The sequence below is a fragment of the Panicum virgatum genome, chromosome 8N (genome assembly GCF_016808335.1).
Source record: "Panicum virgatum strain AP13 chromosome 8N, P.virgatum_v5, whole genome shotgun sequence".
NCBI lineage: Eukaryota > Viridiplantae > Streptophyta > Magnoliopsida > Poales > Poaceae > Panicum > Panicum virgatum.
In genome coordinates, this window is record NC_053152.1 from 35,270,744 (window position 1) to 35,342,832 (window position 72,089).

A 72,089-nucleotide genomic window follows, 5' to 3' on the forward strand; every position below is an offset into this window, starting at 1 on the left:
ATACAACACTTCTGGAAGTTGTTTCACACTCCCTGCTGGCTTTGGCGGACCTTGGCGGACACTGGACGTGGGCCCGCTGTAAACGCCAGCGCCATGACACCAGCACGCTTTAGTGCCCTGTATATGCACAACCAGGCTCGGGCCTAGGGGCGTGTGGCCGCACAAGCCCTATTTTTTGGAACCTCAGAATTCAAAGCAGCCCATTAACCAGCTCCTTCCTAGTTCCCACATGGCCGGCCCATATTCAAACAGACGTACGCCATGCCCCTACCTAAAACAAAAGGCCCACGACAGATTGATGGTTGGCCACCGAGGAGTCCTGACACCTGGTCCCCTGTTCAGTCAGAAATATTAGGAGTAGGAAAAAGCTAAGAGATGACCGGTCGCGCCCCGCGCGACTGCCCAGCCCAGCAGGCCGCGTCCAAATCGGCCCATCAACTCGCCCCGACATCCCCTTCCCCATTCCAAATCCGGATCCAGGGTGGTTTCCTCATTCCGCAGCGCCCTGCTCCTATGGGCAAACCGCCGCTGCTCCGCGCGCCTCATCGGCCGCCCTGCGTGTGGGGGGCGGCTGCGCGGAGATGCTGCCAGCGGAGGTTGGCGGAGCGGCTGCGGACCGGCGGGAGGACCCGACGGGGGTTTGCAGAGGCCCCTGCTCGGGTGGATCTCGAGCGGGGAGCAGTGGCGGAGGCGGATGCGAGGAGTAGCGGCAGAGGCGGCATGGCGGGAACATCTGCCAGCGGCGCTAGAGAGGAGGCCCCGCCGGGTGGTGCTGGCCGCGGCAGCACCGGCGGCTTGCGTCAAGGGAGGAAGGCGCTCGCAATGCGGGGTCCCAGGCCGACTACCTCCTCCACCTCCGCGGACCCAGGATCCGATGACGACGCAGCGAATGAAGTCGCGGGTCACCCGCGAACAAGGGCGTCGAGTCGTGGGGGAGGCGCCAACTCCCCGATGAGGGCAGCGCCCGGCACGGCACCACTCCCCCTGCTGGGAAATTACGGTGACTACTCTCTAGTCTCCAATTTTTTTCTGCCTAGTTGTTTTGTTTATGGCAATTTTGTATCAAATTGCGTGGCAACTTTGTATCATTTTTGTGTTTTTTTTGTTCAAGGAAAACATATAGCACCATGAGACACCAAGAGGTTGTCGGAGTAGGTTCCAGTAGACAAGCAAAACCGAAATATTTTACTGGAGCCAAAATTGATTGTTTAGTATTTATTAGAGGCCATAGAAGCAGAGTAGCTGGAGGTTGAGGCAGAACAGCAACCACAGTTGCAGGGCAGTTGGAAGGGTTCTTGTATGCGGAGCTATAGGTCTGCCCATTTCCTTGAACAGCATAAGATGCAACACTACAGTGACTGGGGTGTCTTGGTTGCGGAGAGGCCCTGGCTGTGTAACTGCAGCGACTGTGGCTGCTGCTGCTGGATATTATGATCAGCCTCTAGAAGCAAAATCGTGTTTCCTTGACCATAAAACAAATGGGCGACTTCATGATGCTTCTGCTACGGTGAAAATTGAAATCATGATTTTACTGGAAATTGATATGAAGCTTCATGATGCTAGATTTCTGAGGTTGTTTACTGTTCATTAGAAATTGAAATCATGTTTTTACTAGAGCCAAAATTGATTGTTTAGTATTCATTAGAAATTGGAAATCCATAAATATCGGCTATGGTTTTCAGTGGATGAGCATTCATTGTGTGATCATTGGAATCATGTTTTTGTTGCATCAGCAGCGATTCTAGCAGCAATATTGGATGACACAGACCTAGGCGTTTATGTTAAATTAGTAATTAATGCGATGACAAACTAGCTTTTCTGGATTGACCCGATTTTTGCCATAGCCCTACTCTATATGATTCTTGAGAGTAGTCCCAGTTGTGATGCTATCTTGAATAAACTATTTTTGCTTAGTTCTATGATCACGTAGCAACTTGATTTTTGTTTCCCAGCAACTTATTCATTCCCTATGCAGCAACTTATTCTGTTTATCATGGGGGGTTATTATTCAACTGGGGGTTATTATTTTCAGAGGATAATTTCTTGACACTAGGACCCACTGAACTCTGCTTTTTTTCTCTGAACCCACGTAGCAACTTGATTTCTTTTCCAGCAACTTATTCATCCCTTTCGCAGCAACTTATTATGTTTATCATGGGGGTTATTATTTTGTCTGACACGTCTTCTTTATGCACTTTTTTTATAGCATGGCCCAGAAACGCAATATTGAAGCTACTAATACAGCCCCGTCTCCAAAGAGAACAACTAGGGCTACTTCTAGAGGAGACAAGGGTACTTCTAGGGGTAGTGTAGTGAATGATGAAACAACAGAAGTTGATGAAGGAAGAAAACACGCAGAGCAGGTACCATTCAGAGCAGAAAAACTATGCTGCATGAATCCTTTTTTTTCTTATGGCTAACTTGTAGTATGTCCGCTCTAGCAGCTTATACATGAATTATGTGGTAGCTTGTATTAATCCTTTTTTTAAGCAGTTTGAATTCATGAATTGTGTGCAAACTCATTAAATGCTTCGTTTCTTCTTTTAGGATATAAGGAAAAAAGGATCAGTGAAAAGACTGAGCAAGATCAATGAAAATCTCAAGGGTAATCAGAAACAGTGAATTGCAAGTGTTGGGTTTGAGGGACTCCTTGAAATCAAGTGCAACATTGTTCCTGAGAAGTTGTCAACTTGGCTAGTTAACAATTTCAACATCAACAAGTCCGAGTTGGTGATCCCATACAGGGGGACAATAAAGGTAGACGATAAAGCTGTTAAACGAGTGCTCGGGTTACCAATGGGCCCGAACTCTGTCGTTTATGAGAAGAAGAGTTATTCTGATACATTCACTGAGTTCTATCAAGTTTTCGGCCATGAGAATGATCAAGGCACCATCATTTGTAGAAGTTGAAAAATGGTTGTCTGATGAGGGAAAGAATTCAATAGATGACAAATGGTTGAAGGTTTGGCTAATGTTTGCAATTAGCACCTTCTTCTGCCCAACATCAAGCCCAAAGTTGTGTGTGAGGGCTTTCCATTCCATTTCAATCACCAAAGAAATTAAAGGATACAACTGGTGCAAACTAGTAGTAGACAGACTCATTAAAGGAATTGCAAAGTTTAAGTCTGGGAAGCGAAAGTTTGTGTCCGGGTGCCTCTTCTTCCTTACTGTATGGATACTAGACTTGTAGCACCTTGTCTTTTCCATTTTTCAGTCTCCCTTTTTCTTTTTTCTCAAGACCTGACTATCCTTTTTTTTGGTGTTCAATATGCTCTTTTTGTGCATGCAGATATTGTATCTAGATTCACTTGATGTTGGTGATATCGTCAACAACGACTTGGAAGTAAGAGCCGCTGCGTGGACGGGACAACTCGTCTCCAAAGTCTGCCTCATGGATAAGCTCTCCGAGACTCAGTTCGGCAAACTACAAGTAAGATTCATGCACGAATACCTTTTTTTCCTCCAACTTTCTGCATGTGTGGGAATTAGCAACTTGTAAATATCTTGTATGTGTAAGTAACAAGTTATACATGTGTTGGATACATATGTACAGAGTCACAGAGTTATACATGCAAAGTTATATGCTGCCTTTGTAAACCAGTAACCCTTTTTTATTCACTCATGCACACCTTTTCTCCTTTTTTTTGTACAGCTAAAGCTAGAACATTTAAGCACAACGATGATCGCACCAGAAAGGATCCAACAATTCATCGATTCAAACATGCCGGAATCTATCATTGTTGTATGTTTCTGCCCTCCATCCTTTTTTTTCTATCATCACGCATCATTTTCTCCCGCATTTCTCTCATATAATCCAACCATCTTATGTTTTTCATTGCTGCCTTATGTTTCTGCATTTTTTTTCTTTTTTGCAGAATCGGGAGGTCCTCAAAAGTACACTGAGCGAGTTCAGCATTGCAATCAATCAAGCTTTTGTCAACCTAACACAAAAGTTGTGCCAGGGGGTACAACAACAAGAAGCACATGCAGAAGGAGGTCAAGCAGGCCCCAGTACCTCTAAAGGTACTTAGAAGGTTAGGAGTAAAAGGAAGAACAACATTCTGGAAGAATGTCTCGGTGAGATTAGGAGTGATGAAGAAGACTCCAGCAGCGATGAAGAAGACTCCAGCAGCGATGAAGATTATGCCAACTTTGACTCTTGCGACACAGAGGGGGACGAAGATGATGAGAACAACGATGGATTTGGAGATGATATCAATTCATCACAAATTGACCCAAGCGCTACTAAGAACGAAGGTAATGACTAGCAGCATCGCATATGCTTCTTTTAGTTTGTTTTTCTAACAGAAACATTTCTTTTTCTTTGATAGTGCAAAGCAAGAAGAAGGTTAGATTTGAAGATGTAGATAACGCAAAGAAGACCAACAAAGCCGAATCAGCCAGCAAACAAAAGATGTAGATAACGCAAAGAAGACCAACAAAGCCGAATCAGCCAGCAAACAATCAGGTATGCAAATTGTATTGAAGGCCTCCAACAACTTGTATTGGTTCAGTAGCATATTCTTTTTTTGGAGACAGCAGCAACTTATGTTTTATGTTTTTTAAAGTATCTGCTGAACCATCATCGCTCCAAGATCAGTCTGGTGATAAATCTAAAGGTGCACCATCCAAGGATGATGATAAAGGTGCAAAAGATGACGATAAAGCATCAAAGGATGACGACAAAGCATCAAAGGATGATGGTAGCATCAGAGATGATGGAAAGCAAGGTAAACATACTTTTTTTATCAGTCCAGCAGCAATTTTTGTATCAGCATTTTTGGTTGAACCAGCAACTTGGATTGAGTTATTCAGCAACTTATAATTTTGCTTAGCAGCAACTTATGTTTCGATCAGTAGCAACTTACATTTGACCACATCATCTTTTTTTTTGATAGATTTTGATGAAGCACCATCACCTAAAGACGAGGCTGGTGACAATTATCAAGGCACGCCACGCAGTACGCAATTGGGCACACAATCCAGCTCTGAGTTTAGCGGATTGTCACCGATTACACCAATAAATCGGTACGGGCTTCCGGGAGGCATGACACTACTGGACTTAATGGCTACACCGCCCGATAGGAAGCTTTTGATCTTTGAACCACCTGACTTCCTCGATGTGCCACTCGTGCCCAATGAGAAGGAAGTCTTCAATGATATTGTCGAAAAGGAATTTAAAGGGGCGAAGGACACGGTCACAATGTCCGATGAGATGAATTCTGAACCGAAAGAGCAAGCAAAAAAGTTTGAGGACAAACTTCTGGAAGATTTGTTGCAACCCCTGCCTGTGGACAATCTTCTAGAAGAAGTGCCCAAACCCAAGAGAACAAAGAGAAAGGTGGAGCGGTCAGATGTACTGTCAAGGAAAAAGCTTGCTAGCACAAGAGGGAGAGGCTTGCCACCGGTGGTGCCCAAATCCAATACTGCAAAGGAGCAAGATGAGGGAAAGGCAGAGCCGCTTCCTGGTGCAGCAGCGACCAAAGTGTATGCGAGGAAGTTTCCAGAAAAATCAGATACCATCCCAAAACAAGCTGAGGTAGCAACTCACGCATGCAAATGTGCCCCCATCACATTTTTTTGCTGCAAACCAGCACCTTGTGCTAATCCATTTTTTTCTCTTCATTTACACAGATTGCAACCCAAACACTTGGTGATGGGGCGCACGGAAGCTATGCATAAAGCAGTAGTAGAAAAGGTAATAGCAACTCATGTTTTCCTTTCTTCTCATTTTTTTCATTCCATTGTACAACACGCAAGTGTTAATTTTTTTTGCACATATGTGTGTTCTGATAGCAGTGTGTCGACAACTTGAAGGACAGCAAAGGTTTCAAAGATGCACCCGATGCTCCAAGCTTCTGACTGGGATTTACAGATGATGAGGATTCTCAAGGAATGGACAAGGATCAACTTGCAACAGAAGATGAACTGTACAGCATCATATGCAGACACACTAGGCACGAAGATGGGTATGACAATATACTTTGATCTTATCCCCCCTCCCATCTTTTTTTTTGCGCCCATCAGTCATGGAGAAATTTGTGGATAAAATCTTTTCTTGTTTGGCAGCACAATATTCTTTGAATCCAAAGAGATAACACTTACAGCACATGAGGTAGTAGTGGGCATGGTTATGGGGAGATTGCTAGGCACCAACGCCTTGCATTTCGGGACTTACGTGCTATCACAGGACCCTAGAAAGAAGAGGACAAAGATAATGTCCCCATGGGTGTCGGTAATATCATTTTTCCCCCTTTGACCCCTCTGACATCTTTGTGTATCTTATCGTTTTGAAAGTATGTCCCCCATGTGCATATCTGAGCATTTTTTGCCATATACTTTTTTTTGCTACAGATCCAAATGATGATAGGGCCCATGAATAGCAACATTGTCAAGAACGTTTTTGAGTTTCGCGAGTCAAACTATGAAATGGTAATACCACATTTTTCTTTTTCTTGAAAACTTTGTGCTGTCTGCCTAGTAACCTAGTTACAAACTTGTGTTGTATGATTCTAGCAAATTTTAGCCCACAGAACCCATTGATGATTGCAATATTACTAAGGAGTAGTTTCCCAATGCCTTTGTTTTCTGATTGCAAATATTAAGAGTAATGAGTAGTTTGTGATTTGCAACATTCAGAGTTAGTTAGCTTTCTTATAGCAATATTCAAAGTTAGATATTTGTCGAGGTCACAGACTCACAGCATACTGCTTCATTTGCTGAACATTGCATATCACTTCTCATTCACAGCGCCATTTTTATTTCCCAATCTGTTTTTAACTGAATGCAGAACAGAAATTGAATTGGATTAGCATGTTTGCGCAGTTCAGTAGCATTTTTCCTATTTTTATCAGCAACTTGATTTTTTTTCCAGCAACTTATTCATTCCCTTAGCAGCAACTTATCTCTGTTGTCATGTGAGTTATTCAACTGATTTTATACAGATACTCTTTCCCGTGCACCAAGAGAATACAGCGCAGCCGGGCGGCGACGGCCACTGGTTCACATTTGCTGTAAATATGCCAGATAAGAAGTTTCAAATCAAAGACTCTCTGAGGAACAGCGACAATGCTGAATTTAGATGGAAAGCAAATCAGGTGCGTGCAAAAGTGATCACCCTATGGAACAAGTACACATCTAAGGTTGAAGGGTGCAAGATTCCTACCATTTACAACTTCGAGACGCAGTTCATTGAGGGGTACAAGCAATTCGGGATGTAAGCACAAGTCGTTCTTATCTTTTTTTTATCCTAAACTGAATTCAAAACTGTAGATATTGTAACATTTTGTAAGTTCTACATTATCTAACATTTGTCTCTCTTTTTTTGTGCCCTCAAACTCAGTCATGACTGCGGTCTGTTCACCCTCAAGGCCATAGAGCACTGGGATGGACACAACCTCCCAAATATGATGGAGTTTGATGAAATGAAGTTGAGGAAGCGAGTTCTTCTTGAGTGGCTTCAAAGCCCTGCCAACAAGCTAGAGAACAAGACTGAACTATTCTCAAAGGGAAAGGAAAAGGGAAAGATGGCAAATCAGTAGGCTAGGAGCGGAGTGGGGAAGGGGAGGAGAGATGTGTGTGTTTTTCACATGATGCATATACTCTGTATATAGATGCTCCAATTTTATTTTAATATACTGGCAACTTGCGACCAGTTCAACAGACAACTTGCATGCAATTTGTGGCCAGTCCAACAGCAACTTGTGATTTTTTCATGATGCATGCACTCTGTATATAGATGTTCTCTGTGGTTTTAAACAATGCTCAGATATGCTGATTGTTTTTTTACCCCCCACTTTCCTGTGTGAGAAGCAACTTATGTAATATATGGAGGTATCCTGTGTGATCAGCAACTTATGTAATATATATGGAGGTATTTACATTGGCAACTTGTGACCAGCCCAACAGGCAACTTGTCTGAAGTCGAAACAGCAAATTGTGCACAGATCTTTTTTTTTGAAATATCAACTTTTGTACATCAGATCTGCACTTTGTGTTTCTGTTAACTTAATTCAACATGCAAGCTGCAATTTTCCAATCTTTTTTTTTCATATGCCACCATACACAAAGCTTTATTAAAAGTATATTTATTCATATATATAGCAAGTTTGAAATATACAAAAGCATCAACTATTTATTATTACATCACCACACACCATGCTATAATAAAAATCAATTCACTAATTGTAGTTTCATAAATCACTAATTGCAGTTTAATAAATTACAAGGAAGTGGAAAAAATGTTAGATGCACCCCCCTACAACACATCTTGTTTTTTCACGCAGCAGCAACCTCATTTAGTGATTTATCCGAGAGTTCTTTTGTTTGCTTCCTTGCCGGCTTGGCGGGGCAAGTTGATGTGATATGTTTTGTTGAACCACAATAGCCACACGGTGGTTTTTTTTTGGGAAGCAACCCCAACCCTGTCTTGTATCTCTTTGACCTTGGACGCCCTTGCTTCTTTGTTATTGGTGGGTCCCCAATCTCAGCACCAGCAACATGAGAGCCTGAAAAGTCAAAACAATTTCAAGTTGCTAGGAGTAATACACACAAGTTGCTAGGCTGAATGAGTAGAAGTTGCTAGGGGCAAGGAAGTACAAGTTGCTATGTTCAGTTAAAACAATACGCACCATTAGGCTGTTGTGACAGATTTGGATCCCCACCCCCTCCGGTTGATGAGCTTGTTTTTTTGCGCTATTTGTTCTGCGGCCTTGGCGCAGCGGGTTGTTCAATATCAACTTGTTCACACTCCACCCCCGGAAGAACACTTGATGCTCTCCTTTTTCTCAAAGCAACAAGCTTAGATTGCAGGACACTCACTTGTTTTGAGACTATGCCATACCCCTCGTCATCAGCCATAAAAGGTCTCACAATCTTATTAAAGTTTGTGCACATCCTGCTGTAACGTATAACATGCTTCCCGTGGTCTATAATCTGGGATTCTTGAAGAGGCTCGTTAGCGGCAACTTCCACCCCACTATCAACCACTAGCTCAACTGACCATCGAGGGATAATGTACCGATCAGGCACCTCGCGGACTGCAAAGCACTCCATCTCTCTCAAATTTGCAACAAGTGCAGCTATAAAAGCCCTCCACCCTGGACGACGTGACCCTGAATGTCCGTGTCCCATACAACAGATCGAGGCAACGCTTGTACGGAACAACATCTATCAAGTCATCCCCTTCAACACGAACAACATAGTAGCTCAAACTTAGCTGTAGCTCGTGTTGAAACACATTGAACAACCTCCTTGTATACACTTTCTTCATCTGATGCTCCATAGGGTGCCCCGTCAAGTAGCGTGGGACCTTCGTGGCTGTGGCCACCTCTTGCAAATCTTGCTTGCTGAAAATCTTTTGTTGTATCTTCTTATATTGCTGCACAAAGTTGAGTATCGAGTTCTTTGGGTTGACATAGCGCTTCAGGACAGCATTGAAGCCTTCACGCCGTGCTGTTGTTTGAGAAAGGGGAAGAAACAATGCATGAAATATGCAGGGATCCATCAATGTCTCATGTCATACAAATGTTGGAACCTCTCATCATTGTTGAGTTCATATTTATCCAGAAATGCATGTCACTTCTGCTCAAACTCTGCCGGCGTGAAGCTATTGTCAATACAATCCTTGAAGTCATCCGCCAACTCTTGCTTACCACCCCCCTTGCTATCCAAGAAAGCACCCATGGTTTTCCTAGCATTTTTCCATAATGTGCCAACGGCAATTCCTATGAACTGAACTGACAAATACCTCTGCGATAGCAGCCTTCATCGCAATATCTTGATCAGTTATTATATTGCAAGATCCTTGCCGCCCATTGCTTTCTTGAATTCAGTAAACAGCCAGACAAAACCCTCAGTCTTCTCATTCCTCAGAAAACCGCAACCCAGCTGGATTGTTATGCCGTTCCTGTCAATCTCTGTTAACACAATACAAATCATTAGTATTTTTTTTCATAGCTGAAGACTATCAACTGGTGCAGAAAAAAGATGGCAACTTATGTGCAACTAGTGTGTCAACTTGTGCTTTCTCAAAGTAGCAACTTGTGTGACAACCAATATTTTTTCTGGAATCCAAAAAATAACAATCAATGAAAACCATCAATGGGCAAAACTATCATTTTTTTTTGCTGGACATGCGTACCTATGAAAGGAGCACATGGCATGTTGTTGGCATTGGTCAAATAAGTAGTGTCAAAGGACAAACAATCACTATACAGCTCATAAGATCTCCTTGCCGCACCATCCACCAAAAACAGATTCTCAACCCTATCAAACTCATCAAGAGTGTAACTATAATAGAATTCCAGATCTTCCTTCTTCAATTCCTCAAAGTACTATTGACATTTCTTAGCGCAATCCCTAGGAATGGTTAATCCTTAGCAACAGCGCTAGAAATGTCTATTGGCAGTCCTTAGTGCAATCACTAGAAATGAGGGCGCCAAATGCATCCTAGCAACTGCACCCAAGGGGTGCCACTCTCGTGGTATAATCAATACGATTACAGATGGATCCGCAAGCACACGGATATACCGTTGTAGCATTTCACCCGGAGAGTAAGGGTATCGTCATTTATTTGTGTCCCAAAGGACGGCAGCGGCAAAGGTATTGTACTAAACATTAACCATGACATTGTGCCTCAAGCAATAGGCAATACTCTAACAGGGGTAAGTACAGATAAAGAATAAGCAAGGGTAATGCGACATAGCACACAGCCACACTCCAAGAGGAAGGAATAAAGGAGAGAAACTATAAAACAAAGAACTACTCTATCCTACGTCAAGTCAGCTGGAGCTTAGGCTAGGTTAGTTGTCCTAGTGCTTCTATCCAAAGCTGGGGTCATGTTAGATCATGGTTAGAACTGCAGGAGCCAGTAAAATGGGATAGCGGAGAGAAGGTCCCGCACCGGAGTACATTCAGTCCCGTTACCTCTTTGCATGAACTCCTACACCGAACCCGAACGTCGGGGAGTACGCTAAACGCAACACCGCTGTTACGCCGGACGGACAGGGCTGTCACCACCTGCCGTCTACCCCAGTCACACCATGGAGCACGGTCATATCCGAAGGATCCCGCATACCCGAGCACCATGCTCATGTATGAAGTCACTACTCTAGTGCCCCCAGGTCTCCGACCCTTCGGATGGACGAGTAAAACACTACAGCAAGCCCGAAAGCACAACGAACCTCTATTCGTACCTAGATCATCTGGCCTAACCAAGACCGTAGCATAACTTATGAACGAACTAAGCATAGATTGATAAACTATCAAGATAGTAAAGCAACCATGGCAAAACTCTATATTATGAATAGAAGTTGGACAAGTCGGATACAAAGCCAGACCAGGAGTCGAGGATTGCTCAACGACCCCGAGGACGACTTGCTCGCTAAAGAGAACTAGCCTAGCTCCACTACCTAGCTAAGAGAGCAAGAGAGAGGAGAGCCTTCTTGGAGAGAATGGAATGAAGTGTGTGTGTGTGTGTGTGTGTGTGTGTGTGTGTGTGTGTGTGTGTGTGTGTGTTGAGGAGGGTGGAGAGAGGCCCTATTTATAGCTCTAGAGGTCGGTCTCCCGCGAACGCACATATGGAAGGTGATCAGGTGCCTTGGCAGCTACTCCTCCTCAAAGTGCACCTGGATGGGAACCAGGCCAGGTTCGGCCGACCCAGGGGTTCGGCCGACCCCACTGGGCAGCCCCTTGGCCTGATCCTTTGCTGAGTGGTTGATTCGTTGGATCTTACCCTTATCCTCTAGTGCATCTTGCGTGGAGGATCCGTTTCCTCTGACATGTGGGCCCTCTTTGTAAGGGTGTGACGCCGGATGCGATATTCTGCGTAGTTGTATGGTGTTTGCTGCGTGTTTTCGTCTTATTCCGCTCCTGCTCATCTGAAATGTACAAAACTCAAAAACAATTGTGGAGCGAGGTTAGTGATACAAATATGTGAGTAAGGCATGTGGTTTTCCTTTATTATTGAGTATAGTTGACGGGTGAAAATTGCACTTAAGCACCATCAACAACTCCCCCAAGCTAGCCCTTTGCTCGTACCAAGCAAAGTTTTAGACTTAGGTTGTTGATCAGAGGTTGCTACAATGTCGCATTCCTGACTTATGCCCAAGGCACAACCGAGTGTTCTTACCTTTATTCTAAATAAGTTGGCCTTGTTCGCACCTTTTACCTTACTCCTGTGGGGCTTATAGCATCATCCTCATCTTTGGCGGTTGAGGGTCAGAACGGCTTGTAGAGTACCACTTACCACTCCTTTGTTCAACTGTCAATCCGGAGGTTTTATAAAGTTTTTGAAAAGAAATTTGTAAGTTCCTTGGGTGATCTCTCGGATCGCTCAAATGTGATTCATTCCTTACCACGGCCTTTTTTTTATGCGCCTTTCTTTTTCCACCCTACTTCTATTGCTTCTTTTTGGTGGATCTGTAGGTATGGAGGATATGATGGCAACCTTGCTTCTCATATTTCGCTAAGTCAAAGACCGGATCCAAAGGAGAAACAAGTCATAAGCCTTGATCAAGATGTGCAAGTGTGTGGATATTTTTGGTGGATGATGGATGAGAACTCCTTTATATGAATTCTCTTTCCCTTGTAATGTTTTTGGTATGGGCTATATTTTCTTTTCTCTCTCTCTCTCTCTCTCTCTCTCTTTTGACACACCTTGTGGGTGTGTGGCATACCTTCTTTAGGTATGCATCTTTTCTCTTTTTTTTTACATGCCTTGTGGGCATGTAGCATACCTTCTTTGGGTATGCATCTTTTATTTCTTTTTGTATAGCCCATACATTATGATGATAACTTTGGAGAGAGATAAACATGGCACAACTTGGAGTTTTATTTGTGGATGAATGGGGGATGTACTTGCTATCTTCCAGGTGTAGAAGTATAGCATGTGAGTGGACATGTACGTGATCTTGATCATGGGCGTATGAAGTGATTCTCACCAAGGGTCACAACAATTTGACAAAGCTCAATGAGAAGACAAGTTGCATATGTAGAAAAGGCTTTTCAAACTTGTAACTCATATGGCTCTGGATAGGAATTGCATATCACCGAGGAACTTTATTTTATTTTTGTATTTTTGAAAAGAAATACTCCGGATATCAAGCATCACGTAGGAGAAGATCATAGCAACTTTTTTCAGCCATATCATAACCCACAACAACCTAGATTCGAATTCTGCTTTTCGCTACCCATAAGTTTCAAGCTTAAGGTTTGAACAATTTAGCCACCAAACTCAAAACTTAGGCAGAGCATAAGGTTGTAACTAGGCATAAGAAAGGAACTAATAGAGCAACTATTCATCATCTCAACAAGGAAAAACTACACATGCTTACTACACATACTGGAAAGCAAGTAAATATTTTTGGGTTTTTATGGGTTTTGTCAATTTTTATTGGATTTTAGTTATGCAAAATTTTATGGATTTTCAGAATTTTGTAAATTTTTGTTCGGTTTCATGCAAGGTTTTGGGAAGCGGTAAAGGTAGAGTTTGATACAAGGTGCCTCTCATGGGGGTCCTCCCCCAAGCTAGCTTCAGGCTGACTGCTGCTGGTTGGGATTAAACCCAGCCCAACAGTAGTAAGCCCTCCACTCCTCCTGGGATTGCTGCTGTTGCTGCTCCAAATTGCGAATCCTCTCGCTTGTGTATCGCTGCCAGTTTTAAGTTGACTCGATGTGTTGGCCCAGCGACTCTTCGATGTTGGTGGTGCGCATGTTCAGCTCGCCCATCTGCTGAGTCAGAGTGGCGAAGCCTCTGGACGAAGCTATACGTCGCGGAGGTCCGCTGGAGCTGGAACTGGTGGACTGGTGCCCTGAGGCCTGCCGTGCCCATTCGGTGGAGCTGGCACTCTGCCATGACGAACCTCCAACCTCATATTGCTGTGGTTGGGGCTGAGGTTGCTGCTGTATGAATTCCTCCCTTCTGGCCCTGCTTCTTGTAACCCTGCCAGGAAGACCAGGAACACTATGCCTGCGGCTAACCCTGCCAAGAAGACCAGGAACACTATGCCTGCAGCTCTCCTCTTGTGGAACAAGAGGGATGGTTAGCGAACGGCAGTTATACAAAAGATACCCCGCGTTTGGCAATGTGATTTCATTTGCATAACCAAGCGAAAAGAAAATCAAGGAGTCATCCAGGCCTTTCTTGAGCGTGTGGCCTTGAACCAAGTACGCCTCATCGATCTTAACACGGGGCTCCTCAATGAAGGGAACGGGGTTCCCATCTAAGATTCTCATGTTTGATGCGATGCGGGTAACCAAAGAAGTGCATTCAATAGGACCCATCATCCAAAAATTTGTGAGCCATTGCTTAACCATTGCTTATGCGGGGGAGATTCGGATTTTTTTGACCATGGCATATAATATCATCAACTCATCGTTCCGCACTGGTCATGGATCATCTCTTGGAAAGAGAGTGATAGCCACCCACTTGTGCATCAAACGAAGAGTCGGATTTTGAATGTCATTGCACCGAGGTGCAAACTTGCCATGAACAACTTGACCCGAAATCAAACCCCAAAACTCATGTCGATCAAAACCGCGGCAAGCTTTTGCAAGGGAAATCGGCAAGCGCACGGTAAAACCAAGGAGGTGACTGAAATTTCTCCAATTAAAATAGCGTTCAACTCCAAAAAGTCGGAAAGAAACACCATCGTCCACCTCCCGAAGAGTGCAAAGAAATTGGATGGTGAGGAGACGAGAACCATTCTCCTCAACGAGCACAAAACCATCCCATCCAACCGCATGCCAAACACGAGCGAAGTCAACGTCCATACCTGTTTTTTCGAGAAGGTCCGGGTCGAAGGCTCTGGTATGACCAAAGCTTCGATTCTTGATCATGGCGTAGGCTTGACACTTGCGGTCATCTTGCAAGTCGAGGTATGGTACATCATCTTCATCTATCTCCATGTCCTCGGCTTGCGGTTCTGCAGCTTGCTCCTCGAACTATTCTTCTTATTCGTCATGCTCATAATCCATTGTAGTCGGTGTTGGTGCAAGTTCGGGGGAATGATGAGAGCTTGACTCGCCCTGCCTCGTCATCCTCTTGAGAGCTCCAGAAATTTTCTGCCCTGCACCTCTCATGCTTGCAACAAGAACGAACAAGAACGAACGAGAACAACTCGATTCGGGTTACGTTAGTGAAATGAAAATGAAACTCTTACCCAAAAGTTGTTCCTCCAAATGTGTGATCAATCTTGTAGCAAAGAAATGAGAGAGAGAGATTTCTTGAAACCAAACTTGAGCCAAAATCCAATGGAAACCCGAGCAAGAATGTGTGAGAGGGAGTGTGAGTGAGTGTGTGAGTATGAGAGAGCTCAACACCCCTCTCGGCCCCTATTTAAAGACAAGATGGCGCGTGCACCAGAGGAGAGGCAAGCCACAATGGCTATGGAGCCGTTGGAGAAGGTGGGGCCCAGGAGCCGTTGACCCTGGGACGGCCGACCCGGGGTCTGCCGGCCCCAGGGTGGGCCCCCTAGTGCCCCCCTTTGTCCAGATGCTTCCTCAATGGTTATGAACATTGGAAATATGGTGCACGGCCAAAAGTTTGCTCGAAAAGATGTCCAAATTATTTTTCCCAAAGGATTTTAAAACTCAGAAAATATTTTTGGTCTTTTTGTAAAAAGGGAAAAATGCTAGAAAAATTCAAGCATGCAAAAAACAATTTTGAAAATTTCAAATATGCAGTGGAGAAAAACAAATAAGGTGCAAAGAAAATGTTGAAAAGCGGAGAAAACAAATATGAGATAAATACCAATTTACCTTTGGCAAGGGCGCGTCGTTTAAAGTCTGATGTGCACGACTTTTCTCCATCGTTCTTACCATCCGTCGGCTCGTCCTGGAGAACTGGACGAGGCCGAACTCTCGACCTTCCGCCACACCTTCTTTTCCTTCTTCTTTCTTTTAGGTGCGGAGGGTCGTTGTTCTGGCTGGGGTTCTGGTGCACCCCAGAGTGCTTGCCCTTCACTGTCTTGTTGGATCATGAAGCGCTGCTCTTCCTTCTTCTTGAACCTGAAAAACATATCCTCTCTTCCGACACGGAAACAGATTTCTCCTTTTCCGACATCGATCCTTGCCTTGGCAGACCTTAGAAAAGGTCGCCCAAGTATGAGGTCGACTCCGAGGTCGCCCTCCATATCCATTACCACAAAGTCGGCAAGGACGAAGGAGTCTTGTACTCGTACGAAAATGTGTTCGGCTATCCCTTCGGGATACTGAATGGTTGAATCTGCAAGTTGTACGAGCATAGTTGTTGGGGAAAGAGCAGGATATTCAAGTGCTTTATATATTACCTTGGGCATTATATTCACGCTTGCCCCCAGATCGCATAGGCATCGCTCAAAGTGTTTGATGTAGATCGAGCAGCTGATCATGGGGACCCCTGGATCCTCTTGCACTGCTGCCACCAAGCCATCCCAAACGTTGTTCCTTGGGGGATAGTACCTACCTGCATGGTTATTGCGTGGTGGCCTCCGGGACGAGTTACCCCGTCCGGTAGACACCATGCTGACATTTTCAACGGGAGACTCGGGTTGTCCCGGGATCTTCCCGCTCTCAACAGTAGGTAACGAAGCAGCAATTTGTGCAAGCTGGGTTTCGATCATTTTGTTGAAAATTAACTTATTTTTAAGAGTAGAAGACAAAGCTTCCCAGGGATTTATCATTGGTCAAAAGCTTTTTATTTATATTTTCGTTGATTTTAACTTGGCCAAGAACAAGTTCTCTCAAGAGAGGTTGGTTTGAATTGAAATTCGAATTATAAGAAGGATTGTAGTTATTACCTCCCTAAAAAGGTGGACGTGGCTGGTTCCACCCCTGGCCTCCTTGTTGTGGATGATACCCGTTGTTGTTGTTGTTGAGGTAGGCGCAGTCTTCACGGGTTTCGGGGCAGTCGTTCCCTGAGTGTCCTTCATTACCACAGACTTCGCACGTGAAGTGCGATTCCATGGCACGAGCATAGTTTTCTCTATGCTTCTTGAATTCGGCCCTTTCGCCGAGATGCTTCAGTAGGAGGTCCTGTTTGGCAATGATCATATCCGTCTTCTTGATGATATGCGTGCCCTTGGTGTGGGGTTGGAGTCGTTCATCGCTCCACCCCTGATTGGAGACCATCTTCTCGACCAATTCTTTTGCTTTGGCGATAGTCAGGTCGAGGAAGGCTCCTCCAGCAGCAGCATCAATGTTGGCTCGAGATGTCGTTGTGAGCCCATTGTAGAAGCTTTGCAAGACGAGCCACTCGTCCATGCCATTATGAGGACAGGCCAGGATGTATTCCTGCAGCCTCTCCCAAGCTTTTGGGATGGATTCCATCCCTGTCTGCTGGAAACTTGAAATTCTCCCGCGCAGGGCATTTGTTTTGCCTAGCGGGAAGAATTTTGCGAGGAACGCCTTGGAGCATTTGGCCCAGGTGTCGATGTCCTTTTCTTTATAAAACCACTGTTTCGCCTTCCCCAGGAGGGAAAAAGGAAACAGACGAAGCTTGACAACGTCGGCGGCGACACCACGTATGACAACGGTGTCGCAGAGCTCCAGAAAATTCTGCAAATGTGCATTTGCGTCCTCATTTGGCTTGCCACAGAATGGGCTAGCCTGCACCATGTTGATGAGGCTTGATTTGAGCTCGAAGTTCACGTCCCCGACATTGATGTTGGGGCCAGTGGCCACATTGTCGGTGGAGGGGACGGAGAACTCGCGGAGAGTCTTTTCAGCCATAGCCTCAAGAACGAGTGGTGCTTCCGAAATGGGTTTATGTGCCGGGAGGATAGCGAGAGGAGGAACGACGCGAGGTCGTGCCCTTCTCATGAGCCTTTCTGGATTGTCTGTGTAGTTTTCCGGCAGGGAGAAACCGGTCATACACTACCCCTGTCTTCTTTTCAAATTAAAAATAAAAGAAGACATAAAGTGACATTAGCCTGAAAGAGTAAACACTATATCCTGAGTATAAGGTCTAAGTTAATATCAGCACAATATCTTTGTTCACATGCCGTCCCCGGCAACGGCGCCAGAAATGCTTGTTGACATTCCTTAGTGCAATCACTAGAAATGAGGGCGCCGAACCCATCCTAGCAACTGCACCCAAGGGGTGCCACTCTCGTGGTATAATCAATACGGTTACAGATGGATCCGCAAGCGTACGGATATACCGTTGTAGCATTTCACCCGGAGAGTAAGGGTATCGTCATTTATTTGTGTCCCAAAGGACGGCAGCGGCAAAGGTATTGTACTAAACATTAACCATGCTATTGTGCCTCAAGCAATAGGCAATACTCTAACAGGGGTAAGTACAGATAAAGAATAAGCAAGGGTAATGCGACACAGCACACAGCCACACTCCAAGAGGAAGGAATAAAGGAGAGAAACTATAAAACAAAGAACTACTCTATCCTACGTCAAGTCAGCTGGAGCTTAGGCTAGGTTAGTTGTCCTAGTGCTTCTATCCAAAGCTGGGGTCATGTTAGATCATGGTTAGAACTGCAGGTGCCAGGAAAATGGGATAGCGGGGAGAAGGTCCCGCACCGGAGTACATTCAGTCCCGTTACCTCTTTGCATGAACTCCTACACCGAACCCGAATGTCGGGGAGTACGCTAAACGCAACACCGCTGTTACGCCGGACGGACAGGGCTGTCACCACCTGCCGTCTACCCCAGTCACACCGTGGAGCACGGTCATATCCGAAGGATCCCGCATACCCGAGCACCATGCTCGTGTATGAAGTCACTACTCTAGTGCCCACAGGTCTGCCACCCTTCAGATGGACGAGTAAAACACTACAGCAAGCCCATAAAAACAACAAACCTCTATTCGTACTGGATCATCTGGTCTAACCAAGACCGTAGCATAACTTATGAACGAACTAAGCATGGATCGATAAACTATCAAGATAGTAAAGCAACCATGGCAAAACTCTATATTATGAATAGAAGTCTAACAAGTCGGATACAAAGCCATAACAGGAGCCGAGGATTGCTCAACGACCCCGAGGACGACTTGCTAGCTAAAGAGAACTAGCCTAGCTCCACTACCTAGCTAAGAGAGCAAGAGAGAGGAGAGCCTTTATGGAGAGAATGGAATGAAGTGTGTGTGTGTGTGTGTGTGTGTGTGTGTGTGTGTTGAGGGGGGTGGAGAGAGGCCCTATTTATAGCTCTAGAGGTCGGTTTCCCGCGAATGCACATATGGAAGGTGATCAAGTGCCTTGGCAGCTACTCCTCCTCGAAGTGCACCTGGACGGGAACCCGGCCAGGTTCGGCCGACCCCACCTGGTAGCCCCTTGGCCTGATCCTTTGCTGAGTGGTTGATTCGTTGGATTTTATCCTTATCCTCTAGTGCATCTTGCGTGGAGGCCCCGTTTCCTCTGACATGTGGGCCCTCTTTGTAAGGGTGTGATGCCGGATGCGATATTCTGCGTAGTTGTATGGCGTCTGCTGCATGTTTTCGTCTTATTCTGCTCCTGCTCATCTGAAATGTACAAAACTCAAAAATAACTGTGGAGCGAGGTTAGTGATATAAATATGTGAGTAAGGCTTGTGGTTTTCCTTTATTATTGAGTATAGTTGACGGGTGAAAATGGCACTTATGCACCGTCAACAAGTACTCAAGCGTCGCCTTCACATCTTTACCTCTTTATTCAGCGCGGTACTCAACACGCAAATTTTTAGCATCACCTTCTATGTATGGACAGTTTTCAATACCTCCATACAACTCAGCCATTATCTGGTAAGCACGAGTTGTCGTGATGCAGCATCCATGGAGCAACTTGATGAACTCTTTCTCTTCAGCTGGTATGTCTCTGTGGGACTTCAAGTATTTTGTGAGCGAGAATTTTCTTAAACGCTCATGGTTGTGCTCCCTTTCAAAGTTCACAACCTCCCAGTGTCCAGGGGATGTCTTCCTCACAATCATGCGAGCTGGGCAGTGCGTCCTATCTACATAATCCATGCGCCTTTGCCTCACAATCTTTTTCTCAGTTATTGGCCCATCATCAGCAACCTTCTCTTTTTTGTTGACCCCAGCCTTCTGGCAAACATAGATATACTTTGTCTTTTCATTGGCCTTCTTCGACTCACGGGATGTGTCGATCCTTATAGAGAAACCTGTATGACGGGCATAGGAATTGTAATAGTCTTTGGTAGCATCAGAAGTATTGAAAGACATGCCTACAAAAGGTTCCTGCGGAGTGGATAAAACCTCAACACCATCCTCAACATCAACTCCATCTGCGGTTGTCTCAGCCGTGGGAACTGTCATACCACCAGATTCAGCCGGGAGCACCTTTGATGCTGAGTTGCTAAGTTGCTGAGTTGCCAGTTCAGGAGGAGCTGAGTTGCTTGGCAGATGAAGAGCTTCATTGGATATTACAAGGAGAGTCAAGTTGCTGCTGGACACATGTGCACCTGCACCGCCTGCAACACACATCGGTGGGAAAGCTGCACCAGAAACTTGCTGCAACTCAAGATCCGAAGGGGCTACAAGGAAATCATGCTCTTGTAGTGGTGCAGAATTTAGATCAAAAACCCCACTACAAGTCATATTGCACCTACAAAAACACAAATAATAAGTATAAGTTGTCATGCAAGTAAACTCATAATGTATATAGAAAGGCACATAATTTGTTATATTAATGAACCTACAAAACAAAACTAATTAGCACAATACAAGTTTCTTTTTGTAGCCACAAAAAAATGAACACAAATTGCCATACAAAAAAACTCAAAATGTAGATAAGCTGCAGTATGAGGAAACACAAGTTGCCACAAAAAAATGAACACAAGTTGCCATTTCAGGACTGCAATCCATAACCCTATATGTTCAGAAGAGTCTTGCAAGGGGGCACCCATCCTGTTGATCTATTAGACGAAATTAAGTCCTAATAGTTTATTTACTGATCATTAGTCAAGAGGCACCATCCAAAACTGCTAGCAACTTGTGTGAATTGCAACAAATTTGCACTAATATATAGATGGACATGAAAAAATATCTACAATTCGAAGATCATAGGGAAGATTTGCGCAGATTTGGGGGGATTAGATCGAGCAGATGAGAAGGAAAGAGCACGAAAAAGAGTTGCAAACATGCAAGGAAGGAGTTGCAGATCGGGGAGGGAGGACGCAAGTCGCGAGGGTCCTGCTGCCAGGGGCGTAGCCAGGATTTGGATATAGGGGGGGCCAAACAGTCATGGGCACGAGTGACAAAAATATGACATGATAAATATACAAGCACATATACTAACTCAAATAGAGCATTGCTAATAAGTAAATCAACACAAATTGCAGCATACAATTGTCTACTAATTAACTCTTAGAGATAACAAAATAAGGTTGCTACAAAATCTCCGCTAATGAATCTTCATGCCTTTAAATGGATATTCTTTCAAAACAGGTTGATATGGACCCTCTGATATATAGAATTGTAGAGCTTCATCTTGTTGCACCGTCAAGAGTTTCCAAATTTGTTTGTGTTTACTGGGTCCCTCTCAAATGTTGTAGTTAAAACTCTAGTTTGTTCAATGTCGGAATGTGCAGATTGATTTTGTTGGTTTCGGAACTTGCATTTTCGGTAGCAACAACTGCCTTATACCAACTTGGTCATTGTTGGCACTAGGATTTTCGGTAGCAACAATGAACTTATACCAACTATCTAAGAGTTTTTACTCTCTTCATCTTAGATAATTGGCTATTAGTGCATTTCATTAGGGAGCACTAGTGGTGCTACCGGAGCATTAGGGGGGCCAGGCCCCTGCGCGCCCCCCCGTGGCTCCGCCCCTGCCTGCTGCGGCCGCGGCTGCCCTCCCGTGCGTGTCGGCGAGATGCGGCGATGGGGGCTGGATGGATGGATGCGAGATGTGGCGAGTCGCGGTGGATGGGGCGATGGGGGGATGCGACGCGCCGCGGCTGCTGCGGGCGCCTCCCTCCTTCTAGCGCGCGGGCCTGGGATTGTGGCGGCGGGACCAGAAAGGGAAAGGAAATGTCTGACCTGGGGGTTGTGCGCTGGTGGAAAGGGGTGGGCGCGGGGGGTCGCGTGGTCCCAAATCGCGCAACAGGTCGCGCGATAACGCGCTCCTTAGGAGTAACATATGTGTTTGACAATCAAACTATCACATAAGGTGCGGACGACCCTTTGGACTAGTCGTAAGCCTCCAGTATTGGAGGCAGCTAGCGGGAGTTCGAACCCGTGCACAGCTATGCATCGCGCGTGCGATGGCTTCGCTGAAGCAGCACCAGGAGCGCAAGCTAATTACTGATTTAGCCCATTATAATTTTTAAGCCTATGCAGATGGAAGATGTATACAGGAGATAGAATTGGATTCGGCCATTAGCTCCTTTTATTATTTTTCCTTTTCTTTTTTATTTTATTTTCATTTTATTTAGTTATCCTTTTCATTCCTTTTTTTATTTTCATTTTCTTATACTTTCTCTTTTCATCTTAAATTTCTTTTTAACTACATGTTTCGCAACATGTACATGCATCTTTCCATTATTATTTGATGTTTCTCTATTCTCTTCTTTTCTTGATATTGTATTTTATTTGATTTTCTCATTATATCCTATCTAATGTTTTTTCCTTTTATTTCTTACTGCATACCTATTTTCATCCATTCATTTTATATCTATCCTTTTATTTTGTTTCTACATTAGATTTCATTCTTGTGATTGATTAGTCCGTGTGAGAAATAATTTATTTATTTTATATACTAACTTATTCATTATCTATCTATATTCTGTTTGCCAAAAAATAATTTATTTTGCAACATGAATGCATTTGTTATTCATGTAAAATTATTTTTCTACATGCAACTAATTTGTTCGTGATGTCTATTTGTTCCTTTTAGGGATTAAATTGTTCGATGATATTGACTCATTTGTTCGCGATTTTTATTTTTCGTTACATTTTTATACAGTCAAATGTTCGCAATGTTTAATATTTTGTTCGTTATATATTATTATTTTGATCGCAATATATATTTTTTTGTTAGAATTATTATTTGTTTGAGTTGTTAAATTATTTATTTCCAGGATCTGAAACTAATTATTTAATATTAAAAATATTTTAAAAAAATTTCGTGCATAGTTAAGTGTGGTCTTGTTTTGAAATTTTTTTATAAGAAAGATAATGGTACAATCCAAATTTAATTTAGATGTTTGGTTTAATAGTTATAGTTTTTTTATTTTCTAGATTTTTATGCATGCGGGTGATGTAAGCATTGTTGTCTACTTGTACATGGATGCATGGATTTTCTTCCTATTAACCGGTCTAATGGGCCCAATGAACAGACCAAATTAACCGTGCGCCCCGCCATATTAAATCACACCTCTTCCGGTGATGGATGGTGGAACCATTGTATCTGGTGATGTCTAATCACGATCATTCGAACCCCCGCACCGCATCTTGCCGGGATTTCCCAGGTTTTCTTCAGAAAAACTAGGGAAATCGGCAAATATATCTGTCAATTGCTACTCACATATGTGACTCCTAATAGCCCTCTATTTAGTTGCTGTCGCATCTTGCCGATTCATCTTCATTATTCACGACACCAATGACCGTGGCAGACGGCAGGGAATGCATCGAGACATCAGGCCACGATCACAGCACGGCAGCCGGCCGGCGGCCGCAGTTGCAACTTTTGAACTCTTCAGACAACTCTTCGAGCAATTGATAGGGTTTAATAGGGTTTAAGGACAAGATAAATAGGTATTTTTTCTCCAACAGTATTAATCTACATGTACTTGTATCCTTTAAATTTTTTATAAATTAATTATATATTTGTTCTTTCATCTTTTATATTGCAACGATGGTTTGAAACCATCTCTACTGCAAATCAATCTCTACTATTAAAAAGTTTGTTCATTGTCGAGTCTTACGTGATGGGCCAGTGCTCCTGGCATAGTTAAAAAAAAAGTTTGTACTGTCCTCACGGGATGGTTTCTGCCGGCAGAACCATGGTGGGCCCTCCTTCCCGACCCCGCCTCCCACCCCCGCGCCTCTCGCGTCCGACCGCCCACCCTCCGCCCTCCACCTTGCGACGGCGGTTCCCCACCCCACCCCCCACCCTCACGCGCAACCCCCGGCGATCCCCTCTCCCGATTCCCAACGACGGTTCCAGCTTCCAGCAATCCCACACGCCGGCCCACCCGAAATCCCGCGCGAGCAGTTCAGCTCCTCCCTCGCTCGCGGTTCCGTGTGCGGCCTCCGCCGCCCTTCGCCATCGGCACGCGCGCAGGCGAGGTGGAGGCAGATCCGACTTCCGAGCCAGGGACTCCGTCCCGCGACCCTGCCGGCCGTCGGGCGTCGGTCGCCGGCCGCCGGTTCGCCTGCCGTCGCCCCGCCCCCAGGCCTGCCCTGCTCCCTAGGCCGGCTCGCTCCCCACCTGCGGGGACCAGTCCCCGAACGGGCACCCCAGCGCCAAGCAGCGGCGCGCGCACCGCAATCACTGCGGCAAGCCAACGTCCGCCGCCGCGGAGGATGAGGGCGCCGGGGAGCACGAAGGCAGCGAGCTGCTTTCAGGTACTATGGATTCCGTGCCTCCGTCGCCGTAAGTCGCTGCGCCCGGGTTGAGCTCTTGGCCTGATGCGTGTGCTCTCGTGGCTGCGTCCTAGGGGAGGGTCGCTGTGGAGTAGGAGAGGGAATTTGAGCGAGCGCGGCGGAATGCTACGGCAGTTTGCCTGGATCTGCGACGGAGGCTGCGAGCGCAGTGGATGGAGGGGACAATGCAGGTCCGATCTGAATCTTCGTTTCTTCTTGTTCTTCGTTTGTTTTTTGTTCGTTTCTCAAGTGGAAATGTCTTGGTTAAGATTTGGTCGGTGGAAAGTTATTGCATTGCCTTTCTTTTCTTTCCCAATTTCCTCTTTTGTACTATAGGACTTACGAGAACGTTCTTAATGAGAACTAGGTGATTCTTCGCGCGTTGCTGTGGGATTCGAGGTATGAGAGGAAGATTATTTTAACTAAATAGAAGATTAATGAAACAAAAGACAAAGGAGCACTCGTGAAGCATGAGAGGAACATCATATGCACCTTTAAAGGTGTAACTAATTAGCATGTGAAATCATACATGACAAACTGATGAGAACGCGCTCCCTTCGGTGTTCCTCCATGATTAATCCGGAGATGACAGATCCAGTGACAACACCGGGTTGGCCGCCGGTGAGCTCCCTCGATCTCCAATATGTCGTCGCCTTGAGCTCATCTTTGATTTGTGGTGCCGAACAGGTCTCTGCTTTATTCTGCACTGCTGGCGATGGCGTGCAAGATGACATGGAGGGAAGGAGAGGATGGAGTGTGCACATGACACTACTGCTAATGCGGCAGCGTGATTTATGGTTTGCGAAAGCATTTTTTCTGATAAAAAATCAACACACAGATCAGTCATCTGAAAAATTTCTTGGGCCAGTTGGACTTAATATAATTTTTTAACTCCAAATAAAACTTGCATGTTACCTCCATCAGTCTTCAGGAAAAAGGACATGGAGTATGTCATGGGATATAATACCAACAACGATCCATATTTCACATATTTAGAGATTTCACTGCTGGGAGATTGCCTCAGGTAATGCCAAAGGAAAAAAGTTAGCACACTGAGACTGTTGATTGATGCTGCCCAGTACTGCATTTCAAGGTACACAAATTCTAGCGACGAAAACAGGATCTGATTAGCAAACTGCATGCATCAAATACAAAGCTAATCAATAATGAAATAGACACCAGACACTTGAGAAACCCATTGAATTGTGAAATGCCAACACAGACTTGAGGCAAATCTTCATTTAATAGCCAACACTATCAAGATGAGAAAATAGACATATACCTTGAGGTCCATTAAGATATGGTGGTAAGATCCTTGACTGTTGGATTAACTGAGAAAGCATGATGCTAGGCAGAGTAGTAGTGACATCAAGAAATATGCCTAATGAACCACCTGGCCTGGAGCATGCAATACATCATTGTTATGGTTTTCTGATTTGCGAGCCTTGGTAAATCATCCAGCGAGTAGAATGTATGCAACACAAAAGGCAAAATTGAGTGGAGATACGCGAGAGAGAGTACAACACGGAAGGGGGCAAGCGCGCACCTAGTCTTGAAGCGTTGAGCGGGGATGAGGCGGGGGCAGAGCCATCGACCGCGTGGGCGGCTGCTGCGAGCACCGCGAGTGGTGCGGCGAGGTGTGCCAGGGCCGCGAGCGCGACGCAGGCGGTGAAGAGGAAGACCACGAGCTGTTGGTGTTCACGGTGACAATGTGCATTATAGAGGCCACGGCAATCTATAACTGAAAACCTTTTGGTGTTCCTTAACTGATGTGATAACTCAAAGCCTGTTCTTTTATAACTGAAGTGATAATCACTACTACAAAACAGGCCTTTGTTCCTGGCCATTTGTCCCGGCAGCCTTTGGGCCCGGGACAATAGGTGGCTTTTGTCCCGGGTCCAACGGCTAGCCGGGCCAGCGGGGGGGACGGGGGCCTTTTGTCCCGGTTGGAGACACCAACCGGGACAAAATGGGAGCCTTTTGTCCCGGTTGGTGGTTCCAACCGGGACAAAAGGCCCGCGTAGCCTTTTGTCCCGGTTGGAACCACCAACCGGGACAAAAGTCCCCCCTTTTGTCCCGGTTCGTGCCTCCAACCGGGACAAAAGGCCTTGCGCCCCTTATCCCCTTCCCTCTCCCCCCGCCCGAGCCATTCAGCTCACTTGTTTTCTCTGTTCTTGGCTCGGGATAGAGGAGTTTTGCTCATTTCTTCACCACATTTGTGAAGATCTTTGATTCCCCGTCCATCCATCTGCTCTAAAGGTTTGGGGCTTGTTTTTCTCTTCTTCCTTGGCTTGTATAGCTCATTTCATACTTTAGAAATAGAGAAAATGTGTAGCTAGCTCATTTCTTGGACATTATTTTGCTAGCTAGATTGCATATGTAGGCGTAATTTTCTTTTAGATTTAGATGAGTATATGGATAGTAGAAATTTTTAGAATGAGTGTAGATACTTCATGTGATGTACTTGTATATATGACCATATTGTGGATAGTTGATTTTTTTATTCGTGAATGAATTAATGAAATGAGTATATTATAGAATTTTTTTATTATGAATGGATTATTTTGACACTCTAGTGATGTATTTAATCAGGCTCACATTGAAACCATCTAGAAGCTAAAAAAATCTTTATTTCGAAACAAGTATACGTCGTTAATCTCCATCCAACGGTGATGGCACTACCTTTCAGGGATACACGATGCGCTATAAGGACGTCGCAAATCGGTTGGTCGCATCACCAGCACTTCCGATTGATAAGAAGACAGCATTTGACGCAGTCAGCATGCCGTTGTTGTACTGAGAGCATATGAACGAGCATGCTGCCTGTGCCAAGTGCTGTGCCTATTAATCGTAAATGTTGGTGCTGCGACTAGCCGATTGGTGACATCCTTGTACCGCACCGTGTCCCCCCGAAAGGCAGTGTCATCACCGCAGGGTTGAGGTTACTGACATATACATTTTCAGAAATAAAGGTTTATTTTTCTTCTAGAGGGTTTCTGGATATTGAAAAGAGTGTACTCCTGGAACTGAAGGGTGTCAAAGTAATTAGAAGTTATAGAGATTTCTTTCAATTAATTAGAGATTTCTTGAGGATTAATGATACATTTCGTCTTTTTTATATAATTTCATTGTTATTTGCAAGAGTTATTAATCTGATCATTGTAATTGTAATAGTAAATAATTTTTGCTTTGTAATGGTAAGAATTTATAATTTTGTGGAAAATAAAGGTATTTTTCAGTAAAATATGGCTTCAACAGCTGGAGGGAGTGGCGCCGGTGGGGGTGATCGTTGTCCTTCTGGAGAGAAGGGCACAACTCGAGTAGGTCGTCGGTCCAAAAAACCTAGTGCTTTTCATAGGGCAGCGCTCCGTTATTTGGAAAAAGAATATAGAGAATGCATGGCAAGGGGCGAGGAACCTCCGTTTGATCTTGAGGATTTATTGCGGCGTTACGGTTCGTCACCACCAAACTCGGAGGTTTCAGCTCCGCCATCTTATTCTGCGCCAGCAAGAAATCCGTTAGAACATTCTGCGTTCCAACGCAAGGACGGTTGAAAACCTATGTGTTGTTGACCGAATTTTTAAATTTCATGTATAGTACTCCTTTGTTAAGTTCTGTAATGGATTAAGTACCCCTTTTAATTAATCAAGATGTATGATAGATATTGCATATCTTTTAATTATTCATGTTATGTTACATTTAGTTTAATTTAGGTTTGATATATTTTATTTATTCGATACGTGTAAAGAATTCAAATCGATTTATTTAAAATGCAGATGGACCGGCAATGGATGTACAATGCTGACCGACGTTCGAAAGAATTCATTGATGGCCTGCATTATTTTTTGTCTGTGGCTGAGGCAAACAAGCAGAATGGTTTTATGTGCTGCCCGTGTGTTCATTGCAACAATAACAAGGATTACTCATCTTCAAGAATCCTACACAGCCACATTTTCGCAAATGGTTTCATGAAAAAGTATGTTTGTTGGACGAAGCACGGAGAACAGGGGGTTACCATGGAAGACAATGAAGAAGAAGATTTTGACGACCACTTTCCCGGGAATGCTGGAATCGGTGCATTCGATGACGATATTCCCATGGAAGAGCCCGAAGTAGATGTAGCAGAAAATGATCCCAGCGACGATCTGGGGCAAGCATTGCACAATGTGCAGGCAGACTGTGAGAGTGAAACGGAGAGGTTGAAGTTCCAGAAGTTGTTAGAGGACCACCATAAGTTGTTGTACCCAGATTGTCAAAATGGATTTAAGAAACTTGGCACCACCTTGGAGTTGCTGCAATGGAAGGCGACAAATGGTGTATCCGACAAGGGATTTGGTGAATTACTCAAACTTGTTAAAAAAATGCTTCCTAAGGACAATGAATTGCCTGCCACAACGTATGAAGCCAAACAACTTGTTTGCCCTTTGGGACTGGAAGTGCAAAAGATACATGCATGCCCCAACGACTGCATCCTCTACCGAGGCGAGTACGAGAATTTGGATGCATGTCCCGTATGCAGTGCATTGCGTTACAAGATTAGAAAAGATGATCCTGGAGATGTCGAGGGAGAGCCTCCCCGGAAGAGAGTTCCTGCGAAGGTCATGTGGTATTTGCCTATAATACCACGTTTGAAGCGTCTGTTTAGAAATAAAGATAATGCTAAGTTGATGCGATGGCACAAAGAGGAACGCAAGAAAGACTCGATGTTGAGACACCCCGCTGATGGGTCGCAGTGGAGAAAAATAGATAGAACGTACCCTAAATTTGATTTGGATGCGAGAAACATAAGGTTCGGTTTGAGTACGGATGGCATGAATCCTTTTGGTGAGATGAGCAGTGGTCATAGCACTTGGCCTGTGACTCTTTGTCTGTACAATCTTCCACCATGGCTCTGCATGAAACGAAAGTTCATCATGATGCCAGTGCTTATCCCGGGTCCAAAGCAGCTCGGAAATGACATTGATGTGTACCTAAGACCATTGGTCGAAGAACTCTTATTACTCTGGGGCGATGAAGGTGTACGGATGTGGGATGAATACAAACAGGAAAACTTCAACCTACGAGCATTGCTGTTCGTAACGATCAATGACTGGCCTGCTCTTAGTAACTTGTCAGGACATTCGAACAAGGGATACAAAGCATGCACACACTGTTTAGATGATACCGATAATATATGGTTGACTCACTGTAAGAAGGTTGTATACATGGGTCATCGTCGGTTTCTTCCCATCAGGCATGCGGTACGAAAGAAGGGCAAGCATTTCAAAGGCCAAGCGGACCACCGAACAAAACCGATGCACCGTAGTGGTAAAGACGTCTTCAACATGGTAAAAGATCTAGAAGTTGTTTTTGGAAAGGGATCTGGTAGCCAACCTGTTCCGAACGAAAATGGAATGGCGCCCATGTGGAAGAAGAAATCTATATTTTGGGAGCTACCATATTGGGAAGTCTTAGATGTTCGTCATGCAATTGATGTGATGCACCTCACGAAGAATTTTTGCGTCAACCTGATAGCATTCTTGGGAGTGTACGGAAAGACAAAAGATACAGTAGAAGCACGTCAAGAATTGCAACGTATGGAAGAACGAGATGCCTTACATCCACAACAGCGAGATAATGGACGACAATACTTAAGTCCTACCAGCTATACTCTTAGCAAGGAAGAGAAAGAAACCATGTTTGACTGCTTGAGCAGTATAAAGGTTCCATCTGGATACTCATCCAATATAAAAGGAATCTTAAATTTGGCAGAGAAGAAATTTACAAATCTCAAGTCCCATGACTGCCATGTGCTTATGACCGAACTTCTTCCGGTTGTGCTGCGGGGGATTCTGCCTGATAACGTCCGGTTAACCATCGTGAAGATATGTGCCTTCCTCAACGCAGTTTCTCAGAAGATAATTGACCCGGAGAATTTGATAAAGCTGCAAAACGATGTGGTGCAATGTCTTGTTGGCTTTGAGCTGATATTTCCACCATCTTTCTTCAACATCATGACACATCTTCTAGTGCACCTTGTCAAAGAGATTGATATTCTCGGACCAGTATTTCTACACAACATGTTCCCATTCGAAAGGTTCATGGGGGTACTCAAGAAATGTGTTCGTAATAGAGCTCGTCCAGAAGGAAGCATCGCCAGTGCCTACGGAACTGAGGAGGTCATTGACTTTTGTGTTGACTTTATTGATGACCTTAAACTGATTGGAGTCCCTGAATCGCGATATGAGGGGAGACTATCTGGAAAGGGTACATTAGGAAAGAAATCTTATGTCTGCACAGATGATTTCTCATTCAAGAAAGCGCATTATACGGTTCTTCAACAATCATCCTTGGTTGACCCATATATCGAGGAACACAAGAAAATTCTGCTCTCCAATTTCCCGGAAAAGTCTGAGGCATGGATTACACGTGAGCACATGAACACTTTCTGTAGCTGGTTGCGGAAGCATCTAATGCATAACATGGATATAAGTGAACAACTGTTCTTATTGGCTAGGGGACCATCTTGGAATATCTTAACATACCAAGGGTACGAGATAAATGGAAACACATTTTATACGATAGCCCAAGATAAAAAGAGTACCAACCAAAACAGCGGTGTTCGTATGGATGCCACGGACAATAATGGAAAAAAAGACACATATTACGGCTACATTGAAGAGATATGGGAGCTGGATTACGGTCCCAATTTCAAGGTGCCTCTATTTCGTTGCCAATGGGTTAAGCTATCTGGAGGAGGGGTAACAAAAGATGAGTATGGGATGACAATAGTTGATCTCAACAATCTTGGGTATAGAGACGAGCCATTTGTCCTAGCCCAGGATGTCGCTCAGGTTTTCTACATTAAGGACATGTCCAGCAAGCCAAAGAAGGGGATCAACAAGCAAAAGGATGAGCCTAAGCGACACATAGTTCTATCAGGAAAGAGAAACATCGTTGGAGTGGAGGACAAGACAGACTTTTCAGAAGAATATAATAATTTTGTTGCCATTCCACCTTTCGAAGTAAATGCTGATCCATGCATCCTGCTAGCCAATGATGATGCTCCATACTTGCGCCGTGATCATAATCAAGGGACATTTGTGAAGAGAAAGTCTGTTACCGCTAATCCTTCATGTACTTGAATCATTTTATATTATTGTATAAAAACATAATCGCAATTCGAATACTTTTATTATATATGTACTGTACAATTATATTTTATGTGTTCTTTATATTATTTTATATATTTTTCACTTAATTACTAGACTCAATTATAATTTTCATTCAATAATGGATTACTCAACTAATTTTATTTATTTCATGAAATTACATTCACATTAACACACTATACTCTTTCACTAACACACACAATCTCACTAACACACACTATCTCTCAAACTCACACACTACTCATTAATATCATGAAATTGCTTAATTTTATCTAAAATTCACTTTTTAAATGTTAATATCGTGATAGAATCCACTTTCTATCGAAAAGCAACAGTTTGAAAAAAAATTTCACCTAATATATTTTTGCATGGTCAAAATAACAAATATGATTTCAAAAAAGTTAGATATTTCATTGACCCAATCACTTGAATGAAAATTAATTATTTTTGTTGCGTGTATCAAGTTTATATAGAGATAAGAAATTTTGTTCCATAATTTTTGGAATCATAATTTTATTAACTGAATTAACAAATGAAAGCCAATTTTAAAAAAGAAGTTAAAAGAAACAAAAACAAACATAACATTAGGCGGGAACGAGGGAAAACGGGCCCCTTTTGTCCCGGGTGGTAGATCCACCCGGGACTAAAGGTGGGCCGCGGGCTGGGAATTTTCCCGGCCCGCCCAAAAACCCCTTTTGTCCCGGGTGAATCCACCACCCGGGACAAAAGGTCCTTTTGTCCCGGGTGGTGGATTCACCCGGGACAAAAGGGGGGGCCTTTTGTCCCGGGTGAATCCACCACCCGGGACAAAAGGTCATTTTGTCCCGGGTGGTGGCTTCACCCGGGACAAAAGGCCCCCCCCATATATTTCCTAGCTCCCTCCCTCCTTCGCCCTTCCTCCCTCCCGCCGTCCGTTCCCCTGCTCCCCCCACCGCTCGAGCTCCCCGAGCACCGCCGCGTCGACGTCGCCGCCCAGAGCCCCGCCGCGCGAGCCCACGTCACCGAGCGCCGTCGTCCCTGCGAGCGCCGCCCCCGGCCTCCACTCCGCGCGCACGCCCTCGTCGGCGGCCTCCACTGCACGCCGCCGCGCCGCCGCCCTGTTGTGTGCGTGGGTATTCTTCTGTTCTTTTACAGATCGGGAGTTCGTTTGATTTGAGTATGAATATAGTGATGTATTTTGACATGGAGAGAGTATAATTAGTATTGCTTTAATTATATGTATTTTGTCCCACAAAGAATGTATTTTTGTAAACAAATCTGCTTCCTGAAGGTTTAGAATTTTAGCAAGGGTACTGATCTATCGACTATGCGTGCAAGGATCAATTTTGTTTTTTTTTAAAGATTCGTGCAGGGATCAATAAGGGAGGAAAGAAAGAAGAGAAAATCATAACACAAGCAGAGAAGAGCTTTCTGTTGAGATTTTCTTTTTAATGTTGGTCTCCTCTCATATATTGTTTGAGCTGATTCTATCGAGTGGACCAACCCCTTAAAACATACTGAGAGTGTAGTTTCTAAATTAAAGAAACGTTGGAGAGAAAAAAATGAATGTGTAGTTCCTAAAAAAAGGTTTTTAGAGTGTATTTTTTTCATATTGTAAAGATATATGTAAATCTATAAAATTTAGGGCGTGTTTAGTTTCCAATTTTTTTTTGGGTTTGGCTACTATAATATTTTCGTTTTTATTTGGTAACTAGTGTCCAATCATGAACTAATTAGGCTCAGAAGATTCATCTCGTTATTTACAGCTAAGCTATGCAATTAGTTATTTTTTAAACTCCATTTAATACTTCATACATGTGTTAAAAATTTGATGTGACGGTGAATCTTAAAGATTTTTGAGAACTAAACATGACCTTACTATTAACACCTTCTTCAGCGGACTAGAAGGCGAGTTGTTTTCATCTCATTCTTGATGTGTCCATTTACATTATTGCCTGGCTGGGCTTCTGGTCCAAACAGTGTTGATAAGCTCTCTGCAGCATGGGATGAGGAGCCTGAGCTGTGCTCATAGCTCGCCCTGAGCCCACGTCCCCCCCGCTCCGCGTTCGCCCCAGTGTGCCTCCGGCCCTCGGCTTTGAGCCCTTCGCCTTCGGCCCTCGGCCCTCCGCCTATCCCTAGCCGCAAATTTCTGGAGTGGATTATTTAGATAATTTTTAAGGGTTTTATTTGTATTCATATTTTAGTTACGATGGACCCGCGACACACAGACGCGGAAGACGAACAGTTCCTGTTGAATATGATTGGCGAAGGTCAAGGAGATGTCGCTGAACAAGCTGATGATGGCAGCAATACCGACATATATTTGAATATGTCCGGTGATGGAATTGAGGCACCATCTATTCAGGATGACGCTGCTGCTGAACAAAGTGCTAATGTACATATCAAAACTATACTTATTTGTAGTGACAATCATATTTTCATCTGAATCTATATGAATACTATGAATGTTTTTTTTATAGCCGTCTGGATCATCGTCGCAGCAGAAAAAGACGAAGCGAGGCCCAACAAAAAAACTGGAAGGACGGTTCATTATAACGGAAGTTGGTCCAGATGGCGAACCGATCGCTCCAGAAGCTGCCGCCAAAAAATTCATAAGACAATCCGGATGTATTGTCAGGGACCACATCCCGATCAGCTTTAGGCTCTGGAAAGCTTCCAATCCAAGCGAGGAACGGGATGCGGTACCCGAAAGAGAAAAAGAATGGTGCTGGCGGGAGCTTAAGAAAAACTTCACGGTTCCAGCTGAATCCGAAGAGATATGCAAGCGCTGGACCCTGAGTAAGATGGCCGAACAACTGCGATCATTCAAGAAAATTTTGACGAAGAAATATATCAAGACCGGGACCACACCCGTATTTACCGGCGAGCTCGAAAAGCTCAGGGGTCACTGGGATGCATTTGTGGAATACAAGTCTTCAGAGCTTGGGCTTCAAAAGGTGCAGAAGGCCAAAGACAACGCCTCGAAGAAAGTGTACCATCACACTCTAGGCCAAGGAGGCTACAAGCTTGCAGTACCCAAATGGGAGAAGATGGAGCAGGATCTGCTTGACAGAGGCATCCGACCTGCGACCATGAACTGGCCTGAAAGGTCAAGGACCTGGTTTTATGGTCACGGGGGAAGCTTGGACCCAATGACTGGTGACTGCATCTATGGGCCAAACATCCAGCGAGCAGCCCAGAGACTACAGGAGGCCATACAAGCAGCGGCCGAGGGAACATTCCAGCCAGATAGAGAGAGGGACGAGCTGACTTACGCCCTTGGGAATCCAGAGCATCCGGGCCGCACAAGAGGCAAAGGCGTGGTTCCGTGGAAGTATGGGTTCAGGGATTACATTGATTCATATAGAAGCCGGCAAAGAAGAAAGAATGATGAGCGGGAGCACCTGCGAAGGCTAGAGGAACGGCTCATGTCACACGATCAAAGACTGGAGGAAGAGGTACAACGCCAAGTGGCCGTAGCAATGAGCCAGCAACAGCAAGCGCAAACGTTGCCTCCAGAGCCTAGTGTCGCAGCCGATCACCTGTCTCAGCGGAAAAGTAGCTGCGCTTCCACAGACGTCGCCGCTGCCGAGCCCACGGGGATCCAGGCCGCAGTTGAAGCGTCGGCCCCGCAGCGATTTCCAGTGGATGAGATCACCCACCGGACACCTTGTGACCTGCAGACTGCCGTTAAGAACTTAATGTTCACTGTTGCGTACGGTACCGCCATGCCAACCGAACCAGGCGACGTGTACCACGGGCAGCAAATTCCGCCTAGATACACAAGAGTTGGCGTGGAGCAGGTGTGCCAGGGTTGGGAGACGCTCGAGCTTGATATTCCTGGAGGCGATGGGGAGAGGACACTAGCAGAAGCCATTCATGGCTACATCCTATGGGATAAGCGCTACATTGTCCTAAAGTCGGATGATCAAACACCAAGACCGGCATCTCAGCATGCCTCTCCAAGACCGGCATCTCCGCAAAACTCCCCAAGGGCAGCACTGTCTCGGCAAGGTTCACCGGCACATTCTCCATCACCATCATCTCATGCGCCGATGAACACTCAAGCGTCACCGTCGCCTCCATGGTCACCCCCTCCGCCGCCGGCAAAGAAGCAGAAACGGCCGCCGGCAAAGAAGGTAGCTGCACCGGCTAGGGAGCCTCCAAAGAAGAAGGAAAAGAAGAAGAAAACCAAGGAGGCTCCTATTAAACCCTGGGACATGAGCCTTGAAGAATGCGATCGGATAACTCAAGAAAGAGTTAAAGAGCACTTCAAGCCGAAGCCGAAGCCGGAGCCCGAGAAAGTGATAAATCCGATAGATTTGAAATTTTTTAAGGGAATGTGCGAAGCAAATAAGAGAAAATTCATTCCGAGAGACCCCCCTTCAGACTACGAACGCACAATTATCAAAACTACTGAGAAAAAGAAGAGACAATCAAAGTCGTCGTCGTCCGACGTTCCACAGCTCGGAGCCCAAAAGAAACAATCAATAGAGCCTCTCGTAGTGGGACAGACGACGCAAGAACAAGACTTTGTTACATTTTTGAAAGAATCAAACCTGACGGCCGCTCAGATTGCAGGGGGAGAAGATATTCCAAAGGCCGATGTGGTCGTCAAATGGACGTTTGAGATCGGCAAAACTCTTGTACCCCCCGAAGTAGTGTCTGTGCTTCCAACGCAAATGTATAAGCTGCACCAGCACTACATGCGTGCGATGGCCGATTGCATCTTCATGCAGGGCGCAAAGATTAAAGATGACGATTTCTTACGGGGGGAGGCCATTCTATGGATAAACTGGGAAGAAATTTACCAACTATTCCATCAGGAGGCCCTCGACATCTCTATGGTCGCCTTGTGGGTTCTGTAAGTATTTTACTCTCCTTACGTATTGTTTTGCATGATCTCAACATACTGATCTCTTGATTTATTCGGTATCATGTAGAATGGAGATACATACTTGCAGAAGAAAGGGATACTCTCACCTCGGCTTCATCGACCCAATTACTTGTAATTGGAGGCTTCTACGCGACAATACCGATGAGATATTCCAAATGTTGTTCAAGTACATAAGCGTTTATCACAACAAGCAAATGATATTGTTTCCTTACAACTTTGCGTGAGTGATTCCTTCCGTCTAACTCTTTCTATTCTGTAATCGAATAGTTTAAACCTTAACTACCAAGAACTGCCTCCGTATAATCTTGCAGTGAACACTGGATCCTAATTGTCATAATTCCCGAGAAGAGCCTACTCGTGGTTATGGACTCATTGAGGAGACCTCCAGAACAATACGAAAATCTTCTTAACATGATGAAAAAGTAATTCTACCACTACTCCGTCCATGACCGATAATTTGAATCACTTTGTTACTTGACTATAATTGTTCTAATCATGCACAGGGTTTGGAAAGAATTCGCTAAAAATCATCCAGGCAAATTTGACAAGGAATTGAAGATCAAGACAGATTTTCCGGTACGCGCTTGGATGATTCGTTGCACGATTCATTAGTTTTATTATATATTCATGTAAATACCTGATAATTTCTTCTCTCTTAAAGTGTATGAGGCAGAAACCAGGCACTGTATTGTGCGCATACTATGTATGCGAGAACATCCATGGTCTGGTAGGTCCTCCAAAGGGCTGGACAGATTGGGAGGAGGAAGTAAGTAAAAAAACTTGTTAATATTTGAACTCGTATTTTAATTAGTCGAAATTAATTATCCCCTTTTTCCATAGGTCGGGGAGATGCGCGATAAACTCATACCGGAGGAAAAGGTTATGGCGATTCAAGAACAATTCTCCGGATTTATTGTTGAGCAAGTCCTCGATCCAAAAGGCGAATTCTACTATGATGGAATATCTAATATTGACAATCACAGTAAATATGACAATATACGCGTATATATGTAATTAAGAACGAATATAACTATGTAAATATATATGTGTGTCTATGTATTAAATTTCTATTTATGAGTATGTATGTATGTATTAAATTTCCAAAAGGCAAATTCTACTATGTAATTAAGAACGAATATACCTATGCAAATATGATGGAGTATGTATGTATTATATATATAAGCACTCCAATAATATATATGTGTATATATATATATTTATATAATATTGGTCCTAGACATTTTCATATGTAAAGGAATTCACATGTATAGATATGTGTATACATATATATATAAGTGAATTAATTTATATATGAAAACTATCTAGGACAAATATTATATAAGTAACTATATATATATGTATATATTAGTGGAGATCATACACACTGAATTCCAATACATAAGTTTTATTGAAATGCAAAAGTATAATTGAAATAGAAAAAGAATTGAGAAAAGAAAAACATGAAAAAAAAAGAGACCTTTTGTCCCGGTTGGTAACACCAACCGGGACAAAAGGGTGCGCCAGCCACGTGGGCGCTGGCTGCACCTTTTGTCCCGGTTGGTGTTACCAACCGGGACAAAAGGTCCTCTTTTGTCCCGGTTGCCACAACCGGGACAAAAGGGCACCCCCTTTTGTCCCGGACAGGCGTTCCCGGTTGGGAAACCGGGACAACAGCGGTTTCCCAACCGGGACAAATCAACGTTTTTGTAGTAGTGAATTGAAATACTGTTGGTGTTCCTTTTTCTAAGTGCGCTAGGCAGCAGGGGAAGAACGTATGGTCAGGATCTAATTCTGTACTTAAGATCGAACGACTAAAATAAAAATGATGATGTGGCTCAATGTGGTTGCAGAAAAATCAAAGTTAATAATGTTTAGTGGGTTCCATCTATATAGGATATATAGATGTACTGATGTGGAGTCTTGGAAAAGGCATGTCCTTATCCTTTTCATTAGCGTCGGCATTTTGTTTTCATCTTTAATAAATATAAATTTCTTGTGTTAGTAATGTTTCAGAACTGCCTAGCTGGTAAGGCTGTCTGCACTCGTCATACTTTAAATTCATCCTCTAAATGGAATATTCCTATCTAGTCATCAAAATTCTCTATTTTACATCGAGTTTCCCTGCACCCATCCATACTCTATATCTCGCCTCTATACCAACTACCACCTAACTGGACCCACATGTCAGATTTTTTTATTTTTCACCCCTCTCTCTCCCTCCCTCTCTCTCTCTCTCCCTCCCTCTCTCTCTCCCCCCGTCCTCTCCCTCCCTCGCGCCTCCGCCTCCTCTGTCCCTGCCGGCGAGCCACACCGGCCCCTCCCTCCCTGCCCCGGCCGGCGAGTCCGCGAGTACGGCCGCCCTTGCTCTCCTCTCCTCCGGCCGTGCCGTTCTGCGCTCCCCTGCTACCTCCTCCGCGCGCACCATGGCCGCGCCCTCCACTCGCGCGCGCCATGGCCGCGCCGTTCTGCGCTCCGCCGCGCTCTGCCTTGGCCGCAGCGCGTTCCGCCATGGCCGTTCCCTCTGCTCGCGCGGGCCAATCATGGCCGCTGCCTCCAGACCCGCCCGCCATGGCCAGACAACCGTCGGCGGGAGCGTGGCGGGCCGGATCTGCGTGCCAGCGGCGTGGTGGAGGCGGAGGCGTGGCCGGCCCCCTCCTTCCTCCCTCCTCCCCCCTCCCTCTCTGTCTCTCCCCACAGGTGGAGCAGGGGCCATGCTCGCGGCGGCGGCCCTCCGCCCCCTCCCATGGCAGCGGCGGCAAGAAGGGGCCATTCGCATGGCGGCCGGCCCCCTCCCATGGCGGCGGCGGCGAGTAGGGGCCTCTCCCATGGCGGCCGGCTCCCTCCCATGGCGGTGTCGGCGAGCAGGGGCCTCTCCCATGGCGGCTGCCCCTGCTCCCTCTGCCGGCGAGGGCGGGCCGGATCCATGCCCCCCCTTCTCCCTCGCGCAGCCTCCAATCTCCCTATGCGCGCGGTGGGGCGGTCTCGGCGCGCGGCCGAGCGGCCATGGCGTGGCGCGGCGCGGCGCGGTGCGGCGGATCTCCGCGGCCGGCGAGCGAGCGGCCGGCGAGTGGAGCTCGGCATCCTCCCTCTGCGACGACATCTAGGCGGCGCCGCGCTCTCACTCCTTGCCGGTGACCAGGGGCCGCCGCCTTCCCTTCCTCCCTCTCTCGCCCCGTGGAGGCCGGCCTCCCTCTCCCCCGGCGGAGGCCGAGCAACGGGCTGCCGCCGGGCCTGCGCGCTCTCCCTCTGCTGCCTCTGTCCGCAGCCCTCCTACCTCCCCCTCCCATGGTGGCGGCCGGCGGCGCTGCTGCTGATCGAGCTCGGGGCGGGGCTGAGGTGGTTCCGAGCGCAGGAGAGCCGGGGTCGTTGCGGGTGCCGGCCTCGGGAGTCGGTACTGGACGATACGCTCGTGCCCTGGGAATCCCAGACGGCGGCTCGTCCGGGATGATAGCGCACGTGCTTCCAGTACCCGCTGCGGACGATTTTTCGCTAAAGCGGTACTGGACCCTGCCGTAGCGTTCCTTTTCCCGTATCCACTGTGGAGAGCCTAATGCAACTTCCAGACTGTATACTTCAGGTTTGGTTAAATAATCATGTTCAATAAATTAGTGAGGCTGTCCACATGTTGCCACTGGATACCACCATCTCGACACTCCATGCTACGCTGCCAGCGTAGCTTAACTGGCAGAGTCTCCGAATGCTATTTAATTATATTCACTGTGCTATGTATATGTTCAATCTTGTCGACCCATATTTTGGTCATTGTTAATGGTTTTACAATGTGCATTTTTGTTACCAGTTTTGCAAAACTGTGCACAAGACTGATAGGTCCATAGTCTGAGTTCCGATGCATATGCCTTCTTGGAAATTATGTCATTCAATAATTTTTTGTACTCCAGCTGCCGTGGCAATGCACGGGCATACATCTAGTCTAAATATATGATTCCAACAGCCAAAAGCATAAGAAAAAAAAAGACTTGACGATTTAACTCAACCTCATAAAGGAGCCATGGGTAGATTAAACTAAATATTTGATTGTTCTATGTCGCTAGTCTAGTAGATTAATTAATCCCATAAAGACTTTAGAGTTTGGGCACGGTTTATGCCGGCAGCCCAGCACGGCCCTGTGCACAACTGTTATTCCTCATCTACAAGACAAACAGACATCTCTGCTGACACTGGCGTTTGTGAGAGTTCACAGCTGCCAGCAGCTTTTTTTCCATAAGTTTTGCGTGCTGCATGCATGTGATGTGGTAGTGGCAGCAATCATACTTTAGGGCCATAGTTCTGTTCTACCAAAAGTGCAGGACACTACTACAAAATTGATTTGTAGTAACGGCTCATTTTTTAGGGGCGGATCTAAATTTACCCCGTTGTTACAAATGGGCCTCGGTATTGTAGCAACTCACCCGCCCCTAGAAACACCATTTGTAGGGGCGGCTCACCTCCCAACTACCCCTACAAATGACTCCATTTGTAGGGGCGGCCAGGGGGGTTGAGCCGCCCCTATAAATGAATTTTTAGGGGCGGTTCACACCCCGACCCGCTCCTACAAATATATGTAAGGTTTTTTGTTTGTTTTTTTTTGCCTCAAATGGAGCTCTCTTTGCCTCTCGCTTGATTTAGATGTCAATGGTGTGGATTAGCCATAGTTCATGCGAATACCAAACCTGTGGAGAGCCACCTCCGGCCCTCCAATACTAGAGAACAAGGACAGCACATTCATGCCATGTGGAAACATGTCCTTGAGTACTGACAGGTGGTACGCAACAGTATCCACTTGGAACGAGTTGCCCAGGGACCGACATCTCTTTGTCTTGCTGATTCCTCTAGTATGATCCTTCGGGAAGTCGAGTAGGAACTCCATCACATCTGAAGTGTAGAGGAGCAACCTTGTTGAGACCAACTCATACCAAATTCCATTTTCTGCATTCTTCAAGCACATACTTTTGAACTCTTATAGGAGGCGGATCTTCAGAATTTGTTAGGGCTAGGCGAATCCTCTCTAACAACTTAGCACTAGCCACACAAGTTTGGAGGCAATTAAATTGCCGTCTTGGATCCAACGAGGGCCACCACTTTGTGGTATGAGGGAAGGCATCAAATATTGTTTTTGGAGGTATGGGAAGTAGAGGTGACCTATTCATGAGTGGCAGGTTATGTATGTAGTCTCTCTTTCTGGCAGCGGCAGAGAAGTACTTTGAGTCTACAAATTCTAGATGAGTATCAAAGAGGAATCTTGATATTTTACCCCCAAACACTTTTTGGGGCAAGTGCCACGTTCTCATAATAGAAGTATGGTGGCCCAATAGTCGGTCCAGGTAGCAATCTATTGTTCACTGACCATTGGTTTTGGGAGACACATCGGCTCATCATCCGAAGATTTAACATAAGTTCACAGCTACACGAATAATATGCAATACATAGTCACAACTCACAAACTACACTTAGAGATAGAAGATTTAACAAAAGTTCAATTGCATGCCTACATTACAACATCTAATGAATATTATTCCGAAGCAAGAGGTAGTCAACATACTTAACATCGCCAATCTTGTACCCTAGGACATCGTCAATGAAAATCAATGCACGGATAAGTGCGCTGTCCTTTGCTTCACTTCTACGAGGAAGTGCTTTGCCGTAGATGGTGAACATTGGTTCTGCGGTAGGATCTGGCGTGGTTCGAAATTGAAAACAACCCTAGTAGAGACCTTCCCTTGTATGTACTGGTCCCTCCTCAGTCGAATAATAACCCAAGTGCTCCACGGCTTGACATAAAATTTCTTCTAAACTCATCGCCGCAAAGGTGTTACCAAATATATCCTGCAATGGAGATGGAATACAAATATTAGAAAATTCTTTGATTAACAAAATTCACATACTATGTCATGTAGAAGAGGTCATAATTTTTTAAATTAAGAAAATTCACATACTATGTCATGTAGACTTTCTCGTGAAAGGCTCTCACAGAGACTAACAATATCATGTTGATTCCGTCGAAGTTCTTTGATTTTGAACCATGACAAATCTGGAATCAGATAACCATAGCTCTCAAGTTCCAAAAGGCATGCTTTTACGGCAGTTCTTTCATAACTCATCTGAACTGGTGATTCTTTCCCACTAGCCACTATTGGCATCATGGTACATGGATCTTATCTTAATGGTACCTCGAAAGAGATTGTCATTTTCTTGAATTGTAGGCGTTCTATGGTTACCACCGAAGAGGTGTACCACCAGGCATTGTAGTACCTCATTAAGCCATTTAAAATACTTGATCACCTACATTATATTAGAGGTAACATAACATTAATAAGTATCAAGCATTCAAGCATTCTTATTAATCAGGCAAAAAAAGGATCCTAGACAAAAGATGGGTCTTACTATGCTTGTAGCTATAATGTTCTGTTGAGAACATCGCATCGGTCTAGCCCTGTTGACTCTGCTGAAAGTGATGCCAGGAGGGCGAGCCAGGGGCAAAGGGTAATCCTGATGCGGCACACCACCACCAAAGCCACCACTTTCCATATGCCGTCATAGAACATGTGTTCATTTATTGAAAATGTATCAATATATACATCATTAGAGTTAAAAATACATAAAAAAGAAGAAAATAGGGTTTCACTACATCATTATAGTGTATGCGTTATATACAAAATTACATATACATGAATATATACATGTGTTCACTAAATTGAAAATTGAAAATTGCGACAGAATTCACTAAATTCGCTAATTCTCAAATTGCATGTGTTCATTTATTAAGAAAGCAACAAAAATGCACTACATTTACTAACTCAATTTTTTGTATTAGTAACTCACATTTTCGAAGTGAAAATGCAAAAAAATTAAACTAATCACTCCCAAAATACAAAACTCACTAACTGTGCATGATATTTGTACTAACTATATCTAAATAATCACTAATTATGTGTATGTGTATTTGCATTGGAATGGAAAACAGAGAATGAAAGAGAAAAAACAAGAAGATACCAGTCTGGTCGATAGGAGTGGGGAGGGGGGGGGGGGGGGGGGGGCGGGGGCGGCCGGTGGGGAGGAGGCGCGCGGAGAGGAGGTCCGGAGCGGTGAAGAGCCGCGCGGGGGTCGGGCTCGGGTGCGGAGGCGTGCAGAGAGGAGGGCTGGAGCGGAGGCTCGGGAGTGGGCGGCGGCGGCGCAGATCCGGCGTGGGGTCGGGGGTCGGGCGCGGCCTTATCTTCTCGTTCTCTCTGGAAACGCAAAAGTAACTAAGTCCTAATATATATATGCACCAATTTGTAGGGGCGGGTGGGGGCCTCACCCGCCCCTACAAATTGATTTGTAGGGGCGGGCCGGAGCCCCGTCCGCCCATAAAAATTACTTTGTAGGGGCGGGTGGGGACCTCACCCGCCCCTATAAATAATTTTCCAACCTTTTCTGAAAAAGTGTTGAACTCATAAAAAATAGTAAATGACATCAAAAAATTGTGAAATTTTTACCATAACCATATCATGACATATGGAACAAGTGAAAAATATAAAAAAAATTCAACATGTTCATTGCTTAAGAGTGTGCAAAACACAAAGTTAGTCTTAAGTTGTATGAGAGAGTAGTGTGACATAGTAGATGTTAAAGTTTGAACATATTTTCTTATTACATACACTTCAATGTTTTCCTATGTTTTATACATCAAAATACGCGTATGGTAAAAATTTCAGCATATTTTTATATCGTTTACCATATTTGGTGAACTACAAATTTATTTTTTAGGGGCAGGCGTGGGCATCACCCGCCCCTCCAAATCCATTTGTAGGGGCCTCCAAATCCATTTGTAGGGGCGGGTGGGGGCTTCATCCGCCCCTACAAATACTTTCCCAAATTTTTCTGAAAAATTATTTAATCCGAAAAAATAGCAAACCACATCTAAAACACATGAAATTTCCACCATTAGCGTATAATAACCTGTGGATCTGGTGAATAATACCCACAATACAATTCATGTTTTTCAGTGTTTGAATGTGTGCAAAAGACAATGTTTCTCTTAAGTTGTATGAGAGAGTAGTGTGACTTAGTAGAGGTTAATGTTTAAACATACACTGCAATGTAGTTTTGCTATTTTTTCTTTGTTTTATACATCAAAATACACGTATGATAAAAATTTCAGCATTTCTTGATATTGTTCACTCTATTTTTTGATTTAAGCGAATATTCAGAACAAACATGGAAATCTATTTGTAGGGGTGGGCGGGGGTTTCACCCACCCTTAGAAATATATTTGTAGGGGCGGGTGGAGCCACCACCCGCCCCTACAAATGATTTCTAGGGGCAGTCGGCGCCAAGGCATGCCTCTAGAAATTGATTTTTAGGGGCGGGTGATGCCCCCACCCGCCCCTACAAATCGAGCTTCTATAAATATCTAAGGACATAGAAAAATTTTCAGACTCCCCGGCGTGCGCGAGAAGACTCCGAAAGGCTGCCAAATTTTTAGTGCTCCCCCCGCCCCCGCCACTCCCTCCGCTGCCACTCCCCCGCCGCCGCCCCCTCCACCGCCCCCTTGGCGCCCCTGCCGCCGCCCCCTCCATCGATCCCTCCGCCGCCCCCGCCGCGCCCTTGCTCAGGTCTGGCCCCTGCCGGCGCCCGCCCGCCTCCTCTGTCACGTTGTTTCCTCCAACGCCGCTCCCCGATGCTCCCCCGCTGCCACCCCCTTTGCCGCCCCCTCCGGCGCTCTTTCTGTAGCCCCCCGCTGGCCCCGCCGTGCCCTAGCTTAGATCCGGGCGGCCACCGGTGCCCGCCCTCCTCCTCCGGCTGCTCGCCTCGTCCTCCCTGCCGCACCCTCCTCCTCCCCGCCGCCGCGTCCGCCTCCTCCCTTGCTCCTCCCCGCAGCGCCCGCCTCCTTCTCGCTGCCGCGCAAGCCTCCTCCCCGCCACCGTGCCCGCCTCCTCTCTGCCGTGCCTGCTCACCTTCTCCCCTGCTCCTCCCCGCAGCGCCAGCCTCCTCTCCGCCGCTTCCGCTCATCTCCTCCCGCGCGGTGCTCCATGCCCACCGCCGCCGGCTGTTGACGGTCGTTAAGTGCGAAATATGACCGTCAACTATACTCATTAAAGAAGGAAAACTATACCTCTTACTCGCATATTTGTATCACTAATCTAGCTCCATAATTATTTTTGAGAATTTATGATTTTAGGAGCACAAGTCCGGAATAAGATGAAAACACGACGAATACGCAGACAGAAGACACAGACGATCATGTCCTACGTAACATGAGCAAAGAAGCCCCACAAACCAGACCAAACCGACCAACCAAGCACCAGCACCGACCATCTGACATCAGGACCCACCAGGTAGTGTACCAGAGAAGGTCGGTGGCAAATGGCACCAAGGGGGGTCGGCCGACCCCACCTGGCAGCCACCGAGGCTGAGTTTTGGCGGGAAGCTTGATCCTATCCTCTAGAGGTCGGTTAGGCATGTTTCCGTGTATAAATTTGGCGGGAACCAACCTCAAGCACTATATAAAGGGCCTCCCACCACTCTCTCTCACACACACACCACTTGAAGGCCTCTCTCTCTACACTCTCTTGTGACTTGTACTCCTTAGGGTAGTGGAGCTAGGCTAGTACTTCATCTCCTTAGCGAATCCAGTCGGCGAGCAATCCTTGGCCTCTGGTATGTCTTTGTGTTCCGACTTTCTTTATGCTATTCATTCAGAGATCGTTCTTGGTTATCTTGCTATGTTCGTAGCTTGTTTAGCCTTGATCAGTGCTTTACCAAGTTATTCTAGTTGCATGCTTAGACCAGATGATCTGGGTAAGGATATCGGTTCGTTGTGCTTTCGGGCTTGCCTTAGCATCTTACCTGTCCATCCGAAGGGTCGGGGACCCGGGGGTGATAGGGTAGTGACCTCATATGCGGGCATGGTGCCCGGGTATGCGGGATCCTTCGGATATGTCGGTGCTCCACGGTGTGACTGGGGTAGACCGTAGGTGGTGACAGCCATGTCGGTCCGCCGGGAAGCTGCTTCTCGGTTAGCGTACTCCCCGACGTTCAGGTACTATGTAGGAGTTCATGCAAAGATGAAACGGGACTGGATGTTCTCCAGTGCGGGTCATTCTCCCCAATATCCCTAATTTCCCAGCACCTGCAGCTCTAAGCAATGTGGCTAACGTAACTTATCTGCTAACATGAATAGTATACTAGGAACCTTTGTCTATGCTCCCACTAACCTTAGGATTGCTTGTTTATTCTTTATTCATGAGAGTTGGTTGTTCTGTGTGTGTCACATTACCCCTGATTATCATTCATTTATCACTTACCGCTGTATAGTCAGTGGTCTTCATCTTGCTTCATACGTGTCATTGTTATGCAACTAAGTAAATACACTTTACACAACCTAGCCATCCCTTGGGAAAATATAAATAACGATACCCTGAATACTTCCGGGTGAAATGCTACAACGGTATATCCGTGTGCTTGCGGATCTTTCTGTAAACGTTAAGACATACCAACACCAGCATTTCTGGCAGCGTTGCTAGGAACTAACCACTCCTAGTGGCGATGCTAAGAAATGCCAACAAGCATTTCTGGCGCCGTTGCCGAGGATGGCACTAGGTGTAAAGTTATTTACTAAAGTACATAAACATGGCAATATAAGTAAGAGGTAGCTACTGCTTATACAGGCTAATGTGTTTATCTTTTTGTTTTCTCCAGATTGGATGAAAACAGGGTAGTGTATGTCTGGTTTCTCCTTGCCGACAAACTTTGTTGAGAATCCCGAGAAGCTCGTGAGAAGGGTCCGACCTCGCGTCGTCCCTCCTCCAATCTCGCAGTCGACAAGAGAGCCAGCTTTCCAAGCACCATCAATCACTGAACTCATGGCTGAGAAGACTCTCCGCGACTTCTCCGTCCCCTCAGCTGCCAATGTGGCAACTGGACCCAATGTCGATGTTGGGGATGTGAACATTGAGCTGAAGTCCAGCCTCATTAACATGGTGCAGTCTAGCCCATTCTGTGGCAAGCCGAATGAGGACGATAGCGCCCATCTCCAGAACTTTCTGGAGTTATGCAAGACCGTAACCATACGGGGCGTTACGGTTGACGCCATCAGGCTCCGCCTGTTTCCTTTCTCCCTCCTAGGGAAGGTGAAACAATGGTTTTATCAGAACAAGGAAGCCGTCAGCACGTGGGACAAATGTTCCACGGTGTTCCTCGCTAAGTTCTTCCCGTTGGGAAAAACCAATGCCCTACGTGGAAGAATTTCAAGTTTCCAGCAAACGGGCATGGAATCCATCCCAGAAGCTTGGGAGAGATTGCAATAATACATACTCGCCTGTCCTCATCATGGGATGGACGAGTGGCTCGTGCTCCAAAGCTTCTACAACGGGCTAACAACAACATCCAGAGCCCATCTTGATGCTGCTGCTGTAGGAGCCTATCTCGACCTGACAATTGCCAAGGCTACGGCCTTGATCGAGAAGATGGTCTCCAACCAGGGCTGGAACGATGAGCGTTCCCAGCCTAGAACCAAGGGCGGAATGCATACCGTCAATGAGACGGACATGCTCGCCGCCAAGCTGGACCTCCTAATGAAGAAGCTTGATGAAGGGAACCGGCCACAGATGCCTGTTCCCGTCCATGCCATAAATTCGTACTTCACTTGCGAGGTTTGTGGTGACGGTGGACACTCGGGGTATGACTGCCCCGAGACTCGAGAAGACACAGCCTACATCAACAACAACAACACCGAATTCCGTCCACAAGGAGGCTAGGGGTGGGTCAAGCACGCCCACCGTTCCAAGGAGGAGGTAACAATTTTAACTCAAATTTCAATTCGAATTTCAATTCGAACCAACCCTCCTTGAGAGGCTTAGTCTTTGGCCAAGCTAAAATCAATGAATCTTTAAACAAAAAGCTTGCTGCCAACGATAAAATTCTGGAAAGCTTACATGCTAAAGTTGAAACTCTTTCTTCTGCTCATAAAAACCAATTAAGTTTCAACAAAATGATAGAAACACAACTGGCTCAAATCGTTGATGCTGCTCCTGTCTTTAAGAACGGGAATATTCTAGGGCAACCCGAATCTCCTGTCGAGACTGCAAATATGGTGTCTACCGGGTGGGGCAACCTTCCCCGGCAGACTTCGCAAACTAACCATGCAGGCAGGTACAATCCCCCAAGAAATGACACTTGGGATGGCCTGGTAGCAACAATTCAAGAAGATCCAGGGGTCCCCATGATCAGCTGCTTAATCTTTGATCAATACTATGAGCATGCACTCTGCAACCTGGGGGCCAGTGTCAACATTATGCCCATGGTGATATACAAGAAACTTTTATACCCTGCTCTCTCCCCAACATATATGTGTGTGCAGCTCGCAGACTCCACAATCCGGTATACCGAGGGGATAGCCAAGAACGTTTTGGTCCGTGTGCGAGACTCCTTCGTTCTTGCAGACTTTGTGGTCATGGATATAGAAAGCGACCTCGGAATCGAGCTCATCCTTGGGCGACTATTCCTGAGGGCCGCCAGAGCAAGGATTGACGTAGGAAGAGGAGAAATCCATTTCCGCGTCGGGAAGGAGGACATGTTCTTCAGAATCAAACAGAGGGAAGAGCAGCGCATCCTGAACCGACAGGATGACGAAGGGCAGGCAATTTGGGATGCACCAGAATCCCCACTACCAAGACTTACGACCACAAGATCAAAGAAAAAAAGTTCGAAGAAGATGTGGCGTAAGGTCGCAAGCTCGTCCTCGTGCAATTCTCCAGGATGAGCCGAGCAGTGGTAATCAACGCAGGAGAAAGGTCCCGCTCGTCAGACTCTAAACGACGAGTCCTTGCCGAAGGTAAATCGGTACGTATCTCATATTCACTCTTCACCATTTTGCTTTTCTTGATTTTTTCGATTTTTTCCCACTGCACATTTAAATTTTCAAAACACCCTTGCATGCTAGAAACTTTTCTAGCACTTTTTCTGTTTTTCACAAAAATCCAAAAATATTTTCGAGCATGAAAATCTTTTGAAAAATAATTTTGAACATCTTTCGAAGCAAAGTTTGGTCGGGCACCCAAAATTTCAAAACTTATAGCCGTTAGGGAGCCCCTGGGCCCTGGCTGTCAGCTAGTGGGCCCACAAGGGGGCCGGCCGAACCCTAGGGTCGGCCGACCCCACCTGGCAACGGCTCCCTGCCACCTTTTTCCAATGGCTAGTAATCTTTGTGCTCAGCTCCTAGCCGTTGTGCCCGGGCTTCTCCCTTTAAATAGAGGCCGAGGGGTTGGTGTTGAGCTCTCACACTCAACTCTCATTCACTCACTCTCTCTCAAACTCTCTCAAACTTTGCTCTCGGGTTTTTATTGGATTTTTGCTCAAGATTTGATTTCAAGAGACCTCTCTCTCATTTCTTTGCTGCAAGAAAGGAGAAGCAACTCGCGGGTAAGAACATTCATTTCAGTTTCACTAACGTAACCCGTTTTGAGTTGCATTTGTTTTTGTTCAATCATGAAAGGCATAGGGCGGAAGGTCTCCGGTGCATTCAAGAAGATGACGGGTGGAAGTTCATCCCGTTCTCGGGGTGGCTCAAGCTCGTACACACCCGAACCTACGCCTACACCAAGCACGATGGACTATGAAGAAGAAGAACAATATGAAGAAATGCAAGCCGAACCACAAGCAGAGATGATAGAGATTGATGCGAAAGATGCACCATACCTCGACTTGCGAGATGATCGTGAACGACAAGGCTACGCCATCCTCAAGAACAGAAGCTTCGTCCACACCCGAGCATTCGATCTGGACCTCCTCATCAAAACTGGTATGTACGAAGACTTCTCTAATGTTTGGCACGAAATTGGACGGGATAACTTCGTTCCCGTTGAGGAGTATGGTTCTCGACTCCTCACCATCCAATTTCTTTGCACTCTTCGGGAGGTGGAAAACAGGGTTTACTTTCGACTTTCTGGGAAAGAATATTTGCTTTCTGTAACACCTCACGTGTTAGCACATTTAAATACAATCAATGTACCTTAGTTAAAGTTAAAAAGAAAAATTTGAGAAATTAATTCAAAGAGAAAGGATCAAATAAAAGACAAATCATACAAAAGAAATTAAAGGAAAAAGAAAAAGGAGTGAAAAGCTACTTCAAAAATGTGCACAAAATTTTTGTTGGCTCATGAGACGTGTTTCAATTGACATGTGCTCAATTGAACTTCAGCCAAAATCAAGTCAAGAATTGAATAAAACTAAAGCCCTTTTGTGCAAATATGCAAATGTACCAATAGTTCAAAATGTGAGTTTCAAATGAAAATTTGCATAACACGAAAGTTGTAGATCTTGAAAAGTTATACAAAAGTGGTATTCAACACTTTTCCTTTTGAGTCCTCCAAATAGGAGATAATTTCAGTTTACCGAGAGGTCCCTGGAATTTTCAGAAATCGCAAAAGAGCCCCCATCTCCATCTCTCTCTCCCGGCTGGCTCTGTTTCGCCCGCCGCCCGCCGTACGCCGCCGGTGGACGAATGGACCCAGGAAGTCCCCCAGCGCCACCTGGCCCGCCCCTTGGCACCTCCTCACGCGCACACGCGTCCCAGGCCGCTCCCCGAGCCGCCACGACACCCCCCGCCCTGCGCCGCGCCGTTGCAGCTCCGCCCGCTCGCCGTCGTGCGCCCCCGACCCAAATCGACCTCCCCTAGTCGCTACATCCCTCGCCCAGGAGCTCCTTGGCCTATAAAGACCCCCAGAGCTCCACCATCGCGCCCCTTCTCCTCCTTCTTCTTCCTCCCGCCGTTCCGCCATGGCCGCCGAGATCCAGCTCGCGCGGACCGGCTAGCCCAGCCCCACATTGCCCCCTCCGACCACCGCAATAGCTTCGCCACCTCCTAGATACGCTCCACGCGCGCGGAATCGAACCCAAACCTCCTCCCGACGCCGTTCCCCTTTTGCGCCGCCGCCGGCGAGCTCAGGCTCACCGCGGACCGGCCAGCTCCGAAGGAGACTGAGCACAACAGCTACCCCAAAAGCTTCCACGAGCTCACGCGGTGCTCGTGCGCGCCCTGTTCCTCTACCCCGATCCCTCCTTCACCTCCAGCGCCGGCGAACCGAACAACCGACCCGCCATTGCCGCCGACGAGCTTGAACCCGTGCACCAAACGCTCGAACGTCGACCAGGGTAGGTGTTCCTCGAACCTTTCTCTCCCACGCGCCTCCCCGTGGCAGCCCCGGTAAGCCCTGCACTGCAGAACACCACCGGCAAGATGCCACGGCGGAGAAGGCCGGTGAAGGACCCGGTTGTAAATTGTTTTTTTTCGTTTAAGGGTGTTTCTGCAAGTTTTTCAGTGTATACCAGTGAACTCCTAAAATGCAAAACAAATCACAGAAAAATCGGAAAAATGCAAACGCAACTGATCTGGATTCCTTGTAACAAGATCTACAAATTTTGTAACATTCACATTTGCATAAACTCAACCGAATTTAATCTAGGGAAAAGAATAAGAAAACCACCTTATGCATGTTCATGAAGTTCTACCCATCAAATGACCTTGATTTTTGGATATGTTGTCACTAAGGTAATTTTAAGATCACAATAAAAATATGGCACCCAACAAAAGCAGTATCGTATTGGAACAATCAAGATTCTCTAATCTGTTGTTAGCATTTTCGATTTAATTCAGGAAAATATGCACATGAACTTGCTCTGAAAATTTTACTGCAGGCTTGTGCCACTGAATACCTTCTAATATCTAAATTTCAAATTTATTAGAGTTCATGTGCTATATACCATGATTTATGCTGGTTTAATCAACTTAATTCCTCATATATAGTTCTTATGCTCAGAAAAATCTATATTTATTTCTGGAGTCTATTTTTAGCTCTGTGTTCCTGTCTAAAAATTTTGAGCTGCAGTTACTGAGTTTTGCTTTGTTGAATAATCATGCTTAGCATCTTAGGGCTAGATTTACTATTTTTGTTCTGAGTAATCTACAATGTTTCTGCTCATTATTTTTGGGCACGATCTTGTCTAGAGTATGCTCTACCTGTAATAAAAAGTTCATAAGCAATACTGGTTAAATGCACCTTGAGAAATTTATGCAAACTCATGCTAAGTTCACTGAATAACTAATTTATCATAGTGATTTAAATCTTGAAAACTTTTCTGGAGTATTTTTAACTCATGGCTAGTCTCTGGTAAAAATTTGAGAGCCATATCCCTAGTAAAACTCTCTGTAGAATTAATCTTAGTTAAAAGTTTGCTGTTTTTGTTCTTTTTATTACCTCAGTTACATAAGTGAATAAAATCTGGAAAAATTTCAGTGCTGAGTAGATGCTATGAAGTTGCTCTCGTAAAATTTGTAGCACCATAACCCATATTAAACGTTCTGTACAAAAAGATGAAGTAACTAGAGTGATCTACTTGCATGAATAGTTATAGTTTTTGCTTTATGGTTAAATGCTGAAATCTATACCATAAGTACTTATTTTGAATCTGGGTTACTTTGGTGTTTCCTCACTAGCTCATTAGTGAATTTGGGTTGTTACGAAATAATGAAAGCATGCTATGTATTGAAATTAAGAATGGAAACCAAAACCCCACTCATTCATGGAGAAACGTAGTTATGTTTACTACTCTATAAATGACTGCCCATGAAATAAACTGTTGAGATCATCACTAAAGTAACTTTTGTTGGACTACAACTTTATCGTGAAGGAAAGAAATTGTTATCCATGAATAACTCATAATCTCGCATTACATATAGAAACGGTTAATCTCGCGGACGGTGACTACGAATTGGTGCCCGCGGACTCTCGTGCGGAGCAGGAGGTTAATCTGAACTGTACTAACTTGTCTCAAGACCTGGGCCAAGCCCCAGAGGCTTTTCTGCCTGACAGTGCCCAAGAAGGCAAGCCCCGGAGCATAATCCCACTATTTTTCCGAATTATCATTCTGCTATCTATTTATTAATGTATGGTAATAGTTGGTTTTCTGCATTTAAGTTCTCTAGGCGTTGATCGAAAACCCTAGATGCATGATCCATAGGAACCTATGTTTGATACCGGATCTTTTTATCGACTAGTTGCCATGCTAAATAGGTACGGTAGAAGTCGAGTGGTTTCCTGCCTCTCGCGAGCAAATAGGAATTGTACTGACTTTAATTCCTGTTGAAATGTAAGGACAACGGGCGGGGTTGTGTAGTTGTGATACCCCGCTGGTGTAGTCAAAAATGGCTAAGGTCGCGGTGTGTGGCTCATTTCGTTAAGCGTTTGAAAGTACTAGCCACATACCGAGAAATATGGTAATCGGTAAGCTTAAGTACCTGATTGGACCGGCGAGTGGAACGATCTCGCACCCTCCTGGTAGAAGTAGGGTTTATTTTTATGTCGCGACGTACGGGTGCAGAGTGGTCGGACTCTGTAGTCGGGGAGGGTGTTCCGAATCCACGGACTGGAAAGAAAGGGGAAAAGTAGCGTGGGCGGGAGCGAAGTCGATCCCCATGCGTGTGGTCTAGGTTCCCCTGGCCAGGTTGAAACTCGATTCGGAATCGTCCGCCTCTCACGGCATGAGATTGCTTAATGTTTTCGGTCACATAGAGTAACAAGTGGAACATGATGATGATAATACTGCTGGTTGATTAAATGTTTGCTCTACCATGTTTGTGTAGAGTTAGTTGCAAATTTAGAATGGTTAATCCCACTAGAATCCGGCTAAGTAAAACCCGAAAGTAAGGATCAACACTTAGCGGCATTTTTGGCAAGCAAACCCCACCAACCAAAAAGCCTTGCATGTCTAGTTATCGGACTATGTTATATCCGGAGACGGGTCAGTCTTGCTGAGTATTAGTATACTCAGCCTTGCTTGTGGCACTGTTTTTCAGGTACTAACTTTGAGGATCTGTTTGCGAGTCTTACTTGGCCTTGTACTCTGCCTCCGGGTTGGTCTGTCGAGTGGGATGGCCCTTCAGCTGGTGCTAATCACCCTCCCGCTGAGTGACGCATTCGTACGGGCTTTATCGATGTGTCACGTTATCTCGCTAGTTATCTTTACTACTTTCGCTGAACATGAGACTTAAATAATTGAGTAGTTGGAACTCCGCAGTACTTTGCTACTCTGAACATGGTTTGTAATAAATTTTCTTTCCGCTGCAGTCACTCTGAGATGTATGAAATGGTTTGTGTTGTAATCTCTGGGCTCACCTTCGTGTGAGTGTTGTCTGCTGATCCTGGAATAGCGTGGCTTTTATCGAGGCTTCACTCGAGGAACTACCGGTGAGTGCCGATTTGGGTCAGAGTTGCCTAGCAACAAAGATCAGTGCACCCGGGCCCAGTTAGTTTGGGTGGTTCCGCCACAGCTGGCATCAGAGCTCGCAGACAGCCTACCAGAGGTGGCAACCTCGGTTTTCAAACCAACAATTTAAAACTTGACTTCAAACTACTAAAGTTTTTGAAAGAGTTTAGGACCTCCAAGGACAAGTCTAGGACGTAAAGCCCTAGGGAATCTTATGGGTATAATCAGGTGGCTTATTTTGTATGGCTAACTCCCAGCACATTACCTTTCAGTATTTAAATTCTGTAATTTAAATTCTGCAACTACATCATCGCCACGAAGGTATGCTTACTCAGTCAGCTGAGGGAGTCTGACCTTCCCGTCGGTGATGCGAGCCGAACGCTGGAGCTCAAGCAGTGGCCTACTTGAGCTGCTGCCCATATACCAACTTCGGTTGAATATATGGGGAGTAATGGTTCGAAATTGGAATTCAATTCCCAGTCAAAGACGGTACTCAGTCAATACGTTGTTTCGATAACGTATGCTTAACGTTGTCCATACGGCGGTAATGGTATGGATGCCGATTCTATAGTGATCGGTAATGTATGGGGACGCTTTCGTGAGTGCTGGCACGAAAGGTTCATTTTATATACTGTCAATCTTCTGCAGGTACGCTAACTCGAAATCGAATTATAGGCTATCTAGCTATATCGAGTAGCTATATAGTGAGAGACGTAATATGTATGCCACCAAAGTCATTGCGTAAGACCAAGGTTACTTGGCAATTTTTCCTTGGTGAGGACGTATAGGTTCTGCATTCATTCTCAAAAAGGTTAGCAAATAACTCTCTGGAGAAATCGCAAGCAAATCAGCTAAAACACTATCCTAAGGAGTATCCAGAAAGTCTGCAATCTGGTTTCCATGAATTTTTACCTTCTGTTAAGTTACTCAAATCGACTTGGGGTAGTAAGACTAAATGATGTTTCCTAAGTTATCAAGATGCTGTAAAAATTTGAAATTTTTTGAAGCCTTCTAGCATGGTATTTGTATTTTTAGATCAACCCTGGGTAAAACTGTTAACTCTGAATAGTCTGTACAACTGAAATTTTTCGACCCTTATAAGTTGTTCAAACGAAAAATCGTTCAACATGAAAGTTGTAGAAAACTAAGTGATGATCGTACCCTAAAAATTGGAAAAAAATTTGACGTCTGGGTTGAGAGTTATAGTCAAAATACACCCTCTCTGGACACTCAGTTTTCCTGGTTGACATCACTCTGAATACCTGAGCATATCACCCCCATGGAATCCGAATTGAGCTTAGTGATGACTAGATGAATCGTTCCTTAATATCAGAGGGATCTTGTGTAAATATTTGAGAATTTTTGAAGTAAGTTATCTTCAGTTTTGGCCATTTCTTTCACTGTCCAGAATTAGCAGTTCTTGTTACCATCAGCTGATCCATCGGTCTTTTGTTGGGACAGATGGAAGAGCTGCTGGTCGTTGACGCGCAGGGGCACGTGCACTCCGCTTGCCTGCACTGGGAAGGGTTTCCCCGTCGTCTTTGGGAGCTTTTGAGTGCAGCCGGTTACCCCCAGCCGCCGGTTTACGATGGCCACGAGTTTGTGGAGGACGGAGTTCGTCGCTGCAGTGTGACGATGGTGATTCCGCAGCACCCGCTCAACGGGTGGGAGCCGATCGTGACTCAGATGGTCGGTCACTACCTGCTGGACACTTGGGAGCTTACCGCCATGAGGGCGATGACCACTTTTTGCTCTTTTCACCCTCTGGAGTTGGTTCTGACTGCGTTCGGGTTGTTCCCTGCACCTGACCCGGCAGACCCGCTTTGGCTCGACCGGATGGCACACGTGGACGTGGTCGCTACCCTTGACCCGGTCGGGGCACTTCGGACGACCGCGATGTGCTTGGACGGCCTTTACAGGCTTCACACTTACCAGAGTTACGCCGTCGCTCAGTTGGTGGATCACGCTCAGGCCTTGCACCTGGTGGTCCAGCTGAGAGATGGGCAGCTTCAGGAGGCTAGTACCGAGCTCGAGAGCAGGGCTACTCTTATCGCCCAGCTCCACGGCCAGGTTCACGAGCTTCAGGACACTGTGTCGGATCGTGATGCTACGATCAACTTCTTGGAGGACCAGTTTCACGACCTGCAGCTTGAGTTGGACGAGGCCCAGGGGCAGCTCCACGCGATACAGCACGCGCAGGATGCCCTTCACGCACCTCTCGACGAGATGCAGGTGGACGAGGAGGAAGAGCCCCAGGAGATCGAGGGCGTTTCAAAGATGGACTCCGAGGACCAGGCGCCGCAGCCCGCACCGGTTGAGGTTCACACTCCCGCAGCGAGCGAGGCATCGGTCAACATGTAGACCGAGGCGCTGTTTCTTAGCTTTTGTAGACTCCTCTTAGTGTAGCCTACTTTTGGATCATGGCTACTAGGCTAACTTAGAGTTGAGTAACCCCCTTAGTACTGATGTTAGGAGTGACCAAGTAGAAATGAGAGAATGATGGATGTAATGAACCCCTAATGCTACTAGTGTAAATTATCAGTGATCTGTGAAAAGCTGAAAGCAGCAGCAAGTTCGAATTTTTACCCTCTTTTCCTTTCGGATTTAGCTCCTGAGTTGAATACCAAAGTTGTTCCAAATTTCCTCGGGAACATGCTCGCAAAATTTCAGCCCAAACGGATTAGTATCGCGGGAGATAATCGCAAATTACAGAAGCTCTGTTTTCTGTGAAACAGAAAAACCAGAGGAGGAGTAAATGAATTTTTCGACTAACCTACTCTGGAAATCTGACTTTGTGATGACTACCAAAGTTGTAGCTCATGAAATTATATATCTCCTGTAAAAATTTCAAGTTTATATCATGTACGGAACTCCAGTTATGAGCGTTTTTGTATCACTGGTTTTCTGCACGACGTGATTTAAGCAATTCTGAATATTTACATGTCATCTTGAGTTGAAATTCCCATTCGAGATGATGATAATGATGAATCTAATGTGAAAGTACTCACATTTCAGATGGTGGGATCGACTCGAGGCACCCCTAGTGGTTTTGGAGCCGGGGGGAATGGCGATCCACCTCCACCTCCTCCACCAGTGGGTATTGCTGAGGTTCTTGCCGCCCAGACGGAGATTTTGCGGCAGCTGGTTCAAGCTCAGCAACAACCGCGGGGTGGGCATCATGCTCATCATGCACAAGAGGCGAGCTACCAAGATTTCCTCAGCACTCAGCCTCCGCTGTTCAATAAAGCGGATGAGCCTCTGGACGCGGACGCTTGGATTCGCACGATCGAGTCCAAGTTTTCTCTATTGACTAGTCCTTGTTCCGAAGCGAACAAGACTCGCTATGCCGCGCAACAGCTTTGCGGAGCAGCTCGTATGTGGTGGGGTCATTACCACGGGATGCTACTGGCTGATCATGTGGTGAATTAGGATGAGTTCAAATTGGCTTTTCGAGATCATCATATTCCAGCTGGACTTCTTGACCGTAAACTCAACGAGTTCTTGGCTTTAACACAGGGCACTCATACTGTGGTGTAGTATGCCCAAGTATTTCATCAATTGTGTCAATATGCTGGACATCACGCGGACACCGACGCTAAGAAGCGTGAACGCTTCCGTCGAGGCCTTTGCACCAAGTTACAGGAGAGGCTAAATCTTGTCCGAGTAGACTCATTCAATGAATTGGTGAATATGGCTATATCTCAGGAGGATCTGATTTCTGCACACTGCGCTGAAAAGAAGCGCAAGGCACCTGCTGGACCCTCGAGTGCCTCTGCACCGAGGTATCGTGTTGTGCAAAATAACCCACCCGCACCCTCTCAGAAGGCCCCTCAGCCAGGGCGTTGGATTATTCGGCCTCCTCAACAGCAGCAACAGACTCGATTCGGGTTTCCTCAGCAAGCTCGAATTGCACCTCAGCAGCCGCAGAACGGCCCTAGGCCGAATGCTCAGCCAGCCGCTCGCCCCGATAATAATAACCGCTGTTTCAGATGCGGGAGTCCGGATCACTTTGCCAAGATGTGCCCCCAGGCGGGACAATCTCAAGGGCAGGCTTCTCGCAGAAATGATCAGCACAAGGGCAAGAGGCAAACCATTCAAGTCAGGCAGGGCCGACTTAACTTCACCAACCTTGCTGACCTTCCTGAGGGAGCACCAATCATGTCGGGTACATTCTCTATAAACCAACACCCCACTGTTATCTTATTCGATTCTGGTGCATCTCATAGTTTCATTAGTTCTAAATTTGGAGCAAGGGTTGGGTTAGATTTCCGTCACACAAAAGGGTCATTCATGATATCTACCCCGGGTGGTAAAGTCGCATCAAACCAAATCGTTCATAATGCGCCACTTAGTTTGGGTAGTAAAACTGTTCCTACCACTTTAATCTTGTTGCCACTAGAAGGTATGGACATTATTCTGGGAATGGATTGGATGAAAAGACATGGGGTAATGTTAGACATCCCTTCCCGAGCCGTTGAAATAAATTCTCCAACTCATGGTCATTCGGTTCTATATTTACCACATCATCAATGTCACAACTCTTGTGCCTATGCCATGAAAGATATTCATCTCGAAGATATTCCGGTAGTCCGTGAGTATGCAGATGTTTTTCCGGACGATTTACCTGGTATGCCGCCAGACCGGGATATCGAATTTGTCATTGAACTTCAGCCTGGTACAGCACCTATTTCAAAAAGGCCATACCGAATGCCGCCTAAAGAATTAGCTGAACTAAAAATCCAGCTACAAGAACTGTTGGACAAGGGTTTTATCCGCCCAAGTGCTTCACCTTGGGGCTGTCCAGCATTGTTCGTAAAGAAGAAGGATGATAGTCTGAGGTTGTGTGTCGATTACCGACCTCTCAATGCGGTGACCATCAAAAATAAATATCCACTCCCCCGCATTGATGTACTATTTGATCAGTTGGCTGGGGCAAAGATCTTCTCCAAGATTGATCTCCGTTCGGGGTACCATCAAATTAAAATCCGGCCTTGTGATATCCCCAAGACCGCCTTCTCAACCCGATATGGTCTCTATGAATATTTGGTTATGTCTTTCGGTCTCACCAATGCTCCGGCTTATTTTATGTATCTCATGAACTCGGTATTTATGCCGGAACTTGACAAGTTTGTCGTGGTCTTTATTGATGACATTCTGATCTATTCCAAAGATGAGGTAGAACATGAGCAACATCTGCGCATTGTTCTTCAACGTCTTAGAGATCATAAGCTGTACGCAAAATTTTCCAAGTGTGAATTCTGGCTGGACACAGTCAAATTTCTGGGTCATACTATATCTAGTAAGGCATTTCAGTTGATCCCAGCAAAGTACAAAAAGTGATGGACTGGAAACCTCCTACTTCAGTTCATCAGATCCGCAGTTTTCTCGGCTTAGCGGGGTATTACCGCAGATTTATTCCGGACTTCTCCAGAATTGCTAAGCCCATGATAGAATTACTAAGGAAGGATGTCAAGTTTAAATGGAACGCAAAGTGTGATGAAGCATTCCATACTTTGAGAGCACATCTAACCACTGCACCAGTCTTGGCTCAACCTGACAACAATAAACCCTACGACGTTTATTGTGATGCTTCAAGCACTGGTCTTGGTTGTGTTCTAATGCAAGATAATCGGGTTATAGCCTATGCTTCCCGAGCTCTTCGGCCACACGAGCTAAATTATCCTACTCATGATCTTGAGCTAGCCGCAGTTATTCATGCTCTCAAGCTTTGGAGACATTATCTTATGGGCACTCATTGCAATATTTATACCGACCATAAGAGTCTCAAATACATTTTCACTCAAAGTGAGCTAAATATGAGGCAACGAAGATGGTTGGAATTAATCAAAGATTATGACCTGGAAGTTCATTATCATCCAGGCAAGGCTAATGTTGTAGCCGATGCGCTCAGTCGCAAGGTTCACTGCAATTGCCTTTCAGTGGAGTCGTACAATGACACATTGTGTGCTGAAATGCAAAAGCTGAAATTAGAAATCATCCCTCAAGGTTCTTTGAATCATATTTCGGTGGAACCGACACTTCACGACAAGGTCATCATGGCACAATTACAGGACAAAAGTGTTGGTATCATCAAGCAGAAGGTAGTAGAAGGTGAAAATAAATATAAGTGTTTCCGAGTGGACCATAAAGGAACTTTGTGGTTCGAGGATCGCCTAGTCGTTCCCAAGAATCCTGAGCTGCGGAAACAAATCCTGGACGAAGCCCATCTCTCTAAATTCTCTATTCATCCGGGTAGCACCAAGATGTACCAAGATCTCAAGCAAAATTTTTGGTGGACTCGCATGAAGAGAGAGATTGCCAAATACGTAGCAGAATGTGACACCTGTCAGAGAGTGAAAGCTAGTCACTTGAAAGTCGCCGGAACTCTCCAACCTCTACCAATTCCGTCTTGGAAATGGGAAGATATCAGCATGGATTTCATCGTGGGCTTACCAAATACTTCTCAGCATCATGATTCCATTTGGGTCATTGTTGATAGGCTCACGAAGACCGCTCATTTTATTCCAGTACATACTGAATATCGAGCCAAGAGATATGCTGAAATCTATATTGATCGGATTGTCTGCCTACACGGTATACCCAAAACCATTATATCGGATCGTGGTCCTCAGTTTGTGGCAAGGTTTTGGGAGCAACTCCACGAGGCTCTCGGAACCAAATTAATTCGAAGCTCAGCTTACCATCCATAGACTGACGGACAGACCGAAAGGGTGAATCAAATTCTTGAGGATATGCTTCGAGCATGTGTCATCCACTATGACAAGAACTAGGACAAGTGTTTATCCTTGGCTGAGTTTTCTTATAACAACAGCTATCAGGCCAGTCTGAAGATGGCACCCTTTGAGGTCTTGTATGGTCGACGGTGTCGAACCCCTTTGAGTTGGTCCCAGACTGGGGAACGTCAAATATTTGGACCCGAATTAGTGGTCGAGGCTGAGGAGAAAGTAAAAATAGTACAAACTAATCTCCGAGCAGCCCAGTCTCGGCAAAAGAGTTATTTTGATAAAAGAAGGGATCCTTTGAAGTTCATGGTTGGTAACCACGTCTATTTACGGGTGTCCCCAACTCGAGGCGTTCAACGTTTCGGAGTCAGGGGTAAGCTAGCACCTCGCTATGTCGGGCCATATGAAATCATTGAAGAATGTGGACCCGTGGCTTATCGTTTGCGACTTCCTTCACGGCTCGCCGCCATCCATAATGTTTTCCACATATCCCAACTCAAGAAATGTGTTCGAGTTCCTACGGAAATCATTGATCAACAGGAAATTTTAGTGGAGCCCGATCTCTCATATACCGAATATCCACTCCGAATTCTGGGTCAAAAAGAGAGAGGTACTCGTCGAAAGGTGGTAAAAATGTATAAAATTCAGTGGTCTCATCACACTGAAGAAGAAGCCACCTGGGAGACGGAGGATTATCTTAATCGACATTATCCGGGTTTCCTTAGCTCTACCTCAGGTATATCATTTTCCCCACCTCAATTCAATCATCCAATCTCGGGACGAGATTCTTTTTAAGGGGGTAGGTTGTAACACCTCAGGTGTTAGCACATTTAAATACAATCAATGTACCTTAGTTAAAGTTAAAAAGAAAAATTTGAGAAATTAATTCAAAGAGAAAGGATCAAATAAAAGACAAATCATACAAAAGAAATTAAAGGAAAAAGAAAAAGGAGTGAAAAGCTACTTCAAAAATGTGCACAAAATTTTTATTGGCTCATGAGAGGTGTTTCAATTGACATGTGCTCAATTGAACTTCAGCCAAAATCAAGTCAAGAATTGAATAAAACTAAAGCCCTTTTGTGCAAATATGCAAATGTACCAATAGTTCAAAATGTGAGTTTCAAATGAAAATTTGCATAACACGAAAGTTGTAGATCTTGAAAAGTTATACAAAAGTGGTATTCAACACTTTTCCTTTTGAGTCCTCCAAATAGGAGATAATTTTAGTTTACCGAGAGGTCCCTGGAATTTTCAGAAATCGCAAAAGAGCCCCCATCTCCATCTCTCTCTCCCGGCTGGCTCTGTTTCGCCCGCCGCCCGCCGTACGCCGCCGGTGGACTTCGTCCACCGCGCGCCCGCGGCCAAATGGACCCAGGAAGTCCCCCAGCGCCACCTTACCCGCCCCTTGGCACCTCCTCACGTGCACACGCGTCCCAGGCCACTCCCCGAGCCGCCACGACACCCCCCGCCCTGCGCCGCGCTGTTGCAGCTCCGCCCGCTCGCCGTCGTGCGCCCCCGACCCAAATCGACCTCCCCCAGTCGCTACATCCCTCGCCCAGGAGCTCCTTGGCCTATAAAGACCCCTAGAGCTCCACCGTCGCGCCCCTTCTCCTCCTTCTTCTTCCTCCCGCCGCTCCGCCATGGCCGCCGAGATCCAGCTCGCGCGGACCGGCTAGCCCAGACCCACATTGCCCCCTCCGACCACCGCAATAGCTTCGCCACCTCCTAGATACGCTCCACGCACGCGGAATCGAACCCAAACCTCCTCCCGACGCCGTTCCCCTTTTGCGCCGCCGCCGGCGAGCTCAGGCTCACCGCGGACCGGCCAGCTCCGAAGGAGACTGAGCACAACAGCTACCCCAGAAGCTTCCACGAGCTCACGCGGTGCTCGTGCGCGCCCTGTTCCTCTACCCCGAGCCCTCCTTCACTTCCAGCGCCGGCGAACCGAACAACCGACCCGCCATTGCCGCCGACGAGCTTGAACCCGTGCACCAAACGCTCGAACGTCGACCAGGGTAGGTGTTCCTCGAACCTTTCTCTCCCACGCGCCTCCCCGTGGCAGCCCCGGTAAGCCCTGCACCGCAGAACACCACCGGCAAGATGCCACGGCGGAGAAGGCCGGCGAAGGACCCGGTTGTAAATTGTTTTTTTCGTTTAAGGGTGTTTCTGCAAGTTTTTCAGTGTATACCAGTGAACTCCTAAAATGCGAAACAAATCATAAAAAAATCAAAAAAATGCAAACGCAACTGATCTGGATTGCTTGTAACAAGATCTACAAATTTTGTAACATTCACATTTGCAGAAACTCAACCGAATTTAATCTAGGGAAAAGAATAAGAAAACCACCTTATGCATGTTCATGAAGTTCTACCCATCAAATGACCTTGATTTTTGGATATGTTGTCACTAAGGTAATTTTAAAATCACAGTAAAAAGATGGCACCCAACCAAAGCAGTATCGTATTGGAACAATCAAGATTCTCTAATCTGTTGTTAGCTTTTTCGATTTAATTCAGGAAAATATGCACATGAACTTGCTCTGAAAATTTTACTGCAGGCTTGTGCCACTGAATCCCTACTAATATCTAAATTTCAAATTTATTAGAGTTCATGTGCTATATACCATGATTTATGCTGGTTTAATCAACTTAATTCCTCATATATAGTTCTTATGCTCAGAAAAATCTATATTTATTTCTGGAGTCTCTTTTTAGCTCTGTGTTCCTGTCTAAAACTTTTGAGCTGCAGTTACTGAGTTTTGCTTTGTTGAATAATCATGCTTAGCATCTTAGGGCTAGATTTACTATTTTTGTTCTGAGTAATCTACAATGTTTCTGATCATTATTTTCGGGCACGATCTTGTCTAGAGTATGCTCTATCTGTAATAAAAAGTTCATAAGCAATACTGGTTAAATGCACCTTGAGAAATTTATGCAAACTCATGCTAATTTCACTGAATAACTAATTTATCATAGTGAGTTAAATCTTGAAAAATTTTCTGGAGTATTTTTAACTCATAGCTAGTCTCTGGTAAAAATTTGAGAGCCATATCCCTAGTAAAACTCTCTGTAGAATTAATCTTAGTTAAAAGTTTGCTGTTTTTGTTCTTTTTATTACCTCAGTTACATAAGTGAATAAAATCTGGAAAAATTTCAGTGCTGAGTAGATGCTATGAAGTTGCTCTCGTAAAATTTGTAGCACCATAACCCATATTAAACGTTCTGTACAAAAAGATGAAGTAACTAGAGTGATCTACTTGCATGAATAGTTATAGTTTTTGCTTTATGGTTAAATGCTGAAATCTATACCATAAGTACTTATTTTGAATCTGGGTTACTTTGGTGTTTCCTCACTAGCTCATTAGTGAATTTGGGTTGTTACGAAATAATGAAAGCATGCTATGTATTGAAATTAAGAATGGAAACCAAAACCCCACTCATTCATGGAGAAACGTAGTTATGTTTACTACTCTATAAATGACTGCCCATGAAATAAACTGTTGAGATCATCACTAAAGTAACTTTTGTTGGACTACAACTTTATCGTGAAGGAAAGAAATTGTTATCCATGAATAACTCATAATCTCGCATTACATATAGAAACGGTTAATCTCGCGGACGGTGACTACGAATTGGTGCCCGCGGACTCTCGTGCGGAGCAGGAGGTTAATCTGAACTGTACTAACTTGTCTCAAGACCTGGGCCAAGCCCCAGAGGCTTTTCTGCCTGACAGTGCCCAAGAAGGCAAGCCCCGGAGCATAATCCCACTATTTTTCCGAATTATCATTCTGCTATCTATTTATTAATGTATGGTAATAGTTGGTTTTCTGCATTTAAGTTCTCTAGGCGTTGATCGAAAACCCTAGATGCATGATCCATAGGAACCTATGTTTGATACCGGATCTTTTTATCGACTAGTTGCCATGCTAAATAGGTACGGTAGAAGTCGAGTGGTTTCCTGCCTCTCGCGAGCAAATAGGAATTGTACTGACTTTAATTCCTGTTGAAATGTAAGGACAACGGGCGGGGTTGTGTAGTTGTGATACCCCGCTGGTGTAGTCAAAAATGGCTAAGGTCGCGGTGTGTGGCTCATTTCGTTAAGCATTTGAAAGTACTAGCCACATACCGAGAAATATGGTAATCGGTAAGCTTAAGTACCTGATTGGACCGGCGAGTGGAACGATCTCGCACCCTCCTGGTAGAAGTAGGGTTTATTTTTATGTCGCGACGTACGGGTGCAGAGTGGTCGGACTCTGTAGTCGGGGAGGGTGTTCCGGATCCACGGACTGGAAAGAAAGGGGAAAAGTAGCGTGGGCGGGAGCGAAGTCGATCCCCATGCGTGTGGTCTAGGTTCCCCTGGCCAAGTTGAAACTCGATTCGGAATCGTCCGCCTCTCACGGCATGAGATTGCTTAATGTTTTCGGTCACATAGAGTAACAAGTGGAACATGATGATGATAATACTGCTGGTTGATTAAATGTTTGCTCTACCATGTTTGTGTAGAGTTAGTTACAAATTTAGAATGGTTAATCCCACTAGAATCCGGCTAAGTAAAACCCGAAAGTAAGGATCAACACTTAGCGGCATTTTTGGCAAGCAAACCCCACCAACCAAAAAGCCTTGCATGTCTAGTTATCGGACTATGTTATATCCGGAGACGGGTCAGTCTTTCTGAGTATTAGTATACTCAGCCTTGCTTGTGGCACTGTTTTTTAGGTACTAACTTTGAGGATCTTTTTGCGAGTCTTACTTGGCCTTGTACTCTGCCTCCGGGTTGGTCTGTTGAGTGGGATGGCCCTTCAGCTGGTGCTAATCACCCTCCCGCTGAGTGACGCATTCGTACGGGCTTTATCGATGTGTCACGTTATCTCGCTAGTTATCTTTACTACTTTCGCTGAACATGAGACTTAAATAATTGAGTAGTTGGAACTCCGCAGTACTTTGCTACTCTGAACATGGTTTGTAATAAATTTTCTTTCCGCTGCAGTCACTCTGAGATGTATGAAATGGTTTGTGTTATAATCTCTGGGCTCACCTTCGTGTGAGTGTTGTCTGTTGATCCTGGAATAGCGTGGCTTTTATCGAGGCTTCACTCGAGGAACTACCGGTGAGTGCCGATTTGGGTCAGAGTTGCCTAGCAACAAAGATCAGTGCACCCGGGCCCAGTTAGTTTGGGTGGTTCCGCCACACTTTCTTGGAAAACTTTTGCCGGCCACCTCGATTTCAACAAACGCTGGCCGATTTCTCTCGACCAAGCTTGCCGAGATTTTAATCGTCATGAATTTTGGGACCGGATTTCGGGTCATGTTGTCCATGGCAAGTTCGCACCTCGGTGCGGTGATGTTCATAATCCAACTCTTCAGTTGATGCAAAAGTGGTTGACCATCACTCTCTTTTCAAGAGATGATGTCCGACCCGTGCGCAAAGATGAGTTGCTCATTCTATATGCCATGGTCAACAAGATCAAAATCTCCCCCATGCAAGCTTTGGTTAAGCAATGGCTTTTGAATTTCAAGATGACGGGTCCTATTGAGTGCATTTCTTTGATTACTCGTATCGCTACACATATCGGTGCTTTAGAGGGGAATTTTATTCCTTTTATTGAGGGCGACCGTGCGTATATCGACGAGGCTTATTTGATCCAAGGTCACACACTCAAGAAAGGCCCGAATGACTCTTTGATTTTCTTTTACTTGGGCTATGCAAATGAGATTCCGCTGCCCAATGCGGAGTTCCATTTTTATAATTGCCATTCGCTAACCATCCCTCTCATTCCATGAGAAGGGGGTCGTAGGCATAGATCTTTTGGTTTGCCTAGCAGGATGACAAAAAGGACCAGAAGAGAGGCAGAGCCGACACCACCGCCTTAGCAGCCACATCACTCATATCAGCATGAGGCCGGTGGTTCGTCATGGCACAGTGCCAGCACTGAGGAGTAGACACGGCAGGCACCAGGCCACCGGACGCCGGTCCACCAGTTCCAGCTCCGGTGGAGCCCCGAACCTCATCAGATGGACATCTTCGTCCCGAGGTTTCGGTGCCATCACCCAGCAGCTAGGAGAGTTGCGGGTGCAGGGTGACAACATACAAGAGACGCTGAACCAACACATCGACAATACCCAAGCATGGCAGCGTCACACTGGCGAAAGAATCCACGACATGGAGCAGTTGCAGTTGCAGCGACAGGAGGAGTGGAGGGCATATTGCCGCTGGACGGGTTTCAACCCCGATCAGCCGTAGTGAGCCTGAAGCTAGTTTGGGGGAGGACCTCCACGAGAGGTAACTTGTATCATTTATCTTTACTGCTTTCATAACCTTGCATGAAACCCATAAAAAGTTGCAAAATAAGGAAATCTATAAAAATTTGCATAACTGAAAACGAATAAAAATTTGCAAAATTTAGAAAACACAAAAAATATTTTCTTTTAATATGTGTAGTAAGCATGGTGTAAGTTTTTCTTGTTTAGATGATGAATAGTTGCTCTGTTAATTTCCTTCATATGCTTAGTTACAACTTTATGCTCTACCTAGTTTTGGGTTTGGTGGCTTAAAATGTTCGAATGTTAAACTTGAAACTTGTGGGTAGCAAAAAGCATGATCCAAATCTAAGTTGTTGTGAGCTATGATATGGTTAAGTAGAGTTGCTATGATCTTCTCTTATGTGATGCTTGATATCCAGAGTATTTAATTTTTGAAAAACACAAAAATATAATAAAGTTCCTCGATGATATTAAATTCCTATCCAAAGCCATATATTGTTTTTCATTGCAAAACCTTCCACATATGCAACTTGCTATCTCATTGAGCTTTGTCAAATTGTTGTGACCCTTAGTGAGATTCATTTCATACTCCCATGATCAAGATCACGTACACGTTTCCACCACATGCTATGCTTCTACACTAGAAGTAAGCAAAATTTCATCTATCCACAAAATAAAACTCCATGTCCATGTATGACACCACTCTCTCTCAAAAATATATCAAGGATATGGGGCTATGCAAAAAAAAAAGATGCATATCCAAAGAAGGTATGCCACATGCTTCGGCATGTCAAAAAAATATACAAAAGATGCATATCCAAAGAAGGTATGCCACATGCTTAGGCATGTCAAAAAAAAAAGAGAAGAAGATAGCCCCATATCCAAAAGGAAAGAAAAGAGAGAGATGGTGCATACAAAGGAGTTCATACACCATCCACTAAAAATATCCACACACTTGCACATCTTGATCAAGGTTTATGACTTATTTCTCCTTTGGATCCGGTCTTTGACTTAGCAAAATATGAGAAGCAGGTATGCCTTCAAATCCTCCATACCTACAGCTCCACAAAAATAGCCATTAGAGATAGGTTGAGGAAGAAAGGAACAATAAAAAGCCTTGGTAAGGAATCATACACATTGAGCGATCCGAGAGACCAACCGAGGAACTTTATAAATTTTTTTTTGAAAAACTTTACAAAACCTCTGGATTGACGGTTGAGCTAAAGAAAAAGAAATATGAGCACTCTACGATACCGTTCTGATTCTCAACCGCCAAAGATGAGGTGAAGCTATAAGCTCCACAGGAGTAAGGTAAGAGGTAAGAACAAAAGACCAACTTATTCAAAATCAAGGTAAGAAGCATTCAATTGTGCCTAAGTATGAGTTGGAAATTCAACATTGTAGCAACTCCTGATCAACAACGAGCGCCTTGTTTTGCTCAGGGATGAGCAAAAGGCTAGCTTGGGGGTGTTGTTGATGGTCGTTAAGTGCGAAATATGACCGTCAACTATACTCATTAAAGAAGGAAAACTATACCTCTTACTCGCATATTTGTATCACTATACTAGCTCCACAGTTGTTTTCGAGAATTTATGATTTCAGGAGCACAAGTGTAACATCCCGGAAATTCACCCAGATAAATTACTCGCTAAAAATATTTTTCCAAAATCTTTTCGACGTTGGGCTCAAATCATTCCAAATCCTTTTCCATCCGAAATCCTGATTCCCCGAAATCCTTCTCGGCGATCCGCCGTCCCGACAACAGTACCAATGACCGTCCCGTCTCTATTTTCCTCGTTCCTCACGCACCGCTTCCCGCCGAAGCCGCAGCACGTGCTCGCGACCGCCGCCGCGAATCCCGCCAGCAGCTCTCTATCTTTCTCTCTCTTTTCTCTCTCTCTTTTACCTTTTTCTTTTTCCCCTTCTCTTTTCTCCCTCCTTCCCTTTCTCCTTCTCCCTCCTCTTCTCCTTTCCCTCATGCGCTGCACACCGAGCAGAGCTCGGCAGCACCGAGCGCCACCACCGGCCACCGCCCCTTCCACTTGCCCGACCGCCCTCTGCACGCCCCGTCCTCGCTGCCGCTATGCGCCACCGCCCACGCCTGCACGCCATCACCTCAACGCCACCGCGCCGCGCCGCGACACCGAGCTGGCACCGGGGCCATTAAAGCTCGGCAGAGCTTGCCTCCCACCGGCCATCGGACGCCCCTCCTCCTAGCCATCGCCTCCAGTCACAGCGCCGCACTCGAGGACGCCCAGCAAGTGGCCGAGCTGGGCCCATTTCCTCTTCCCCACCATTAATGCTGCCAAGCTCGCCGGCCGGCCGGCCATCGCGCTCCCCCTCCTCCCACCTCGCCCCGGCCTATAAATAGGCCCCTGAGCCGCTCTCCACCCGCACGACACCGCCCACCACCGCGCGCCCCCTCCTCAGCCTCGCAGCGCCACCACCACGCACATCGGAGCTACCCGCCGCGCGCCGCAGTCACGCTGCCTCCTCGCTGCTTCTCCGCCCGAGGTGAGAGCGGGGATAGGTTCCTCTCGCCGCCCTCTCCGTTTCCCCCCAACCCCCGGCCGCCGCCGTGGCCCAAGGGCCGCTGGCCAGGCGCCGCCGGCGCCGCCCCCCACCCTCCCCTGTTTTGGTCACGGGGGAGAGGAAGAAGAAGGCAATCTTGCCCATAGCCCCCTAACCTTCTTTCTTTCTGTAAAGAGTCCTTCCCCCTTTATGTCCTTTTTTCCAAACAAACCCCTCCTCTTTTATCTCATTAGAATACCAGCCCCTCCACTATATAAACATAATTTCAAATAGGTCCCTGCTCCCTTCCAGAATATTTTGAATATTTTTAGAAATTCCAACCAAGTCCTTTCACTCCCGAGAATATTTACAAAGAAGCCCTTGAACCCCCGTTTAGCGTCTAAACACCTCTTCGACCTATCATTTCATGCACCAAAAATCCTCCGTTTGCCCCAAAACTTTACCACACCATTCCTAACATAATTTTGGACATGCCATTAGAAAACCACGCAAAAATATTACTCCTACCTCCATATCTTAATTTTTCCCTGATTCGAGCTCGACGATAAAACTTTTATTTCTTTTTCTTTATTGTGTGCTTGTTTGTGTGCGCCATAGATCATGGTGTGAACGAGAGAGAACCAGTCGACGAGCAGTACCGCGAGCAAGTGTGCGAGGACCAGTACCGCGAGCCCGAACCCGAAGGACAGTACCTCGATCAGGACTTCCCGGAAGGCTTTGTGAACGGCAAGTTCAATCTCATCCTTTGATGCATATTTTGTCCCAGTTTTATAAACAGAACCTATTGGCCTCTTTTACAAAATGCATATGCTTTTACTGCTAAAACATGGTTGGATAGCCACCCCTTGACTTGTTATAACCATTCCTTGACCACCTAGATTGACGTCTACATATGATTTGTTCTATGTGGATGTCAACCACCGCTAGAATTGCTTAGGACCTTATACTCATTCTACTACACATCAAATATGATTATTTATAAGGGAAAATGTGTGAGTGTGTGGGAAGGGAAAAGGTGGATTTTTTGGAAAATAAAAGAAAGACATGCTGAGATGAGATGGATGGTGATTCCTGTGTGGGACGCCAAATGGTGTGCTCGTACCTATGTGGTTGAGCAAGGTTGGGAGATATCCATCTTGTTACAATTATGGACCAAGTTGATGTGTCATCTTGCCTAACTCAACTATTGTGCAAACCACTCGACCGTTGTATGTGGCAACGACTTAGCATAAACCCCACTAGTTAGTCTGATAGTCATCGGGAGAGCTGAGAGCAACGGGTGATCAAGGAGAAGGGATAAGATCGCAGTGACTTACGCCCCGGTTAAACCTCGGTGATAGATCAATGACCCCTTGGTGGATCCCGTGTTGGCTAGTCAGGTCTAGCTAAGGTGGATAATGGCTTTGTTGGGATCTGCACTGACACTAAGGTGATCGTGCTGTGGTACCCCGCTTGTGGGTAAAGTTGCACATCTCTGGAGAGTTAAAACCTTTTCGAATAGGCGTGCCCACGGTACTGGGCGAGTTACGGTGTTTTGGAAATGGATGGGTTGGCGTGAGTTGTTTTGGAAAAATATCCGGCAGCTGTGCCATGTGCTATGGCAGATGTGGAGTCTGGTAGCAATTTAAAACTTGGATCCTGTATGGATGAACCCTACGTGTCAATATAATTGCCCTAAAAATCCGTTTTCCTTCAAACGAACCCATGCATAAAAATTAGCTTTCCGCAAACTAAACCTAGCCTTATCCATGATTTATCCTGTGCATGTATTCTA

The 72,089-nt window shown here is 45.5% G+C and overlaps 2 protein-coding genes, 2 long non-coding RNA genes, 1 other non-coding gene and 1 pseudogene across 5 annotated transcripts; 2 read left to right on the forward strand and 4 right to left on the reverse strand.

Moving 5' to 3' along the window:
• The first annotated feature begins 2,872 nt into the window (after nucleotides 1-2,872).
• LOC120684980 lies at nucleotides 2,873-4,420 on the forward strand. The gene is made up of 6 exons (XM_039966830.1): nucleotides 2,873-3,169; nucleotides 3,290-3,430; nucleotides 3,653-3,742; nucleotides 3,876-4,023; nucleotides 4,171-4,257; nucleotides 4,332-4,420. The coding sequence occupies exons 1-6, from the start codon at nucleotides 2,873-2,875 to the stop codon at nucleotides 4,418-4,420; spliced, it is 852 nt and encodes a 283-aa protein (XP_039822764.1).
• Nucleotides 4,421-19,618: 15,198 nt separating this feature from the next.
• LOC120684981 (protein FAR1-RELATED SEQUENCE 5-like) lies at nucleotides 19,619-20,410 on the reverse strand. The gene has a single exon (XM_039966831.1). The coding sequence runs from the start codon at nucleotides 20,408-20,410 to the stop codon at nucleotides 19,619-19,621; it is 792 nt and encodes a 263-aa protein (XP_039822765.1).
• A 3,575-nt stretch (nucleotides 20,411-23,985) lies between these two features.
• LOC120684646 lies at nucleotides 23,986-25,369 on the forward strand. Its single transcript, XR_005679394.1, has 3 exons — nucleotides 23,986-24,496; nucleotides 24,589-24,705; nucleotides 24,882-25,369. It is a non-coding gene; the product is annotated as an uncharacterized LOC120684646 (long non-coding RNA).
• On the reverse strand, nucleotides 25,002-25,643 carry LOC120684648. The gene is made up of 2 exons (XR_005679396.1): nucleotides 25,430-25,643; nucleotides 25,002-25,330 (listed from the first exon to the last, which is right to left on the reverse strand). It is a non-coding gene; the product is annotated as an uncharacterized LOC120684648 (long non-coding RNA).
• A 15,540-nt stretch (nucleotides 25,644-41,183) lies between these two features.
• LOC120684982 lies at nucleotides 41,184-42,196 on the reverse strand (annotated as a pseudogene).
• Nucleotides 42,197-47,748: 5,552 nt separating this feature from the next.
• Nucleotides 47,749-47,855, reverse strand: LOC120687022. The gene has a single exon (XR_005680526.1). It is a non-coding gene; the product is annotated as a small nucleolar RNA R71 (small nucleolar RNA).
• Between the last annotated feature and the right edge of the window lie 24,234 nt (nucleotides 47,856-72,089).

Excerpts from the sequence above, each read along its gene's own strand:
- LOC120684980 (XM_039966830.1), top strand. The coding sequence starts at position 2,873 with ATGAGAATGATCAAGGCACCATCATTTGTAGAAGTTGAAAAATGGTTG. Across the intron at positions 3,743-3,875 it reads TGCCGGAATCTATCATTGTT|AATCGGGAGGTCCTCAAAAG; the intron begins GTATGTTTCTGC and ends TCTTTTTTGCAG. Across the intron at positions 4,024-4,170 it reads AGGCCCCAGTACCTCTAAAG|AGGGGGACGAAGATGATGAG; the intron begins GTACTTAGAAGG and ends CTTGCGACACAG.
- LOC120684981 (XM_039966831.1), bottom strand. The coding sequence starts at position 20,410 with ATGTGTGTTGCAGGCGGTGCAGGTGCACATGTGTCCAGCAGCAACTTG.